The sequence below is a fragment of the Sceloporus occidentalis genome, unplaced genomic scaffold (genome assembly GCF_023333645.1).
Source record: "Sceloporus occidentalis isolate IW3139 unplaced genomic scaffold, rSceOcc1.0.p SCAF_22, whole genome shotgun sequence".
Taxonomy (NCBI): Eukaryota; Metazoa; Chordata; class Lepidosauria; order Squamata; family Phrynosomatidae; genus Sceloporus; species Sceloporus occidentalis.
In genome coordinates, this window is record NW_028317002.1 from 15,592,223 (window position 1) to 15,645,493 (window position 53,271).

The following is a 53,271-nucleotide window of genomic DNA, read 5'->3' on the forward strand; positions in this document are numbered from 1 at the left end:
AAGAGTAAAATCCTTACTCTGCGCTTTCCAGTGGAAGGAATTGGTACAAAACGTAGTGGCTAGGTAAGTCCTTTAGTTGATTCCCTTTTGGTGACAATCCAAATTTTCAAGCAATTGTACTGGAAATAATAATGCCAAGGTCGCAGCTTCAATCCACGTATGGTCCTGTTGCTTCTTTTCTCTCTTTTCAGCACAGTCTTAACATGAGCTGTTGCAACGTGCAAACCTTGTCCTGTACGCACGTTGCATCTGGCTAAGGTAAGCTACTGATACAGGATTTAGGGCTTTTTGGAGCACGTGCTTGCAGTTAGTCTGCGCTTTCCAGCGGAAGGAAGTTGGCACAAAACGTAGTGGCGAGGTAAGTCCTTTAGTTGATTCCCTTTTGATGACAATCCAAATTTTCAAGCAATTGTAATGGAAATAATAATGCCAAGGTCGCAGGTTCAATCCCCGTATGGTCCTGTTGGTTCTTTTCTCTCTTTTCAGCACAGTCTTAACATGAGCTGTTGCAACGTGCAAACCTTGTCCTGTACGCACGTTGCATCTGGCTAAGGTAAGCTACTGATACAGGATTTAGGGCTTTTTGGAGCACGTGCTTGCAGTTAGTCTGCGCTTTCCAGCGGAAGGAAGTTGGCACAAAACGTAGTGGCGAGGTAAGTCCTTTAGTTGATTCCCTTTTGATGACAATCCAAATTTTCAAGCAATTGTAATGGAAATAATAATGCCAAGGTCGCAGGTTCAATCCCCGTATGGTCCTGTTGGTTCTTTTCTCTCTTTTCAGCACAGTCTTAACATGAGCTGTTGCAACGTGCAAACCTTGTCCTGTACGCACGTTGCATCTGGCTAAGGTAAGCTACTGATACAGGATTTAGGGCTGTTTGGAGCACGTGCTTGCAGTTAGTCTGCGCTTTCCAGCGGAAGGATGTTGGTACAAAACGTAGTGGCAAGGTAAGTCCTTTAGTTGATTCCCTTTTGATGACAATCCAAATTTCCAAGCAATTGTACTGGAAATAATAATGGCAAGGTCGCGAGTTCCATCCCGGTACAAGCCAGTCGCTTCTATTCTCTCCTTTCAGTACAGTCTTAAAAGGTGCGTGAGCTTTTGCAGTGTACAAACCTTGCACCACACACTCTTTAAATCTAACGAAAGTCACTGATACAGCTTTTAGGGCTTTCAGGAGCAATTGCACCCACAGTTAGTATAGTGGTGAGTATCCCTGCCTGTCACGCGAGAGACCGGGGTTCGATTCCTTTCTTGATGATGACAATACAAATTTTTGGGCAATTGTACGGGAAATAATAATGGCAAGGTCGCGAGTTCCATCCCGGTACAAGCCAGTCACTTCTATTCTCTCCTTTCAGTACAGTCTTAAAAGGTGCGTGAGCTTTTGCAGTGTACAAACCTTGCACCACACACTCTTTAAATCTAACGAAAGTCACTGATACAGCTTTTAGGGCTTTCAGGAGCAATTGCACCCACAGCTAGTCCTCGTTAGTATAGTGGTGAGTATCCCCGCCTGTCACGCGGGAGACCGGGGTTCGATTCCCCGACGGGGAGGCTTTCTTTTAGCGCTTTTGATTGCTCTGCTGGAGTTCCACCTTTGCAAATGAAAACCCAATACCGATTGTAAGAGTAAAATAATTACTCTGCGCTTTCCAGCGGAAGGAAGTTGGTACAAAACGTAGTGGCGAGGTAAGTCCTTTAGTTGATTCCCTTTTGATGACAATCCAAATTTTCAAGCAATTGTACTGGAAATAATAATGCCAAGGTCGCAGGTTCAATCCCCGTATGGTCCTGTTGCTTCTTTTCTCTCTTTTCAGCACAGTCTTAACATGAGCTGTTGCAACGTGCAAACCTTGTCCCATACGCACGTCGTATCTGGCTAAGGAAAGCTACTGATACAGGATTTAGGGCTTTTTGGAGCACGTGCTTGCAGTTAGTCTGCGCTTTCCAGCGGACGGAAGTTGGTACAAAACGTAGTGGCGAGTTAAGTCCTTTAGTTGATTCCCTTTTGATGACAATCCAAATTTTCAAGCAATTGTACTGGAAATAATAATGCCAAGGTCGCAGGTTCAATCCCCGTATGGTCCTGTTGCTTCTTTTCTCTCTTTTCAGCACAGTCTTAACATGAGCTGTTGCAACGTGCAAACCTTGTCCCGTACGCACGTCGTATCTGGCTAAGGAAAGCTACTGATACAGGATTTAGCGCTTTTTGGAGCACGTGCTTGTAGTTAGTCCTCCTTAGTATAGAGTAAACTTCTTACTCTGTGCTGTCTACCTCTGAATCTGTTGCGGATGGATAGTATTAAATACGTCTCGCAAGCCTAATTGCCTATGCCGGGAGATATGGTAAGGTATCTCTAACTAGCACTCGTCCTCTTTTTCACAAGCTGGGGCAAGCCCAGAGGTAGAGACTCTTTACCTTTTTAACGATACAGCTTGTCCATTAGTAGCTTTTTTGATGATGACAATACAAATTTTTGGCGCAATTGTACGGGAAATAATAATGGCAAGGTCGCGAGTTCCATCCCGGTACAAGCCAGTCACTTCTATTCTCTCCTTTCAGTACAGTCTTAAAAGGTGCGAAGTTGGTACAAAACGTAGTGGCGAGGTAAGTCCTTTAGTTGATTCCCTTTTGATGACAATCCAAATTTTCAAGCAGTCTTAAAAGGTGCGTGAGCTTTTGCAGTGTACAAATCTTGCACCACACACTCTTTAAATCTGTCTAACGAAAATCACTGATACAGGTTTTATGGCTTTCGGGAGCGGCCACACCCACTGCTAGTCCTCGTTAGTATAGTGGTGAGTATCCCTGCCGGTCACGTGGGAGTTCGATTCCCTGACGGGGAGGCCTTCTGTGCTGTCTTCTGTACTGTTCTCATATTTATTTAACTGTCCACCATATTATCGGTTCTTCCATCACCATATTGTTTCTATGTATGGTCGTTTTGCTGCCATCTGCTGGCCAGAATTTGTATGCTGCACGCCTCTGTTCTTGTTAATAAAGCTTTCCTTTGCTGGGCGTGTTTTCAGGAGCCTGGGTCCATGTCACTTCCTGCAACCCTTGTGTGAGGGATCTGCTTTCTGTGTGACTGGACATTCATCACTCGGGCTCGTAAGGCATCAGTTTTTTGACCAGCAGTTAGCCTCAGGAAAGATATCAACAGACAACACCAAGGTCATTTCAGTATTATACCAATGTTTGTATTTTGGGTCAAATAAACCCACATTGATTCAAATCACTGTGTCTACGTGTATCCGTCTAACCTGAGCTTTTGCCGGTCCTGTCTGCTCCACTGCTTGGACACGAAGGTAGGAAAGTCACACAGCCACTACCAGTTACACCTTCATTCGCCTTCATGTGGAGACAGAACAGTCAAAAAACTGCCTTAGTGACCAGTACCACACTCAGGAATCTCCCTAGCAACAGGCCCACGTGCAGCAAATCTGCCCAGCCACTGAACATGTCTGGACAAGCCTAGGGGAATCAACGTGCATCCGCAGTATCTACTCCCTCGCCTGGAAGTCCTCCACAACTCCAAAAACCCAGCAATTCACTCAAAACACCTTAGGAAGCTTATCAAGTGCCCTATAGGAACCGTGCAGCAATTTTCAGCCCCCAATTCAAAAGTTTATTTTCTTAAAGAGATAGCGCACCTTAAATCAAAATGGCCGAAAAGGACCTTGCTCAGTTCCCCAGTGATAAAACAAAGCAAATGCAACCTGATAATGATAATTATGAAGAGCAGGAAGCAGAACCCACGCTTCCAGCAGACCAAGACGCACGACCAAGACGCTCTCTTAAACCGACGATAAAGGTCATTGAAAACTATCACACCATGAAAGATGAGCTATGTGATAACCTGGAAGAGCAATGGGAACGGGTTTCCTCCCTCATGTCAGGACTTAAATCCTCCTCAGGTGGTGCTGCCAGCTTACAAGTCGCCGTTGGACGGCTGAACACAGCTTATGAAAGATACAAGGGACTATCCACAAGGTATATAACCTTTCTAAGAGACTCTAATATCGATGAAGCCTCATCAGAACTGAGCAAGGCAGAATCATTAGACAGAGAAAGAGACGCCATGGTGCAGGATGTTAAAGATAAAGCGGAACTCCATATCTCTCATATGCAGGAAACTAGATCACACAGATCAAATTCATCTAAACATTCCTCCCGGTCATACAGATCATCGCGCTCTAGAAGCTCAGCCATGAGTGACAGAATAATAGAGGCCCGCATAAATGCAGAACAATCCAAGGCGAGACGTACCTTCATTGAGAAAACAGCTCTTGCAAAGGCAGAAGCAGAAGCTCGGATAAAGATTTTTGAATCAGAGATGGATGAGGAAATTGTGTTAGCCAAAGTAAGAATACTTGAGCAAGCATTGAGCCAAGGTCTTGATCCAGTCTGCTCGCTACCACAGGAAATGGACGATCCAGTCGATCGCACCAGTGACTATGTGCTGAAACAGTTACCCGTGCCACCCCTTATTTCCAGTACTGTACAAGTCGACAACACTGAAACCTCCGAACCAGCTTTACCTACGGTGCTAGTGCCACCCACAGCACCCGAGCAAGCTAATAACTGTCACCCGGATGTGCCCACTCAAGGACAGTTATTACAGCAAGATCAGGTGCTTTCTGGCCTACCTCCACAGCTCAAGCAGCAGTCATCAGAATCTACAGAGGCTAAACCACGGCTCAACCCTGCAGCAACATCATTCTACCCGGTAGCGTCTCACCCTTTCACGCCAAGCAACCCATACGCCCCAGGGGCATCACAAGTTGTCATGGCAACAAGCAGTGAGAAATCAGATATGTCTGAGTTCGCCAGGTTTATGGTGAGCAGAGAGCTAATCAACACCAGTCTTTCAAAGTTCGATGACCGTGCAGAGAGCTATAGAGCCTGGAAAGCAACCTTCAAAGCCGCCATTGCCAACCTCAACCTAACCGTAGAGCAAGAACTTGACCTCATGATCAAATGGTTGGGCCCAGGCTCTACAAATCGTATCAAGAGCCTCAGAACTGTCTATGTGGGACAAGCAGAAGCAGGTCTCGCTGCCGCCTGGCAGAGACTTGAACGGACCTTTGGTAGTGCAGAAGCGATAGAGAAGGCCCTATTCCAGAGACTGCAAAACATCCCAAAGATCAATCTCAAGGAAGTCCATAAGCTTCAGGACTTAAGTGATCTGCTCATGGAACTGGAGCTAGCCAAAAGAGACCCTCGTTTGACTGGGCTGTGCTACCTGGATACAGCGCATGGAGTGAACCCAATTGTTGTGAAGCTACCATACGGTCTGCAAGAGAAGTGGGCAGCGTCGGTCTCAAGGTACAAAAGAGCACATGACGTCACCTTTCCCCCATTTATTCATTTCTGTAGGTTCATCGATGAACAGTCCCAGATGAGGAATGACCCCAGCCTTGACTTCCTGGGGTCCAACACTATAGCCTCAGCGACGTCATCATCAGGGTTTGAAAGTGTCATGCATAAACACAGAGACTTTAAGAGCAGCGTGAGCGTTAGAAAGACTAACCTACCATCACCTGCAGTACCCACGGGAAAACAGTACACTACCTCATTAGGAAACAAGTCCTTCAATCGTGAATGTCCCATTCATAAAAAAACCACACTCACTGAACAAATGCAGAGGGTTTAGATCCAAAACCATACAGGAGCGCAAGAAAGTCCTCACCGAGCTTGGGGTATGTTTCAGATGCTGCGCTTCATTGGAGCACATGGCCAAGGACTGTAAATCTGCCATCAAGTGTGAAGAGTGTCATAGCGAAAGACATGCCTCAGCTATGCACCCAACCCCACTCGCCAGGGACTCACCGGCTGCAGTCGCCATTAGCCCCGCTCCAAGTCATGGCGGGGAGCCCCAGAATCACGCCAACACCGCCACAGCTGTTTCCTGCTCATGCTTGGAAGTATGTGGGGAGAGTCAGAGTGAGAAATGTTGTGCCCGACTATGCCTAATCAAGGTTTACCCAGACGGACAACCAGAAAAGGCAGTAAGAATGTATGCCATCATCGACGACCAAAGTAACCGGTCCCTAGCGGGACCTAAATTCTTTGAAGCCTTTGGAATCAAAGGACCATCAGAACCCTACACCTTAAACACCTGCTCGGGCCGCATAGAGACTAGCAGCAGAAGGGCACAAGGATTCATTGCTTCTCCTATCAATGGGGATACCGAAATACCCCTACCGACGCTGATCGAATGCGACCAAATACCCAACCATAGGGATGAGATTCCTACCCCAGAAGTTGCATTTCACCAACCACACCTAAGGCAGCTAGCCAGCCTTATCCCACCTATGGACATCAACGCCGAGATTCTACTCCTGCTCGGCAGAGACAATCTAAGGGTACACAAGGTGCGTCAACAATGTAATGGTCCCGACTATGCACCATACGCCCAGAGACTGGACTTGGGATGGGTAGTCATAGGGAACGTATGCTTAGATCAACCAGGAATTGACTCCTTCAAGACTTATGTGCGTGGAGATGGACGCACAACTTGCATTAAGCCGTGTCCTCATCACTATGAGGTGAAAGAGAAGTCTCCAGACCTCATACAGCCACCTGACATAATTTCTCCCTTCTTTGCCGAAGACTTGGGGAGATCAGTCTTTCACACAACCAAGAACGACGATAAAGTAGCCTTGTCAGTAGATGACAGAGAATTTGTCAAGATAATGGACAGAGAGTCCTTTAAAGACGAAACCGATCACTGGGTTTCTCCATTACCCTTCCGAGCTACCAGGCTAAGACTCCCTAACAATCTGGAACAAGCTCTGTCTAGATTTAACTCTCTTCAGCGTACCATGAACAGCAAGCCTGAAATGAGAAAACACATTGTCGCCTTTATGGATAAAATATTCCGTAACAACCACGCAGAAACAGCTCCATCCTTAAGGAAGAACGAAGAGTGCTGGTACTTGCCTTCATTCGGAGTGTATCATCAATGGAAACCTAATCAAATTAGGGTTGTTTTCGATTCAAGCGCCAAACATCAAGGTGTATCTCTAAATGATGTTCTTCTCACAGGTCCCAATCTGACAAATAACTTAGTAGGAGTGCTGATGAGGTTCAGGAAAGAGCCTGTCGCCATCACTGCCGACATTGAACAGATGTTCCACTGTTTCGTAGTCAGAGAGGACCACCGGAATTTCCTCAGGTTTCTGTGGTACAAGGACAATGACACCAATGCAAAGATGGTGGAGTATCGAATGAGGGTGCATGTATTTGGAAACAGCCCTTCACCTGCCGTAGCAACTTACGGCCTTCGGAGAACTGCATTAGAAGGAGAGTCCGAGTATGGAGCAGACGCGAGAGACTTTGTAGAAAAGGACTTCTACGTAGATGACGGACTCAAATCACTACCGACTGAAGAAGCGGCTATCAGTCTGCTCAAGAGGACTCAAAGAATGTTGTACCAAGCTAAACTTAGACTACACAAAATTGCTTCAAACAGCCTGGCCGTAATGAGAGCCTTCGAGTCAGGTGATCATGCACCTGGATTCAAGGACATTAACCTGGGACTGGACAGTCCACCTGTGCAGAGGAGCTTGGGCCTCAGGTGGGATCTCTCGGCCGACTCCTTCGGTTTTCAAATAAGTTGTGCAGACAAGCCATTCACAAAACGTGGTGTCCTATCAGTGGTGAACAGCCTATTTGATCCGCTGGGATTTGTAGCGCCCATCACCATACAAGGTAGATCCCTACTGAGACAACTTTCTGAAACCGTCAAGGATTGGGATACCCCACTTCCTTCTGATAAAGAGCAAAAATGGGAAGCCTGGAAACAATGTTTGTGTGCCTTGGATGAGATCCACATCCCGAGATGCTATGTCAAAACCTCATCTACCTCTAGCATAAAGAAAGAACTCCACGTGTTCTCAGACGCCTCCACGGAAGCCATTGCAGCGGTTGCCTATCTGAAGGTGACAGAACTCAACAAACAAAGTCACATTGGATTCGTCTTTGGTAAGGCTAAGTTGGCTCCCAAGCCTGATCATACTATTCCCAGACTTGAACTCTGTGGGACTGTGTTAGCAGTGGAGATTGCAGACTTCATACAACAAGAACTGGGTGTCGACATAGAAGAGGTCCAGTATTACACGGACAGTAAGGTCGTTTTAGGTTACATTTATAATCGGACTAAACGATTTTATGTGTACATCAGTAACCGCATAGAGAGAATCAGGAGGTCTTCAAAACCTGAACAATGGCACTATGTGCCATCCAACTTTAATCCAGCAGACCACGCCACTAGGCCGATGTCTATAGGTTCCTTTATTAACTCTTCTTGGCTTACAGGTCTGGAGTTTCTGTTGAGACAGAGGGACGAATGTGTACAGGAAGTTTTCAGCATCCAGGATCCGGATAATGATCCAGAAATCCGCGCTGAAGTTAGTGCATTAGTTACTGGAATAAAGCAAACCTCCAGCCTCGGTTGTGAGCGCTTCCAGCGTTTCTCCTGTTGGATGAGACTCGTCAGAACTATCGCTAGGTTAGTGCACATTGCGAGATGTTATCACAGTTCTCAACAAGATAAGGATTGTCATGGTTGACACGTCTGTCATAAACCCCTCTCTGCTGAAGATATCTCTCATAGTGAGTCCCTCATAATACGCCATGTCCATCAGGAAGAATTCAACCTAGAATGGAAGTGCTTGTACAACAAACAGCGGATTCCAATAAAAGGCCCTCTTGCCAATTTAAATCAAGTTATGGACGGTTCTGGCTTGCTGAGAGTCGGTGGTCGTTTGAATCAAGCCCACCTAGGAGTTGCAGAACAAAATCCTCTCATCATTCCCAGCAAACATCATATCACTGTCTTGCTGATCCGACACCACCACGAAAAGGCTGAACACCAAGGCAGACAAATCTCTGAGGGCAGGTTACGGTCTGCAGGCCTTTGGATTATAGGTATGAAAAAACGTGTGGCCCAAATACTTCACGACTGCGTGCACTGTCGTAAAGCAAGAGGAAAACAACTATACCAACAAATGGCTGACTTGCCTGTGGATAGACTATGTACAGAGCCACCATTCACCTACATTGGCCTAGACATTTTCGGGCCATGGATGGTGTCTGCACGCAGGACCCGTGGCGGTCACGCAAACAGTAAGCGTTGGGCTGTACTATTCACTTGCATGAGTGTGCGTGCCGTTCACATAGAGGTGATAGAATCCATGGACACATCCAGCCTTATTAATGCCTTAAGACGGTTCTTCGCAATCAGAGGACCAGCGAAACAGTTGAGGTCTGACCGCGGAGGAAACTTCATCAGAGCAAGTAAAGAACTGAACATCGATACCAAGCCCACTCAAGATCAGTTGGCAGAGAAAGGTTGCACTTGGATTTTCAATCCTCCTCATAGTTCCCACATGGGGGGCTCCTGGGAGAGGATGATCGGGATCTCACGCAGCATCTTGAATTCTATGTTAATGGATGTCAACTCTTCAAGGCTCACACATGAGACCCTAGTCACCCTTCTCGCTGAAGTTTCAGCCATAATCAATTCAAGACCACTTGTGCCAGTGTCGATGGATCCTGAAACACCAACTGTACTGACTCCTGCTATTCTCCTTACCCAAAAAACGGAGGATACGCTAATACCTAGTAAAGAATTTACCCATGCGAACATCTACCAGAAACAATGGAAACGTGTACAATACCTAGCGGATTACTTCTGGAACAGGTGGCGAAAGGAGTATCTTGTGATTCTTCAAGGAAGAAGAAAATGGCAACACCACAAACCAAACTTGAAAGAAGGAGACCTCGTGTTGATGAAGGAGCAACAAACCGAACGGATTCACTGGCCTATGGGACTTATTACAAAGGTTTTTCCTAGCAAAGATGGCAGGGTCCGGAAGGTGGAGTTGACTATCTTCAGAAAGGGTGAGCATAAAACGTTTGCAAGGCCAATTAACGAACTTATTATGATACTACCCATCGAGAACATCCCAGCAGGATAAACAGAACTGAACTTGAATTTTGTGGATCTTCTCCATTCCAAGTTTGAAACAGGACTATGTTGTAATGTTTCCTGTTTTATTCTAACATGTTTGTTACAGGTTTGTTCCATATATTTTTTGGAAATTACTCATAGTGAAATTCCCTTGGGAATTTCAGACGGGGAGTGTGCTGTCTTCTGTACTGTTCTCATATTTATTTAAATGTCCACCATATTATCGGTTCTTCCATCACCATATTGTTTCTATGTATGGTCGTTTTGCTGCCATCTCCTGGCCAGAATTTGTATGCTGCACGCCTCTGTTCTTGTTAATAAAGCTTTCCTTTGCTGGCCGTGTTTTCAGGAGCCTGGGTCCATGTCACTTCCTGCAACCCTTGTGTGAGGGATCTGCTTTCTGTGTGACTGGACATTCATCACTCGGGCTCGTAAGGCATCAGTTTTTTGACCAGCAGTTAGCCTCAGGAAAGATATCAACAGACAACACCAAGGTCATTTCAGTATTATACCAATGTTTGTATTTTGGGTCAAATAAACCCACATTGATTCAAATCACCGTGTCTACGTGTATCCGTCTAACCTGAGCTTTTGCCGGTCCTGTCTGCTCCACTGCTTGGACACGAAGGTAGGAAAGTCACACAGCCACTACCAGTTACACCTTCATTCGCCTTCATGTGGAGACAAAATACCTTCCTTTAGTGCTTTTGAATGCTCTGCTGGATTTCCACCTTTGCAAATGAAACCCCAATACCGATTGTAAGAGTAAAATCCTTACTCTGCGCTTTCCAGCGGAAGGAAGTTGGTACAAAACGTAGTGGCGAGGTAAGTCCATTAGTTGATTCCCTTTTGATGACAATCCAAATTTTCAAGCAATTGTACTGGAAATAATAATGCCAAGGTCGCAGGTTCAATCCCCGTATGGTCCTGTTGCTTCTTTTCTCTCTTTTCAGCACAGTCTTAACATGAGCTGTTGCAACTTGCAAACCTTGTCCCGTACGCACGTTGCATCTGGCTAAAGAAAGCTACTGATACAGGATTTAGGGCTTTTTGGAGCACGTGCTTGCAGTTAGTCTGCGCTTTCCAGTGGAAGGAAGTTGGTACAAAACGTAGTGGCGAGGTAAGTCCTTTAGTTGATTCCCTTTTGATGACAATCCAAATTTTCAAGCAATTGTACTGGAAATAATAATGGCAAGGTCGCGAGTTCCATCCCGGTACAAGCCAGTCGCTTCTATTCTCTCCTTTCAATACAGTCTTAAAAGGTGCGTGAGCTTTTGCAGTGTACAAACCTTGCACCACACACTCTTTAAATCTGTCTAACGAAAGTCACTGATACAGGATTTTGGGGCTTTCGGGAGCGGACAAACCCACAGCTAGTCCTCGTTAGTATAGTGGTGAGTATCCCCGCCTGTCACGCGGGAGACCGGGGTTCGATTTCCCGACAGCGAGTCCTTCCTTTAGCGCTTTTGATTGCTCTGCTGGATTTCCCCCTTTGCAAATGAAACCCAAATACCGATTGTAAGAGTAAAATCCTTACTCTGCGCTTTCCAGTGGAAGGAATTGGTACAAAACGTAGTGGCTAGGTAAGTCATTTAGTTGATTCCCTTTTGGTGACAATCCAAATTTTCAAGCAATTGAACTGGAAATAATAATGCCAAGGTCGCAGCTTCAATCCCCGTATGGTCCTGTTGCTTCTTTTCTCTCTTTTCAGCACAGTCTTAACATGAGCTGTTGCAATGTGCAAACCTTGTCCCGTACGCATGTTGCATCTGGCTAAGGAAAGCTACTGATACAGGATTTAGGGCTTTTTGGAGCACGTGCTTGCAGTTAGTCTGCGCTTTCCAGCGGAAGGAAGTTGGTACAAAACGTAGTGGCGAGGTAAGTCCTTTAGTTGATTCCCTTTTGATGACAATCTAAATTTTCAAGCAATTGTAATGGAAATAATAATGCCAAGGTCGCAGGTTCAATCCCCGTATGGTCCTGTTGGTTCTTTTCTCTCTTTTCAGCACAGTCTTAACATGAGCTGTTGCAACGTGCAAACCTTGTCCTGTACGCACGTTGCATCTGGCTAAGGTAAGCTACTGATACAGGATTTAGGGCTTTTTGGAGCACGTGCTTGCAGTTAGTCCTCCTTAGTATAGAGTAAACTTCTTACTCTGCGCTGTCCACCTCTGAATCTGTTGCGCATGGATAGTATTAAATACGTCTCGCAAGCCTGATTGCCTATGGCGGGAGATATGGTAAGGTGTCTCTGACTAGCACTCGTCCTCTTTTTCACAAGCTGGGGCAAGCCCGGGCGTAGAGACCCTTTACCTTTTTTAACGATACAGCTTGTCCATTAGTAGCTTTTTTGATGATGACAATACAAATTTTTGGGCACTTGTACGGGAAATAATAATGGCAAGGTCGCGAGTTCCATCCCGGTACAAGCCAGTCACTTCTATTCTCCAGTTCTAAGATGCAGCCTTTGCGTCAGTCTAGTCGGCCAAGTAGGCCAAGCTCTCGCTTATCATTTGGGGAAGCATTGCTTGAAGGATCATCAAGTAAAGGAAAGGCACCAAAAGCAGGCAGTAGTAGTGCGGCTAGGCCCACAAGCTCTATGGTTTTTTACGGAAAGCCTAAAGCACCAGAAGCACGTTCAAAGTTAAAGGGTAGCACAAGTAATACCAGCCCAGTGACTAAAAACCTTGTCCCATAAGCACGTTGCATCTGGCTAAGGAAAGCTACTGATACAGGATTTAGGGCTTTTTGGAGCACGTGCTTGCAGTTAGTCCTCCTTAGTATAGAGTAAACTTCTTACTCTGCGCTGTCCACCTCTGAATCTGTTGCGGATGGATAGCATTAAATACGTCTCGCAAGCCTGATTGCCTATGCCGGGAGATATGGTAAGATCTCTAACTAGCACTCGTCCTCTTTTTCACAAGCTGGGGCAAGCCCGGGGGTAGAGACCCTTTACCTTTTTAACGATACAGCTTGTCCATTAGTAGCTTTTTTGATGATGACAATACAAATTTTTGGGCAATTGTACGGGAAATAATAATGGCAAGGTCGCGAGTTCCATCCCGGTACAAGCCAGTCACTTCTATTCTCTCCTTTCAGTACAGTCTTAAAAGGTGCGTGAGCTTTTGCAGTGTACAAACCTTGCACCAGACACTCTTTAAATCTGTCTAACGAAAGTCACTGATACAGGTTTTAGGGCTTTCGGGAGAAGCCGCACCCACAGTTAGTCCTCATTAGTATAGTGGTGAGTATCCCCGCCTGTCACGCGGGAGACCGGGGTTCGATTCCCTCACGGGGAGGCCTTCCCTTAGTGCTTTTGATTGCTCTGCTGGATTTCCAGCTTTGCAAATGAAACCCCAATACCGATTGTAAGAGTAAAATCCTTACTCTGCGCTTTCCAGCGGAAGGAAGTTGGTACAAAACGTAGTGGCGAGGTAAGTCCTTTAGTTGATTCCCTTTTGATGACAATCCAAATTTTCAAGCAATTGTACTGGAAATAATAATGCCAAGGTCGCAGGTTCAATCCCCGTATGGTCCTGTTGCTTCTTTTCTCTCTTTTCAGCACAGTCTTAACATGAGCTGTTGCAACTTGCAAACCTTGTCCCATACGCACGTTGCATCTGGCTAAGGAAAGCTACTGATACAGGATTTAGGGCTGTTTGGAGCACGTGCTTGCAGTTAGTCTGCGCTTTCCAGCGGAAGGATGTTGGTACAAAACGTAGTGGCAAGGTAAGTCCTTTAGTTGATTCCCTTTTGATGACAATCCAAATTTCCAAGCAATTGTACTGGAAATAATAATGGCAAGGTCGCGAGTTCCATCCCGGTACAAGCCAGTCGCTTCTATTCTCTCCTTTCAGTACAGTCTTAAAAGGTGCGTGAGCTTTTGCAGTGTACAAACCTTGCACCACACACTCTTTAAATCTAACGAAAGTCACTGATACAGCTTTTAGGGCTTTCAGGAGCAATTGCACCCACAGCTGCTCCTCGTTAGTATAGTGGTGAGTATCCCCGCCTGTTACGCGGGAGACCGGGGTTCGATTCCTTTTTTGATGATGACAATACAAATTTTTGGGCAATTGTACGGGAAATAATAATGGCAAGGTCGCGAGTTCCATCCCGGTACAAGCCAGTCACTTCTATTCTCTCCTTTCAGTACAGTCTTAAAAGGTGCGTGACCTTTTGCAGTGTACAAACCTTGCACCAGACACTCTTTAAATCTGTCTAACGAAAGTCACTGATACAGGTTTTAGGGCTTTCGGGAGCAGCTGCACCCACAGCTAGTCCTCGTTAATATAGTGGTGAGTATCCCCGCCTGTCACGCGGGAGACCGGGGTTTGATTCCCTGACGGGGAGGCCTTCCCTAAGTGCTTTTGATTGCTCTGCTGGATTTCCAGCTTTGCAAATGAAACCCCAATACCGATTGTAAGAGTAAAATCCTTACTCTGCGCTTTCCAGCAGAAGGAAGTTGGTACAAAACGTAGTGGCGAGGTAAGTCCTTTAGTTGATTCCCTTTTGATGACAATCCAAATTTTCAAGCAATTGTACTGGAAATAATAATGCCAAGGTCGCAGGTTCAATCCCCGTATGGTCCTGTTGCTTCTTTTCTCTCTTTTCAGTAGACTTGGGCACCAGGGGGCTCTTCGTGTTCGTCTTCGTGCTCGTCTTCGGGGGAAAAAAAACCTTCGTATTCCGCGAATATTCGCCCGTGCCTGTCTTCTCTTCGGGCGAATATTCGCGGACATTCTTCGTGCTCGTTTAATCTTCGTTTCCTTCCCGGTTGCTTAGCAGGGGTTAATACGGGGTTAACAACACATCGGAGCAGCAGCAGCTGCCGTGAAGGAACGTGTGTGCAACTCTATTGGTCGTTTCGGCAGGGGGCTGGTCTGGCATCAACAAGTGAATTGCAGAACGCACTTCATTCGTTGATGGCAGGCCAGCCCCCTGCCGAAACGACCAATAGAGTTGCACACACGTACTGAGGTGTACTGTACACAAAATGACCTAGAGACAAATGCTCCAAGGAACTTGGCCTCCGTTTATCATACACAGTCACACATCCATAGATGTTTAATAAAAGAATAGGGATTATTTTACATTTTTAAATTGATTTTGGACCACTTGTAATACATGCCTAACATTTGCTACCTATTCACAATGGCATACTTTGCAACAACCCAACTTTTACTGGACAGGACTGGAAAAAAGCAGGACTGTCCACCAAAATCTTAGGTGTGTTGGCAGGTATGCGGATGGAAAAATGTTGGACAAGAACTAAAAAATAGCTTAGGGTTAATGTACGGTTATGTTTAAGATTAGTAGCAGTGCACTGGTTTGGTTAAAGATGTATTATGTCTAAATAATAATTTAATTTTAATGGGTTTTAAAAAATTAAGGGGTTTATTTAAATGTATTTTAAAGTTAGATTTATTATTTAGTACTTTATTATATTTATTTAATGTTTATACTAGTGCTACCTACCGAGCTATAACTACCAACGTGTATTTGCATACCTAGATAGCTAAATTAGATGGGACAGGACTGGAAAAAAGCAGGACTGTCCCTGAAAAAGTTGGGTCTGTTGGCAGGTATGTGGATGGAAAAATGTTATAGTATGAAGTGTGAGTTATAGCGTTAATGCTAGTGAGTGTAGAAGTGAAGGCCAGGACAAATAACAAGAGGAAAGGTCCTTGTGATTTGTGCATTGTACGTGTATGTGTTATGTGTGTTATGTGTGTTGTCACTGTGTGTTATATGTGTTATGTATTATGTCACTGTGTTATTTGTGTTATTGTGTGTGTTATGTTTGGTTGGTTGGTTGTGTATCAGAAGGAAAATAATGAAATGGAAATGGAAAAGGAAATGGAAAAGGCGAATGAGTGGGCAATTGGCGACCCACTCACCTGTTTCACCCCAGAGCAAAGCATCCAAACACTGTCAGTCCTAGACGTTTGGCAGCGGACTTCCAGAGCTCAGACACAAGGCCCTAGCGTAAGCTGGCCACTCCGGCGGAGGTAGCAGGCGTTGCCACACCGCAAACAGACGCAGCCAGGGGGGAGAAACTGCCCTTACCATTAGGGACATTTTGGGCATGACTCTAGCCAGGAAGCGAACTGGCACAGAAGAGATGCTGGCACCACCACAACCACCACCACCAGCAGCAGCATTGAAAAATGGGAAAGGCGAATGAGTGGGCAATTGGCGACCCACTCACCTGTTTCACCCCAGGGCAAAGCACCCAAACACTGTCAGTCTTAGACGTTTGGCAGCAGACTTCCAGAGCTCAGACACTAGGCCCTAGCGTAAGCTGGCCACTCCGGCGGAGGTAGCAGGCGTTGCCACACCGCAAACAGATGCAGCCAGGGGGGAGAAACTGCCCTTACCATTAGGGACATTTTGGGCATGACTCTAGCCAGGAAGCAAACTGGCACGGAAGAGATGCTGGCACCACCACCACCAGCAGCAGCAGTGAAAAATGGGAAAGGTGAATGAGTGGGCAATTGGCGACCCACTCACCTGTTTCACCCCAGGGCAAAGCATCCAAACACTGTCAGTCTTAGACGTTTGGCAGCAGACTTCCAGAGCTCAGACACTAGGCCCTAGCGTAAGCTGGCCACTCCGGCGGAGGTAGCAGGCGTTGCCACACCGCAGAGTGAGGCAGCCAGGGGGGAGAAACTGCCCTTACCGTTAGGGACATTTTGGGCATGACTCTAGCCAGGAAGCAAACTGGCACGGAAGAGATGCTGGCACCACCACCACCAGCAGCAGCAGTGAAAAATGGGAAAGGCGAATGAGTGGGCAATTGGCGACCCACTCACCTGTTTCACCCCAGGGCAAAGCACCCAAACACTGTCAGTCTTAGACGTTTGGCAGCAGACTTCCAGAGCTCAGACACTAGGCCCTAGCGTAAGCTGGCCACTCCGGCGGAGGTAGCAGGCGTTGCCACACCGCAAACAGACGCAGCCAGGGGGGAGAAACTGCCCTCACCATTAGGGACATTTTGGGCATGACACCAGCCAGGAAGCGAACTGGCATTGAAGAGACGCTGGCACCACCAGCAGCAGCAGCAGAATTGGGAAAGGCGAATGAGTGGGCAATTGGCGACCCACTCACCTGTTTCACCCCAGGGCAAAGCACCCAAACACTGTCAGTCTTAGACGTTTGGCAGCAGACTTCCAGAGCTCAGACACTAGGCCCTAGCGTAAGCTGGCCACTCCGGCGGAGGTAGCAGGCGTTGCCACACCCCAGACAGAGGCAGCCAGGGGGGAGAAACTGCCCTTACCGTTAGGGACATTTTGGGCATGACTCTAGCCAGGAAGCAAACTGGCACGGAAGAGATGCTGGCACCACCACCACCAGCAGCAGCAGTGAAAAATGGGAAAGGCGAATGAGTGGGCAATTGGCAACCCACTCACCTGTTTCACCCCAGGGCAAAGCACCCAAACACTGTCAGTCTTAGACGTTTGGCAGCAGACTTCCAGAGCTCAGACACTAGGCCATAGCGTAAACTGGCCACTCCGGCGGAGGTAGCAGGCGTTGCCACACCGCAAACAGACGCAGCCAGGGGGGAGAAACTGCCCTCACCATTAGGGACATTTTGGGCACGACACTAGCCAGGAAGCGAACTGGCAGAGAAGAGACGCTGGCACCACCACCACCAGCAGCAGCAGCAGCATTGGAAAAGGCGAATGAGTGGGCAATTGACGACCCGCTCACCTGTTTCACCCCAGGGCAAAGCATCCAAAGACTGTCAGTCCTTGGCGTTTGGGAGCGGACTTCCAGAACTCAGACACAAGGCCCTAGCGTAAGCTGGCTACACTGGCGGAGGTAGCAGGCGTTGCCACTCCGCAGCAAGTGCAACCGGGGGGGAGAAACTGCCATTACCATTAGGGACATTTGAGGCATGACACTAGCCAGGAAGCGAACTGGCATTGAAGAGACGCTGGCACCACCAGCAGCAGCAGCAGAATTGGGAAAGGCGAATGAGTGGGCAATTGGCGACCCACTCACCTGTTTAACCCCAGGGCAAAGCATCCAAGCACTGTCAGTCCTTGGCGTTTGGGAGCGGACTTCCAGAACTCAGACACAAGGCCCTAGCGTAAGCTGGCTACACCGGCGGAGGTAGCAGGCGTTGCCACACCGCAAACAGACGCAGCCAGGGGGGAGAAACTACCCTCTCCATTAGGGACATTTAAGGCATGACACTAGCCAGGAAGCGAACTGGCAGAGAAGAGACGCTGGCACCACCACCACCAGCAGCAGCAGCAGCATTGGAAAAGGCGAATGAGTGGGCAATTGACGACCCGCTCACCTGTTTAACCCCAGGGCAAAGCATCCAAAGACTGTCAGTCCTTGGCGTTTGGGAGCGGACTTCCAGAACTCAGACACTAGGCCCTAGCGTAAATTGGCTACACCGGCGGAGGTAGCAGGCATTGCCACACCGCAGCAAGTGCAACCAGGGGGAGAAACTACCCTCTCCATTAGGGACATTTGAGGCATGATTTCAGCCAGGAAGCGAACTGGCAAAAGATACTGGCACCACCACCAGCAGCAGCGTTGGAAACGGAAAAAGGTGAATGAGTGGGCAATTGACGACCCGCTCACCTGTTTCACCCCAGGGCAAAGCATCCGAAGACTGTCAGTCCTTGGCGTTTGGGAGCGGACTTCCAGAACTCAGACACTAGGCCCTAGCGTAAATTGGCTACACCGGCGGAGGTAGCAGACGTTGCCACACCACAAACACGTGCAACCAGGGGGAGAAGCTACCTTAAACATTACAGAGAAAAAAAATTAACTTTCCAAGCTAAGAGCTGGGTAACCCAACTTGGGCAGATTGAATTTAAGAAAGGCAATCTGCTCCATCAGATGAGGTGCCATGCGTGAGCTCTGTGGACTCAGTATGTTTCCAGTCATAGAAAACACGCGCTCACTTTGAACAGTGGTTGGCGGACATGATAGTAGCTGCTGCGCAACCCATGAGAGTGCAGGCCACACACTCTTCTTTTCATCCCAGTAGCTAAGAGGATCAACATTAGGCGCAGAAGGAACTTCACAGAGGTAAAGTTTGACCATTTCAGCAGCACTACTCTCCTTTCTGCTGCTAGCTCTGTCAGATGGTCCAACTATACTCCCAAGTGCCTCTTCCCAAAACGCAGCTGCTCCACTCAGCTGTGTTGTGCTGCTTGTGGCACTGCTGCTGATGCTGCTGCTAGGAGTAGCAGACCACATCATCTCTTCCTCCTCCTGCACCCTCCCTCCTCGGACAGCATTCCCATTTTACGCTGCCAGTCACGCACCTTGTTGACCAATTGCTCCCGGTAGCTACTGAGAACATTAAATTTCAAAGCTAGCTTTCCCTTAATTCTTGGATCGCAAAGGCACGCTAGCATCATTTTGGGACTCTCTTCCATTCGTTTGCGAAGGTGTACTTTTAGCAGATCCTTCAGTTTGACCATTTCAGCAGCACTACTCTCCTTTCTGCTGCTAGCTCTGTCAGATGGTCCAACTATACTCCCAAGTGCCTCTTCCCAAAACGCAGCTGCTCCACTCAGCTGTGTTGTGCTGCTTGTGGCACTGCTGCTGATGCTGCTGCTAGGAGTAGCAGACCACATCATCTCTTCCTCCTCCTGCACCCTCCCTCCTCGGACAGCATTCCCATTTTACGCTGCCAGTCACGCACCTTGTTGACCAATTGCTCCCGGTAGCTACTGAGAACATTAAATTTCAAAGCTAGCTTTCCCTTAATTCTTGGATCGCAAAGGCACGCTAGCATCATTTTGGGACTCTCTTCCATTCGTTTGCGAAGGTGTACTTTTAGCAGATCCTTCAGCTTCCTGGCTATGGCTGCTACGTCAGGATGTAGAGTGCCACCTTGAACAGCCTCACGGTTTCCAAGGAACACATCCATCTTGCTGCCTAGATGGGAGAACACTGGGATTACCTGGGCCAGACTGGCAGTGTTTGAGCTTAAATTTTCTGTGGCATCCCTGAATGGTTTAAGGACTGCCATTAGCTGGGCGATCACTGTCCAATCCTCCCTATTCAATGGAGAGGTAATCCCAATATTGTGCTCTGAGGCAAGATTATGGATTGCCCTCTGCTGCTCCAAAATCCTCTCCAGCATGTCTAACGTGGAGTTCCACCGTGTACTGACATCCTGGCGTAGGCAGTGTACGGGAAGACCTGACCTCTCTTGCTCTTCCCTCAAAAGTTGGCTAGCCTTAACACTATGGTGAAAGTGCCCAGCGATCTTTCTGCAGCGGGACAGAACTACTGCTGCCACATTAGTTCCTTCTGACATTGCTGCCTTCACTACAAGATGGATGATGTGGGCTGCACAGCGCACACCAACAATATGACCATCTCGCAGCGCTTTCACCATATTGGCACCTCCGTCAGTTACCACAAAACCAACTTCAACATTGGTGCCCGCCTCTGCTCCCACCCAAAGGCTAAACATTTTCCTCATTGCATGCAGAATATTTTGGGAAGTGTGCTTTTCATCCATCACTTCTGCATGGAGAAGGAAAGATCGGTAGCCTGCTGCAGCAGCTTCCTTAGACACACCGGGCTGCCACCAGTGTGCTGTCAAAGAAAGAAAGGCATGCTGGCCGCTAGGTGCACTCCACAAATCTGTAGTGAAATGAACACACTGACCAGCAGCCTTGGAAAGCTCCTCTTTCACTGCTGCAACACAGGACCAATACAATGAGGGGACAATGTTCCTGCTGAAAGTGGAACGTGACGGAACTGTATATTGTGGAGCCACAGCCGCCATCAATTGTTTGAAAGGCTCCCCTTCGATCATAGAGAAGGATGCCCCTCCAACAGCAATGAACTGACCAATCAGTCGCGTTACTTTATTGGCCTGTTGGATTGGAATGCCACAAATTGTTCCAGGGTGGGCTGGACATGCAGTGCTCCAACCTGCCTTGGTCTCTGGCTGCCAGCACTAGCTGCTGCTGCTGCTGCTGCTGGTGCTTTTGGCACAGAAGAAGAAGCTGTTGGGGTTTTTCCACGGCCACCAGCTATGCTGCCTGCACTAAGTTTTACTTCTGCATCTTTCCCCAATAGCACAGCGTTGTGTTGAGTGCTGAGGTGATGCTTCATGCTAGCACTGGTAAAATGGCCAGACACTTTCCCTCTGCTTATTAGCTTCCCACAATGTTTGCACTTTCCATAGCGCCCTTCTTCAACATTTTCAAAGTGCTCCCAAATTGGGGCGCGCATAGCCTTGGAGTGTGCCTTGGGTGCTGCTCCTACTGCTCGGGGTGGATGAACAGAGGCAGAACTAGTGGTGGTGGGACTGGTGGTAACAGTACTGGCCATAGTGGGACTGCTAAATGCTTTAGATTTGCTAGGTTTTGCTGCTGCTGCTGCTGCTGCTGCTGCTGGTGGTGGTGGTGATGGTGATGATCGTAGCGGAGAAGGTGGAGGCTCAGGGGAAAATTGTGCACTAGTCATTTGGACACTGCTCCCTGAGGAATCTGATTCCTGACCACTCATCTCCTCTACTTCCTCTGGCTCATAGTCTAGCTCTTCATTAGCCAGATCGAATGGAATTTCTGCTAGGCTGGAGCTAAGACTGATATCGTCGTGAGACTCGTGACTAGTAGTAGTGCGAGCAGGAAGAATAGACTCTGCACTTGGCCTCTCGGTCTCAGGCTCCTCTGCTACCTCGCTAGGTGGAGTCCCACTATGTGTAGCCCTCTCTCTAACTGTCTTTACAAAAATGTTGTAAGGACTTGGTGGCTTGCTAGAGGTACTAGGAGGACATGGCGTGGCGGGACCAGTGGGAACAGTAGGTGCAGCACTAGTGGTGGTAGAGGCGGTGGGGGTGGTGGTGGTGGTTTTCCCTACAAAGGAATGAGATCGCTTTTGTTTGGGACCCCTCTGAGTCTTGCTGCTAATTTGGCTCTGCTTGGTACCTTGCATGCTGCTTGTGGATGGGGAAGATGCTGCTTGGGGCAAAAGGCACTTCTTTTTAGTCACTGGGCTGGTACTACTTGTGCTACCCTTTAACTTTGAACGTGCTTCTGGTGCTTTAGGCTTTCCGTAAAAAACCATAGAGCTTGTGGGCCTAGCCGCACTACTACTGCCTGCTTTTGGTGCCTTTCCTTTACTTGATGATCCTTCAAGCAATGCTTCCCCAAATGATAAGCGAGAGCTTGGCCTACTTGGCCGACTAGACTGACGCAAAGGCTGCATCTTAGAACTGCTGGTGGTGGTGGTGGTGGTAGATGGAGCTTGTCCCTCCTTAGTCCCAAAAGGAGGATCCATTTCAAATTTTGTGTTGTGTGTGTAGTGTAGTGTAGTGTTTAAAAAACTATAAAAAAATAAAAAAAAAGGAAAAATGAATTAAAGACAAAAAAATTAGAGGAAGTTCTCTTCAGTGCTACTGCTTAAAAAGTAAAACTATGCACTACTGCACTGTGCTGTTGTGTGCAATCTGGCAAAGTGCTAAAGTTATTTAAATTATTAACTATTTAATAACTAGCAGTATTTTATTTTTAATTTGAATTTACACGGGCCTAAGAGCTTAGCCTACTACTATGCTAGCCTAAAGCTATATTTCCTTACTATAAGTCTACCTCTAGGCAGACGCTCTCAAACCCACTAAGCTAAAGTGAGGTTAAATCAGATTCGGTATGATTTATTAATTAATATTAAGTTATATAATATTAATAGATTAGAAATAATTTACTTATATATTATGTATTATAGATAGAAGAATATAGATTATGAATTAGAATTTAGAATTAGAATTACTTATATTATAGATTATGAATTAGAATTTAGATTGTTATATATTATTTATAATATATTATAGATTAAGATTAAAGAAGATTAGAATTATTTTAGTACTACAGCTAGTAGCTTGAAGCTTTGCTTAGTACAGCTCGTCACAGTCAATTTTTCTTGAAAAGAATTAGAAATAAAATAAAATGTCACAGCAAAACAGTTAGCTTCACTGCTTGCTGAACAAAAACACACAGCACTTATGCGGCTGCACTCACTAGCCCAACAAGTTCACTTCACTGATGGACTGAGGTGAGCAAAACACTAAGGGTACTTTTAATAAAATTGAAATAAAATGTAAAATAAATGAGAAAATCTTTGCAAAACAGTTAACGTCACTGCTTGCGGATCAAAAAAAAACACAGCACTTATGCGGCTGCACTCACTAGCCCAACAAGTTCACTTCACTGATGGACTGAGGTGAGCAAAACAAATGAAATAAAATGAAAGATTATTAATTAAGAAAAATTGACTTGGTCTCTTGCTGTTGCTAAAACAAAGCACAAACTATAGAGCTGCAGCACCAGTACTAATAAGATTAGCTGAACTATACACTAGTAGTAATTAATTAATATTATTACTTTTATTTATAGCTAATTTAATTAACTATTAAGATAAGAAAGAATTATAGAATTATTGATATTACTGATTTTAGATTAGACACTAGTAGATGTCTTGAATGTCTACAGTACACTCTACACTAGTATACTATTACTAACTATAACTGACAAATATATATATAATTTTATAATGAATTCAATTATTAATTATATTAATTAATATTACTGATTTTAAATTAGACACTAGTAGATGAATGTCTACAGTACACTCTACACTAGTATACTATAGTATATATATATATATGACTGACAAATATATATATATATATAATATTATAATGAACTATTAAATTATAGACTCTATTAAATTATTATTTATAAATTCTATTTAATTTATTTAAGCAGGACAGGCAGTAGGCACTAGTGCCAGCCCAGGGCAAGGGCACCCCAGTGCCACTGAGACACTGGGTGCACTGTCAACTCAACAGCACTTACACTACAGTTGATGAAAAATTAAATTAAAAAAAATTAAATTAATCAAATTATTATTATTAATTATATTAAGTAGCACTGAAGTGAGGATGAAGTACACTGTGAGAAATGGCAGGCTAAGGCTTACCAGTCTCACACAGAACAGAACAATCTCTCTGTAACGCTCGGATGCAGCACAGGAGTGTTGCCAAAGCAGTCACAGCGAAAAATGAATGGATCTCTCAGGCAAGCTCTGGTCTTATAAAGGCGCCTTCAGAATTCAAAAAACAGCAGCACAGGCATTGGACGAGACCCTTAGCGTGACGTCACAAGAGTGAGCTGATTGGACAGACGAGATCAGCTCACTCCTGTTTGAAATTTTGGTTTCGTGGTTGGGAGTCTTCGTCTTCTCCTACGTTTTGCCGGCACTGTATTCTCTTCGGCGTGTCTTCGGAACGAACAAAAAAACGGCCTCTTCGTGCTCGTTTTCATGTTCGCCCAAAGACGAATGCCCAAGTCTACTTTTCAGCACAGTCTTAACATGAGCTGTTGCAACTTGCAAACCTTGTCCCATACTCACGTTGCATCTGGCTAAGGAAAGCTACTGATACAGGATTTAGGGCTTTTTGAAGCACTTGCTTGCAGTTAGTCTGCGCTTTCCAGTGGAAGGAAGTTGGTACAAAACGTAGTGGCGAGGTAAGTCCTTTAGTTGATTCCCATTTGATGACAATGCAAATTTTCAAGCAATTGTATTGTAAATAATAATGCCAAGGTCGCAGGTTCAATCCCCGTATGGTACTGTTGGTTCTATTCTCTCTTTTCAGCACAGTCTTAACATGTGCTGTTGCAACGTGCAAACCTTGTCCCGTACGCACGTTGCATCTGGCTAAGGAAAGCTACTGATACAGGATTTAGGGCTTTTTGGAGCACGTGCTTGCAGTTAGTCCTCCTTAGTATAGAGTAAACTTCTTACTCTGCGCTGTCCACCTCTGAATCTGTTGCGGATGGATAGCATTAAATATGTCTCGCAAGCCTGATTGCCTATGCCGGGAGATATGATAAGATCTCTAACTAGCACTCGTCCTCTTTTTCACAAGCTGGGGCAAGCCCGGGGGTAGAGACCCTTTACCTTTTTAACGATACAGCTTGTCCATTAGTAGCTTTTTTGATGATGACAATACAAATTTTTGGGCAATTGTACGGGAAATAATAATGGCAAGGTCGCGAGTTCCATCCCGGTACAAGCCAGTCACTTCTATTCTCTCCTTTCAGTACAGTCTTAAAAGGTGCGTGAGCTTTTGCAGTGTACAAACCTTGCACCAGACACTCTTTAAATCTGTCTAACGATTGTCACTGATACAGGTTTTAGGGCTTTCGGGAGCAGCCGCACCCACAGCTGGTCCTCGTTAGTATAGTGGTGATTATCCCCGCCTGTCACGCGGGAGACCGGGGTTCGTTTCCCTGACGGGGAGGCCTTCCCTTAGTGCTTTTCATTGCTCTGCTGGATTTCCAGCTTTGCAAATGAAACCCCAATACCGATTGTAAGAGTAAAATCCTTACTCTGCGCTTTCCAGCGGAAGGAAGTTGGTACAAAACGTAGTGGCAAGGTAAGTCCTTTAGTTGATTCCCTTTTGATGACAATCCAAATTTCCAAGCAATTGTACTGGAAATAATAATGCCAAGGTCGCAGGTTCAATCCCCGTATGGTCCTGTTGCTTCTTTTCTCTCTTTTCAGCACAGTCTTAACATGAGCTGTTGCAACGTGCAAACCTTGTCCCGTACGCACGTTGCATCTGGCTAAGGAAAGCTACAGCAACAGGATTTAGGGCTTTTTGGAGCACGCGCTTGCACTTAGTCCTCCTTAGTATAGAGTAAGCTTCTTACTCTGCGCTGTCCACCTCTGAATCTGTTGCGGATGGATAGTAATAAATACGTCTCGCAAGCCTGATTGCCTATGGCGGGAGATATGGTAAGGTCTCTCTGACTAGCACTCGTCCTCTTTTTCACAAGCTGGGGCAAGCCCGGGGGTAGAGACTCTTTACCTTTTTAACGATACAGCTTGTCCATTATTAGCTTTTTTGATGATGACAATACAAATTTTTAGGCAATTGTACGGGAAATAATAATGGCAAGGTCGCGAGTTCCATCCCGGTACAAGCCAGTCACTTCTATTCTCTCCTTTCAGTACACTCTTAAAAGGTGCAAAGTTGGTACAAAACGTAGTGGCGAGGTAAGTCCTTTAGTTGATTCCCTTTTGATGACAATCCAAATTTTCAAGCAATTGTACTGGAAATAATAATGGCAAGGTCGCGAGTTCCATCCCGGTACAAGCCAGTCGCTTCTATTCTCTCCTTTCAGTACAGTCTTAAAAGGTGCGTGAGCTTTTGCAGTGTACAAACCTTGCACCACACACTTTAAATCTACCGAAAGTCACTGATACAGCTTTTAGGGCTTTCTGGAGCCATCGCACCCACCGCTAGTCCTCGTTAGTATAGTGGTGAGTATCCCCGCCTGTCACACGGGAGACCGGGGTTCGATTCCCCGACGTGGAGGCTTTCTTTTAGCGCTTTTGATTGCTCTGCTGGCGTTCCACCTATGCAAATGAAACCCCAACACCGATTGTAAGAGTAAAATAATTACTCTGCGCTTTCCAGCGGAAGGAAGTTGGTACAAAACGTAGTGGCGAGGTAAGTCCTTTAGTTGATTCCCTTTTGATGACAATCCAAATTTTCAACCAATTGTACTGGAAATAATAATGCCAAGGTCGCAGGTTCAATCCCCGTATGGTCCTGTTGCTTCTTTTCTCTCTTTTCAGCACATTCTTAACATGAGCTGTTGCAACTTGCAAACCTTGTCCCATACGCACGTTGCATCTGGCTAAGGAAAGCTACTGATACAGGATTTAGGGCTGTTTGGAGCACGTGCTTGCAGTTAGTCTGCGCTTTCCAGCGGAAGGAAGTTGGTACAAAACGTAGTGGCAAGGTAAGTCCTTTAGTTGATTCCCTTTTGATGACAATCCAAATTTCCAAGCAATTGTACTGGAAATAATAATGCCAAGGTCGCAGGTTCAATCCCCGTATGGTCCTGTTGCTTCTTTTCTCTCTTTTCAGCACAGTCTTAACATGAGCTGTTGCAACGTGCAAACCTTGTCCCGTACGCATGTTGCATCTGGCTAAGGAAAGCTACTGCAACAGGATTTAGGGCTTTTTGGAGCACGTGCTTGCACTTAGTCCTCCTTAGTATAGAGTAAACTTCTTACTCTGCGCTGTCCACCTCTGAATCTGTTGCGGATGGATAGTAATAAATACGTCTCGCAAGCCTGATTGCCTATGGCGGGATATATGGTAAGGTCTCTCTGACTAGCACTCGTCCTCTTTTTCACAAGCTGGGTCTTGCAAGCCTGATTGCCTATGGCGGGATATATGGTAAGGTCTCTCTGACTAGAACTCGTCCTCTTTTTCACAAGCTGGGGCAAGCCCGGGGGTAGAGACCCTTTACCTTTTTAACGATACAGCTTGTCCATTAGTAGCTTTTTTGATGATGACAATACAAATTTTTGGGCAATTGTACGGGAAATAATAATGGCAAGGTCGCGAGTTCCATCCCGGTACAAGCCAGTCGCTTCTATTCTCTCCTTTCAGTACAGTCTTAAAAGGTGCGTGAGCTTTTGCAGTGTACAAACCTTGCACCAGACACTCTTTAAATCTGTCTAACGAAAGTCACTGATACAGGTTTTAGGGCTTTCGGGAGCAGCTGCACCCACAGCTACTCCTCGTTAGTATAGTGGTGAGTATCCCCGCCTGTCACGCGGGAGACCGGGGTTCGATTCCCTGACGGGGAGGCCTTCCCTTAGTGCTTTTGATTGCTCTGCTGGAGTTCCACCTTTGCAAATGAAACCCCAATACCGATTGTAAGAGTAAAATCGTTACTCTGCGCTTTCCAGCGGACAGAAGTTGGTACAAAACGTAGTGGCGAGGTAAGTCCTTTAGTTGATTCACTTTTGATGACAATCCAAATTTTCAAGCAATTGTACTGGAAATAAAAATGGGAAGGTCGCGAGTTCCATCCCGGTACAAGCCAGTCGCTTCTATTCTCTCCTTTCAGTACAGTCTTAAAAGGTGCGTGACTTTTTCCGTGTACAAACCTTGCACCAGACACTCTTTAAATCTGTCTAACGAAAATCACTGATACAGGTTTTAGGGCTTTCGGGAGCAGCCGCACCCACAGCTCGTCCTCGTTAGTATAGTGGTGAGTATCCCCGCCTGTCACGCGGGAGACCGGGGTTTGAGTCCCTGACGGGGAGGCCTTTCCTTAGTGCCTTTGATTGCTTTGCCGGAGTTCCACCTTTGCAAATGAAACCCCAACACCGATTGTAAGAGTAAAATAATTACTCTGCGCTTTCCAGCGGAAAGAAGTTGGTACAAAACGTAGTGGCGAGGTAAGTCCTTTAGTTGATTCCCTTTTGATGACAATGCAAATTTTCAAGCAATTGTACTGGAAATAATAATGCCAAGGTCGCAGGTTCAATCCCCGTATGGTCCTGTTGCTTCTTTTCTCTCTTTTCAGCACAGTCTTAACATGAGCTGTTGCAACGTGCAAACCTTGTCCCGTACGCACGTTGCATCTGGCTAAGGAAAGCTACTGATACAGGATTTAGGGCTTTTTGGAGCACGTGCTTGCAGTTAGTCCTCCTTAGTATAGAGTAAACTTCTTACTCTGCGCTGTCCACCTCTGAATCTGTTGCGGATGGGTAGTATTAAATACGTCTTGCAAGCCTGATTGCCTATGGCGGGAGATATGGTAAGGTCTCTCTGACTAGCACTCGTCCTCTTTTTCACAAGCTGGGGCAACCCCGGGGGTAGAGACCCTTTACCTTTTTAACGATACAGCTTGTCCATTAGTAGCTTTTTTGATGATGACAATACAAATTTTTGGGCAATTGTACGGGAAATAATAATGGCAAGGTCGCGAGTTCCATCCCGGTACAAGCCAGTCACTTCTATTCTCTCCTTTCAGTACAGTCTTAAAAGGTGCGAAGTTGGTACAAAACGTAGTGGCAAGTTAAGTCCTTTAGTTGATTCCCTTTTGATGACAATCCAAATTTTCAAGCAATTGTACTGGAAATAATAATGGCAAGGTCGCGAGTTCCATCCCGGTACAAGCCAGTCGCTTCTATTCTCTCCTTTCAGTCCAGTCTTAAAAGGTGCGTGAGCTTTTGCAGTGTACAAACCTTGCACCACACACTCTTTAAATCTGTCTAACGAAAGTCACTGATACAGGTTTTAGGGCTTTCGGGAGCAGTCGCGGCCACCGCTAGTCCTCGTTAGTATAACGGTGCGTATCCCCGCCTGTCACGCGGGAGACCGGGGTTCGATTCCCCGTCGTGGAGGCTTTATTTTAGCGCTTTTGATTGCTCTGCTGGAGTTCCACCTTTGCAAATGAAACCCAAATACCGATTGTAAGAGTAAAATCCTTACTCTGCGCTTTCCAGCGGAAGGAAGTTGGTACAAAACGTAGTGGCAAGGTAAGTCCTTTAGTTGATTCCCTTTTGATGACAATCCAAATTTCCAAGCAATTGTACTGGAAATAATAATGCCAAGGTCGCAGGTTCAATCCCCGTATGGTCCTGTTGCTTCTTTTCTCTCTTTTCAGCACAGTCTTAACATGAGCTGTTGCAACGTGCAAACCTTGTCCCGTACGCATGTTGCATCTGGCTAAGGAAAGCTACTGCAACAGGATTTAGGGCTTTTTGGAGCACGTGCTTGCACTTAGTCCTCCTTAGTATAGAGTAAACTTCTTACTCTGCGCTGTCCACCTCTGAATCTGTTGCGGATGGATAGTAATAAATACGTCTCGCAAGCCTGATTGCCTATGGCGGGATATATGGTAAGGTCTCTCTGACTAGCACTCGTCCTCTTTTTCACAAGCTGGGTCTTGCAAGCCTGATTGCCTATGGCGGGATATATGGTAAGGTCTCTCTGACTAGAACTCGTCCTCTTTTTCACAAGCTGGGGCAAGCCCGGGGGTAGAGACCCTTTACCTTTTTAACGATACAGCTTGTCCATTAGTAGCTTTTTTGATGATGACAATACAAATTTTTGGGCAATTGTACGGGAAATAATAATGGCAAGGTCGCGAGTTCCATCCCGGTACAAGCCAGTCGCTTCTATTCTCTCCTTTCAGTACAGTCTTAAAAGGTGCGTGAGCTTTTGCAGTGTACAAACCTTGCACCAGACACTCTTTAAATCTGTCTAACGAAAGTCACTGATACAGGTTTTAGGGCTTTCGGGAGCAGCTGCACCCACAGCTACTCCTCGTTAGTATAGTGGTGAGTATCCCCGCCTGTCACGCGGGAGACCGGGGTTCGATTCCCTGACGGGGAGGCCTTCCCTTAGTGCTTTTGATTGCTCTGCTGGAGTTCCACCTTTGCAAATGAAACCCCAATACCGATTGTAAGAGTAAAATCGTTACTCTGCGCTTTCCAGCGGACAGAAGTTGGTACAAAACGTAGTGGCGAGGTAAGTCCTTTAGTTGATTCACTTTTGATGACAATCCAAATTTTCAAGCAATTGTACTGGAAATAAAAATGGGAAGGTCGCGAGTTCCATCCCGGTACAAGCCAGTCGCTTCTATTCTCTCCTTTCAGTACAGTCTTAAAAGGTGCGTGACTTTTTCCGTGTACAAACCTTGCACCAGACACTCTTTAAATCTGTCTAACGAAAATCACTGATACAGGTTTTAGGGCTTTCGGGAGCAGCCGCACCCACAGCTCGTCCTCGTTAGTATAGTGGTGAGTATCCCCGCCTGTCACGCGGGAGACCGGGGTTTGAGTCCCTGACGGGGAGGCCTTTCCTTAGTGCCTTTGATTGCTTTGCCGGAGTTCCACCTTTGCAAATGAAACCCCAACACCGATTGTAAGAGTAAAATAATTACTCTGCGCTTTCCAGCGGAAAGAAGTTGGTACAAAACGTAGTGGCGAGGTAAGTCCTTTAGTTGATTCCCTTTTGATGACAATGCAAATTTTCAAGCAATTGTACTGGAAATAATAATGCCAAGGTCGCAGGTTCAATCCCCGTATGGTCCTGTTGCTTCTTTTCTCTCTTTTCAGCACAGTCTTAACATGAGCTGTTGCAACGTGCAAACCTTGTCCCGTACGCACGTTGCATCTGGCTAAGGAAAGCTACTGATACAGGATTTAGGGCTTTTTGGAGCACGTGCTTGCAGTTAGTCCTCCTTAGTATAGAGTAAACTTCTTACTCTGCGCTGTCCACCTCTGAATCTGTTGCGGATGGGTAGTATTAAATACGTCTTGCAAGCCTGATTGCCTATGGCGGGAGATATGGTAAGGTCTCTCTGACTAGCACTCGTCCTCTTTTTCACAAGCTGGGGCAACCCCGGGGGTAGAGACCCTTTACCTTTTTAACGATACAGCTTGTCCATTAGTAGCTTTTTTGATGATGACAATACAAATTTTTGGGCAATTGTACGGGAAATAATAATGGCAAGGTCGCGAGTTCCATCCCGGTACAAGCCAGTCACTTCTATTCTCTCCTTTCAGTACAGTCTTAAAAGGTGCGAAGTTGGTACAAAACGTAGTGGCAAGTTAAGTCCTTTAGTTGATTCCCTTTTGATGACAATCCAAATTTTCAAGCAATTGTACTGGAAATAATAATGGCAAGGTCGCGAGTTCCATCCCGGTACAAGCCAGTCGCTTCTATTCTCTCCTTTCAGTCCAGTCTTAAAAGGTGCGTGAGCTTTTGCAGTGTACAAACCTTGCACCACACACTCTTTAAATCTGTCTAACGAAAGTCACTGATACAGGTTTTAGGGCTTTCGGGAGCAGTCGCGGCCACCGCTAGTCCTCGTTAGTATAACGGTGCGTATCCCCGCCTGTCACGCGGGAGACCGGGGTTCGATTCCCCGTCGTGGAGGCTTTATTTTAGCGCTTTTGATTGCTCTGCTGGAGTTCCACCTTTGCAAATGAAACCCAAATACCGATTGTAAGAGTAAAATCCTTACTCTGCGCTTTCCAGCGGAAGGAAGTTGGTACAAAACGTAGTGGCGAGGTAAGTCCTTTAGTTGATTCCCGTTTGATGACAATTACATGATTTTAATATTTACATGACGAAAAGTCATGATTTTATTAAAGACACGGAGGCGAGTATTGCTTAACTCTTTCTTTACTGGATAAAATAGCCGCAAGAAATCATGAATAAAGGTACAAAGAGAAAAAATATATAGTATAACATGTGACTCCAACAACCAATCCCACAACAGACTGCTTCATAACGCCAAACTCCTCCTCCAAAACTTCCTCTTTCTTTGGCTGGCGAACGTGAAGAAACTTGGAACCAGCAGTCAGACACGAACGTCAAGGTCCCGAAATCCACATCTGGGAGAAACGTAGAACAAAGAAACATCCTGGAATCCACTTAGGCTGCAGAAGAAACAAGAAATAGTAGGCGATCCATGGGTTAATACCAGCGGACCAAACAGAAATATACGGCATAGGCAACAAATACAAAACTGACAATGAGGATACAGAACATCATACACAATCAAAGATGTAATGAAAAGAGAAATAATTAAACTGATCATATGAGTATGCACCCAACACTTACCCATACCAGAACCAATCATCGGGAGGGAACGAGGAAAAATCAGACGAAGGGAGGGAAGCAATACTCGCCTCCGTGCCTTTAATAAAATCATGACTTTTCGTCATGTAAATAGCAAAATCATGTAATTTTATGACAAGACACGGAGGCTCCTCTTGCAAGTTTAAAGCTGGGCAATAATCGAGGAGAACAGATTAGGGGCAGGTTTGAAATAAAATTCTTTAAACGTAGAATGTCTGGACCAATCTGCCGCTTTCATAAGATCCTCCAAACGGCCGCCAAAAGTAATGACTTTGGTAGCCACGGCACTCCTGGATGAATGAGCCCCAAAAACCGAGGTATCCACCCCGGCGAGCCCCATAACACGCCGCAACCAGCGAGCCAAAGTTGTAGAAGACACAGGTCCGAATGGAGCTTTGAATGAAATAAAAAGATTAGGGTGAGATAGAGATCGAAACTCCACTGTGCGAGATTCATACTCCCGAAGACAAGCCACTGGGCATAAGGCCAAATTAGATGGAAAAGCCGGGTAAAAAACAGATGTGATCGACGTTTTTGTCCGCCTGGATATGTTAAAGGTAACCCCGTCCGGGTCGAAGGAACGATTGTCAAAGTCCAAAGCACGGACATCGGCTACTCGTTTGCACGAGATCAAACACAATAAAGTTACCAGTTTGGCCGATAAGTCCTTTAGGGAAAGGTCTTCATTCCGAGGCCAGGCCTCCAGGAAAGAGAGAACACAAGAGACATCCCAGGTAGTGGAATACCTAGGACGAGGAGGTCTACTATATCGAACACCCTTCAGCAAACGACAAACCAAAGGGTGTTTGCCGATCGGACAACCATTCAGGCCTCCATGCGAAGCAGAAATGGCAATCTGTAAACGTTAACCGTCCTGTAAGCCTTGCCGTCCTCAAAAAGAGATGTAAGAAACTGGAGTACCGCGTTCAAAGGTGCTGAAGCGGGATCCAAGTCCCTAGCCACGCACCAACGGGACCAAACTCTCCAAGCTGACCCGTAAGCCTTCCTGGTTCCCGGAGCCCAAGATGCTGCCAAAAGCCGATTAGTCGTGTCCGATACACCGCAGATTGACCAAGGTTCCCGGAAATCAGCCATGCTACCAGAAGCAGGGAGCCATCCTGGACCAAAGGATGAGGATGACCCTCCGGATTCCGTAGAAGGAAGAGTGACGTTGGCAACAACCTGGGGTGGTCTATCGACATTTCCAACAGAGAAGGGAACCACGGTTGCGACCTCCATAGTGGCGCAATGATCACCAACTGAACCCCTTGACGTCTGACTTGAAGTAGGGTACGAGGGATCATGGAAAAGGGGGGAAACGCATAATGGAGGTTTCCCGTCCAATCCTGCGCGAACGCCTCTACTGCCACAGCTTCCGGGTCCAGACGCCAGCTGAAGAACCTCGGGAGCTGAGCGTTGAGTCTGGAGGCGAACAGGTCTGTACATAAAGGACCCCAAAGAGAAGCGATAGAAAGGAACACCGTCGGATCCAATTTCCAGTCGCTGTAGTCCCGCAGGTATCGTGAGTACCAATCCGCTACCGTGTTGTGCAGACCCGGTAAGTATTCGGCCTGGATGGTAATGTTCCTGAGAAGACAGTGGTGCCAGAAATCCAACGCCAGAATCGCCAATGCCTTGGAATGGGTACCCCCCATGTGGTTGATGTATCGGACTGCCGAGACATTGTCCATCCGGAGTCTGATACAAACATTGGCGCAATCTTTCGAAAAACTGCGAACAGCAAACGATCCTGCCAGAAGTTCCAGACAATTGATATGGAGCCTGGTTTCCCCTGGAGACCAACTGCCTCCCGTAGTGAATCCCTCGCAATGAGCACCCCAACCATGAAGGCTGGCATCCGAGTCTATGGTGAACTCCGGTTGCGGACCCATAATGGCTCTGCCATTCCACGCTTCCAGGTTCTTGATCCACCATCGCATGATGTCCGAGTCCAAGGAAATGAGATCTGCGTAAGAAGCCCCTTCGCGGAGGTGAGCTATCTTCAGACGTTGAAGAGCTCGATAGTGCAACGGGGCAGGAAAGATCGCCTGGATCGATGATGTTAACAATCCCATGATCCTGGCAAGGTAACAAATAGAAATGAAAGGGCGGTTGAGAGCCCGGGTCAATTCCTTGCGAATAGTACGGATCTTGGCAGAGGGTAGACTGAGGGACCCTGATTCCGCGTCCACTAGGAAACCCAGAAATTCCATCCTGTGGGCAGGCGTCATACATGACTTCTCCTCGTTGATGAGGAAGCCCAAATCCACCAGAAGGGTAATTGTCAACTGAAGGTGCAACAACAACGTCTGCTGGTCCTGGGCCATGATCAGGAGATCGTCCAGGTAGATGATAAGCCTTACTCCTTGCATACGAAGCCAAGCCACCACAGGCCGTAGCAGTTTGGTGAAGCACCACGGAGCTGATGAAAGCCCAAAAGGAAGACATGTAAAACGCCATCTCCGTGCCTTCCAAAAGAACTGGAGCAGGTCCCGCGACGTTTCTGCCATGGGTACAGTGAGATACGCGTCTTGTAAGTCCAACTTCACCATCCAGTCGTTTGGTAAAAGTAAGTCTCGAAGGAGATGGATTCCTTCCATCTTGAAATGTCTGTAATGAACTAAAGCGTTTAGTGACCTGAGATTGATCACTGGACGAAAGCCGCCTCCCTTCTTTTGAACCAGAAATATGTTGCTTACATAACCTGGCAACTCTGCGTTGGCGAGTTCTATAGCACCTTTCTCCCATAAATTTGACAATTCTGTCTCTATCAAAATCTGGTCTTGAGGGGAGAACATAATAGGAGACGAAGAACAGGCTGGTACGGAATATCTATCAACTCTATTTCGTAACCCCGAACACAATTGAGGACCCACACGTCTGCCGTGAGATTTTCCCAAGCAGGGAAAAAATGACGGAGACGACCTCCCACCAGAAGACGGGAAGAAGGGATGGTTATATGTGTACTCACCATAGGGACGTCGCTGTGCTCTTCCCGAACCTCGTGAGCGCCATGGTCTGGCTCTTGACGGGAAAAATGGTGAAACCTGTCTGTACTGTCGGAAGTTGTCCATCCTGGTAGGAGGGGGTTGAGAGAAAGAGCCTCTGGAAGTTCGTGATGAACTAAAGGTGTTACGGCCGGCCAGACGGCCCCTGAATCTGCCGGCCCTGGTGGAAACCCGATTGTCGAAGACACGTCTCATAGAGGATTGGGCCTTATCTAACGCAGTGAAAGCCCCTACAAACCTCCCAAGTTCTTTTATGAAAGAATCTCCAAACAATAGCCCCTGAGCATCCTTGCCCGATTCAGTAAGGGCAAGGTTAACCAACTTAGGCTCCACTTTTAAGAGAATGGCTTTACGCCTCTCAATACAAAATGAGGTGTTAACGTTGCCCGCAATACATATAGCCCTCTGGATCCAGCCTAAGAGGGTATCCGGGTCAACGGCCTCACCCTTGTCTTTGGCAGTAGCCGCCAATTCAAACAATTTGGCCAAAGGACCAAAAATATCTAGGTGCTTGTCTTGACAAGACTTGAGGGCAGCCTCTAAGCCCTTTCTGGGGTTCCACCCTGACTTAGATAAGTATTGAACCATTTTAGGGTCCACCACAGGAGTCTCACAGACCTTGTTAGGTACAATAGGTCGTGGACATTCAGCCCGGAGCTTTTGTCTAGCAGTTTTACTAAGTGGTCGCCTGACCCATTTCTCGAGGTATTGGGCGATATGATCCGCCGGAACCCATTCAGCTGATCTAGGGTGATGGAGATCCTCGGGATCGAAAAGGGAATCACACTGGGGATCCAGAATACCCTCCGTGGTCGGGGAAGCGTGAGAGACCTTTTGGTCCTCGAGAGTGGGGGATGCTAGCCCCGAGGAACGTAAAGGTTCCTCATCCAAAACCTCATCCTCGGCCGAGGACACATCCGACACAGACCAGACCTCCTCTGCGGAGTCAAGCTCCGAATCCGAAACATCGGTGAGTGCCTTTGCGCACTTCCACCGCCGCGCCCGTTCTGCCTGGCGCGGAAAGGCTCATTTGCGTGCTGAAATCACGCCATCTTGGGCGGCATGTACATCGCCAGTCATATAATTTCTGGAGGTCGGAGGATTAAGATGCTTACGTTTAGCAAGCGCCTTCCTAGGTGCTGATAACGTGGGAGGGGCTGAGGAATGATGGTCAGGTGGTAAACTAGAAGTATGTTGAGGTACATTTTGATGAGAGGATTTTAGGGCCTGAGAAATTGAGTGAGACAATGTGGAGGTCATGGAGTCCATGGCTGCCAAAATGGCCTCTGAGACAGACTTTTGAAAGTCCATGTGGAGGCCTGCCCCTGAAGAGGATTCACCTCCTTCCATACTCATAGGTGAAACATTAGCAGTAACTTCCCCAGTAGGGGTTAAATTTTTGGTTGCCTGAGCAGGCATATCACTAGAAGTTTTATGCATGACTGAACAGGTGCTTAGAAGATAAGAACCTATGTGAAGAAAAAACTAACCTACTAAAATAAACTTAACCCTGCCTGGAAAAAACTGTGAAAAAAGTAATAAAACGCGGTACTGCAAGACAAAGACAGGTTCACCAGGGTGTAAGAGATGCTGATAGGTAGAAACGCCTGAAAACGATCAGAAAACGCTAACACGGCCGTCACAGCAGGCTTCGTGAGGAAGAAAAACGAAGCCACAATATGAAGAAACGGCGGACTCGCACATGCGCAGAAGAACGCGTAACACGTCCATTGCCGGAATGGCAGAGAAAAAAAAACCCCGCGAACAGCCGAAAAACGGAACGGAGCCGTCGGGTTCGCGTCTAAGAGGGACACAACTCAAACAAACTAAAGTCCAAGGCAGAACCAAACTCAAAAGCACAACGAACTGACAATAAGGAGAGAGTAACACTGGAGGTAGGAAACACTACATACGAAAGAGGGGTCAGCCGAAGGAGAAATACGCAATAGAGCAAAATAAGAAAATACACATATCGAAGAATTATATAAAAAAAAATCAAATATATATGGTAAAATATGAGAGAATGCACTGGCAATACTTATCTTTCCAGTGAGCAGCAAAGAAAGAGGAAGTTTTGGAGGAGGAGTTTGGCGTTATGAAGCAGTCTGTTGTGGGATTGATTGTTGGAGTCACATGTTATACTATATATTTTTTCTCTTTGTACCTTTATTCATTTTTTCTTGCTGCTATTTTATCCAGTAAAGAAAGAGTTAAGCAATAGGAGCCTCCGTGTCTTGTCATAAAATCCAAATTTTCAAGCAATTGTACTGGAAATAATAATGCCAAGGTCGCAGGTTCAATCCCCGTATGGTCCTGTTGCTTCTTTTCTCTCTTTTCAGCACAGTCTTAACATGAGCTGTTGCAACGTGCAAACCTTGTCCCGTACGTACGTCGCATCTGGCTAAGGAAAGCTACTGATACAGGATTTAGGGCTTTTTGGAGCACGTGCTTGCAGTTAGTCAGGCCCCTGGGAATCAGCGTAGCTAAATGGACAGGGAGCATGTATGTGTGTGGGTTAGTGCATGCTCAGGGAATGTCCGTGTTTTGATTGGGGGATGTTAATTGAGGGGTGGGAGACCCTAGGTGATATAAGGTGCCCTCTGGGTGACCCCGGTCACTGTCCTTTTTTACAGACACGGCCAACAGTCTTACCTGCTTCCCATCCACCCTCCCTCCCTATTTCTTGTGTACTAACTTTCTTTCTTTTGTCACAGCTGGCGGTTTGTGTGTCCTTGCCGGTCTGGTTTTGGTAAGTGATGGAGTTTGGATGCTGGTGTAATGGAAGGCTCAATCCTCCCCTAACCTCTGGTGTTTTATTGGACGTGCCCACCGAGCTTGTTGGATGGCTGGTGGTTAGCATTGGTGGTGGGACAGCGAAAGGTAGCTGTCAATTTTGTTTGGACGAGGGGGGAGGTGAGTACCTGTGGTCTGGATTGTGCAGTGTGAGAGGCCGGCAAGGACGGGGTTAATTCGGTTCCTGTGTTGGTTATGTTTTGAATATGTTACGGTAATGTGTTATGTATATTTGTATATTTGTATTTATTATTTATCGGTATTGTATATTATTCTTATTGGTTTATGGTGTTTTGGGCCAACACAGTGTTTTATGGTTTTATAATAAAATTGTGCTGTGGCCTGCTTTATCCAATTTCGGTCTCCGTGTCGTTATTTGGTGGGTTAAACTGGTATTGGGTTTACAATGCACGATACACACTACCTACATACATGCGCTTTCCAGCGGACGGAAGTTGGTACAAAACGTAGTGGCGAGTTAAGTCCTTTAGTTGATTCCCTTTTGATGACAATCCAAATTTTCAAGCAATTGTACTGGAAATAATAATGCCAAGGTCACAGGTTCAATCCCCGTATGGTCCTGTTGCTTCTTTTCTCTCTTTTCAGCACAGTCTTAACATGAGCTGTTGCAACGTGCAAACCTTGTCCCGTACGCACGTCGTATCTGGCTAAGGAAAGCTACTGATACAGGATTTAGCGTTTTTTGGAGCACGTGCTTGTAGTTAGTCCTCCTTAGTATAGAGTAAACTTCTTACTCTGTGCTGTCTACCTCTGAATCTGTTGCGGATGGATAGTATTAAATACGTCTCGCAAGCCTAATTGCCTATGCCGGGAGATATGGTAAGGTATCTCTAACTAGCACTCGTCCTCTTTTTCACAAGCTGGGGCAAGCCCGGGGGTAGAGACTCTTTACCTTTTTAACGATACAGCTTGTCCATTAGTAGCTTTTTTGATGATGACAATACAAATTTTTGGCGCAATTGTACGGGAAATAATAATGGCAAGGTCGCGAGTTCCATCCCGGTACAAGCCAGTCACTTCTATTCTCTCCTTTCAGTACAGTCTTAAAAGGTGCGAAGTTGGTACAAAACGTAGTGGCGAGGTAAGTCCTTTAGTTGATTCCCTTTTGATGACAATCCAAATTTTCAAGCAATTGTACTGGAAATAATAATGGCAAGGTCGCGAGTTCCATCCCGGTACAAGCCAGTCGCTTCTATTCTCTCCTTTCAGTACAGTCTTAAAAGGTGCGTGAGCTTTTGCAGTGTACAAATCTTGCACCACACACTCTTTAAATCTTTCTAACGAAAATCACTGATACAGGTTTTATGGCTTTCGGGAGCGGCCACACCCACCGCTAGTCCTCGTTAGTATAGTGGTGAGTATCCCTGCCGGTCACGTGGGAGTTCGATTCCCTGACGGGGAGGCCTTCTGTGCTGTCTTCTGTACTGTTCTCATATTTATTTAACTGTCCACCATATTATCGGTTCTTCCATCACCATATTGTTTCTATGTATGGTCGTTTTGCTGCCATCTGCTGGCCAGAATTTGTATGCTGCACGCCTCTGTTCTTGTTAATAAAGCTTTCCTTTGCTGGGTGTGTTTTCAGGAGCCTGGGTCCATGTCACTTCCTGCAACCCTTGTGTGAGGGATCTGCTTTCTGTGTGACTGGACATTCATCACTCGGGCTCGTAAGGCATCAGTTTTTTGACCAGCAGTTAGCCTCAGGAAAGATATCAACAGACAACACCAAGGTCATTTCAGTATTATACCAATGTTTGTATTTTGGGTCAAATAAACCCACATTGATTCAAATCACTGTGTCTACGTGTATCCGTATAACCTGAGCTTTTGCCGCTCCTGTCTGCTCCACTGCTTGGACACGAAGGTAGGAAAGTCACACAGCCACTACCAGTTACACCTTCATTCGCCTTCATGTGGAGACAGAACAGTCAAAAAACTGCCTTAGTGACCAGTACCACACTCAGGAATCTCCCTAGCAACAGGCCCACGTGCAGCAAATCTGCCCAGCCACTGAACATGTCTGGACAAGCCTAGGGGAATCAACGTGCATCCGCAGTATCTACTCCCTCGCCTGGAAGTCCTCCACAACTCCAAAAACCCAGCAATTCACTCAAAACACCTTAGGAAGCTTATCAAGTGCCCTATAGGAACCGTGCAGCAATTTTCAGCCCCCAATTCAAAAGTTTATTTTCTTAAAGAGATAGCGCACCTTAAATCAAAATGGCCGAAAAGGACCTTGCTCAGTTCCCCAGTGATAAAACAAAGCAAATGCAACCTGATAATGATAATTATGAAGAGCAGGAAGCAGAACCCACACTTCCAGCAGACCAAGACGCACGACCAAGACGCTCTCTTAAACCGACGATAAAGGTCATTGAAAACTATCACACCATGAAAGATGAGCTATGTGATAACCTGGAAGAGCAATGGGAACGGGTTTCCTCCCTCATGTCAGGACTTAAATCCTCCTCAGGTGGTGCTGCCAGCTTACAAGTCGCCGTTGGACGGCTGAACACAGCTTATGAAAGATACAAGGGACTATCCACAAGGTATATAACCTTTCTAAGAGACTCTAATATCGATGAAGCCTCATCAGAACTGAGCAAGGCAGAATCATTGAGAAAACAGCTCTTGCAAAGGCAGAAGCAGAAGCTCGGATAAAGATTTTTGAATCAGAGATGGATGAGGAAATTGCGTTAGCCAAAGTAAGAATACTTGAGCAAGCATTGAGCCAAGGTCTTGATCCAGTCTGCTCGCTACCACAGGAAATGGACGATCCAGTCGATCGCACCAGTGACTATGTGCTGAAACAGTTACCCGTGCCACCCCTTATTTCCAGTACTGTACAAGTCGACAACACTGAAACCTCCGAACCAGCTTTACCTACGGTGCTAGTGCCACCCACAGCACCCGAGCAAGCTAATAACTGTCACCCGGATGTGCCCACTCAAGGACAGTTATTACAGCAAGATCAGGTGCTTTCTGGCCTACCTCCACAGCTCAAGCAGCAGTCATCAGAATCTACAGAGGCTAAACCACGGCTCAACCCTGCAGCAACATCATTCTACCCGGTAGCGTCTCACCCTTTCACGCCAAGCAACCCATACGCCCCAGGGGCATCACAAGTTGTCATGGCAACAAGCAGTGAGAAATCAGATATGTCTGAGTTCGCCAGGTTTATGGTGAGCAGAGAGCTAATCAACACCAGTCTTTCAAAGTTCGATGACCGTGCAGAGAGCTATAGAGCCTGGAAAGCAACCTTCAAAGCCGCCATTGCCAACCTCAACCTAACCGTAGAGCAAGAACTTGACCTCATGATCAAATGGTTGGGCCCAGGCTCTACAAATCGTATCAAGAGCCTCAGAACTGTCTATGTGGGACAAGCAGAAGCAGGTCTCGCTGCCGCCTGGCAGAGACTTGAACGGACCTTTGGTAGTGCAGAAGCGATAGAGAAGGCCCTATTCCAGAGACTGCAAAACATCCCAAAGATCAATCTCAAGGAAGTCCATAAGCTTCAGGACTTAAGTGATCTGCTCATGGAACTGGAGCTAGCCAAAAGAGACCCTCGTTTGACTGGGCTGTGCTACCTGGATACAGCGCATGGAGTGAACCCAATTGTTGTGAAGCTACCATACGGTCTGCAAGAGAAGTGGGCAGCGTCGGTCTCAAGGTACAAAAGAGCACATGACGTCACCTTTCCCCCATTTATTCATTTCTGTAGGTTCATCGATGAACAGTCCCAGATGAGGAATGACCCCAGCCTTGACTTCCTGGGGTCCAACACTATAGCCTCAGCGACGTCATCATCAGGGTTTGAAAGTGTCATGCATAAACACAGAGACTTTAAGAGCAGCGTGAGCGTTAGAAAGACTAACCTACCATCACCTGCAGTACCCACGGGAAAACAGTACACTACCTCATTAGGAAACAAGTCCTTCAATCGTGAATGTCCCATTCATAAAAAACCACACTCACTGAACAAATGCAGAGGGTTTAGATCCAAAACCATACAGGAGCGCAAGAAAGTCCTCACCGAGCTTGGGGTATGTTTCAGATGCTGCGCTTCATTGGAGCACATGGCCAAGGACTGTAAATCTGCCATCAAGTGTGAAGAGTGTCATAGCGAAAGACATGCCTCAGCTATGCACCCAACCCCACTCGCCAGGGACTCACCGGCTGCAGTCGCCATTAGCCCCGCTCCAAGTCATGGCGGGGAGCCCCAGAATCACGCCAACACCGCCACAGCTGTTTCCTGCTCATGCTTGGAAGTATGTGGGGAGAGTCAGAGTGAGAAATGTTGTGCCCGACTATGCCTAATCAAGGTTTACCCAGACGGACAACCAGAAAAGGCAGTAAGAATGTATGCCATCATCGACGACCAAAGTAACCGGTCCCTAGCGGGACCTAAATTCTTTGAAGCCTTTGGAATCAAAGGACCATCAGAACCCTACACCTTAAACACCTGCTCGGGCCGCATAGAGACTAGCGGCAGAAGGGCACAAGGATTCATTGCTTCTCCTATCAATGGGGATACCGAAATACCCCTACCGACGCTGATCGAATGCGACCAAATACCCAACCATAGGGATGAGATTCCTACCCCAGAAGTTGCATTTCACCAACCACACCTAAGGCACCTAGCCAGCCTTATCCCACCTATGGACATCAACGCCGAGATTCTACTCCTGCTCGGCAGAGACAATCTAAGGGTACATAAGGTGCGTCAACAATGTAATGGTCCCGACTATGCACCATACGCCCAGAGACTGGACTTGGGATGGGTAGTCATAGGGAACGTATGCTTAGATCAACCAGGAATTGACTCCTTCAAGACTTATGTGCGTGGAGATGGACGCACAACTTGCATTAAGCCGTGTCCTCATCACTATGAGGTGAAAGAGAAGTCTCCAGACCTCATACAGCCACCTGACATAATTTCTCCCTTCTTTGCCGAAGACTTGGGGAGATCAGTCTTTCACACAACCAAGAACGACGATAAAGTAGCCTTGTCAGTAGAGGACAGAGAATTTGTCAAGATAATGGACAGAGAGTCCTTTAAAGACGAAACCGATCACTGGGTTTCTCCATTACCCTTCCGAGCTACCAGGCTAAGACTCCCTAACAATCTGGAACAAGCTCTGTCTAGATTTAACTCTCTTCAGCGTACCATGAACAGCAAGCCTGAAATGAGAAAACACATTGTCGCCTTTATGGATAAAATATTCCGTAACAGCCACGCAGAAACAGCTCCATCCTTAAGGAAGAACGAAGAGTGCTGGTACTTGCCTTCATTCGGAGTGTATCATCAATGGAAACCTAATCAAATTAGGGTTGTTTTCGATTCAAGCGCCAAACATCAAGGTGTATCTCTAAATGATGTTCTTCTCACAGGTCCCAATCTGACAAATAACTTAGTAGGAGTGCTGATGAGGTTCAGGAAAGAGCCTGTCGCCATCACTGCCGACATTGAACAGATGTTCCACTGTTTCGTAGTCAGAGAGGACCACCGGAATTTCCTCAGGTTTCTGTGGTACAAGGACAATGACACCAATGCAAAGATGGTGGAGTATCGAATGAGGGTGCATGTATTTGGAAACAGCCCTTCACCTGCCGTAGCAACTTACGGCCTTCGGAGAACTGCATTAGAAGGAGAGTCCGAGTATGGAGCAGACGCGAGAGACTTTGTAGAAAAGGACTTCTACGTAGATGACGGACTCAAATCACTACCGACTGAAGAAGCGGCTATCAGTCTGCTCAAGAGGACTCAAAGAATGTTGTACCAAGCTAAACTTAGACTACACAAAATTGCTTCAAACAGCCTGGCCGTAATGAGAGCCTTCGAGTCAGGTGATCATGCACCTGGATTCAAGGACATTAACCTGGGACTGGACAGTCCACCTGTGCAGAGGAGCTTGGGCCTCAGGTGGGATCTCTCGGCCGACTCCTTCGGTTTTCAAATAAGTTGTGCAGACAAGCCATTCACAAAACGTGGTGTCCTATCAGTGGTGAACAGCCTATTTGATCCGCTGGGATTTGTAGCGCCCATCACCATACAAGGTAGATCCCTACTGAGACAACTTTCTGAAACCGTCAAGGATTGGGATACCCCACTTCCTTCTGATAAAGAGCAAAAATGGGAAGCCTGGAAACAATGTTTGTGTGCCTTGGATGAGATCCACATCCCGAGATGCTATGTCAAAACCTCATCTACCTCTAGCATAAAGAAAGAACTCCACGTGTTCTCAGACGCCTCCACGGAAGCCATTGCAGCGGTTGCCTATCTGAAGGTGACAGAACTCAACAAACAAAGTCACATTGGATTCGTCTTTGGTAAGGCTAAGTTGGCTCCCAAGCCTGATCATACTATTCCCAGACTTGAACTCTGTGGGACTGTGTTAGCAGTGGAGATTGCAGACTTCATACAACAAGAACTGGGTGTCGACATAGAAGAGGTCCAGTATTACACGGACAGTAAGGTCGTTTTAGGTTACATTTATAATCGGACTAAACGATTTTATGTGTACGTCAGTAACCGCATAGAGAGAATCAGGAGGTCTTCAAAACCTGAACAATGACACTATGTGCCATCCAACTTTAATCCAGCAGACCACGCCACTAGGCCGATATCTATAGGTGCCTTTATTAACTCTTCTTGGCTTACAGGTCCGGAGTTTCTGTTGAGACAGAGGGACGAATGTGTACAGGAAGTTTTCAGCATCCAGGATCCGGATAATGATCCAGAAATCCGCGCTGAAGTTAGTGCATTAGTTACTGGAATAAAGCAAACCTCCAGCCTCGGTTGTCAGCGCTTCGAGCGTTTCTCCTGTTGGATGAGACTCGTCAGAACTATCGCTAGGTTAGTGCACATTGCGAGATGTTATCACAGTACTCAACAAGATAAGGATTGTCATGGTTGACACGTCTGTCATAAACCCCTCTCTGCTGAAGATATCTCTCATAGTGAGTCCCTCATAATACGCCATGTCCATCAGGAAGAATTCAACGTAGAATGGAAGTGCTTGTACAACAAACAGCGGATTCCAATAAAAGGCCCTCTTGCCAATTTAAATCCAGTTATGGACGGTTCTGGCTTGCTGAGAGTCGGTGGTCGTTTGAATCAAGCCCACCTAGGAGTTGCAGAACAAAATCCTCTCATCATTCCCAGCAAACATCATATCACTGTCTTGCTGATCCGACACCACCACGAAAAGGCTGAACACCAAGGCAGACAAATCTCTGAGGGCAGGTTACGGTCTGCAGGCCTTTGGATTATAGGTATGAAAAAACGTGTGGCCCAAATACTTCACGACTACGTGCACTGTCGTAAAGCAAGAGGAAAACAACTGTACCAACAAATGGCTGACTTGCCTGTGGATAGGCTATGTACAGAGCCACCATTCACCTACGTTGGCCTAGACATTTTCGGGCCATGGATGGTGTCTGCACGCAGGACCCGTGGCGGTCACGCAAACAGTAAGCGTTGGGCTGTACTATTCACTTGCATGAGTGTGCGTGCCGTTCACATAGAGGTGATAGAATCCATGGACACATCCAGCCTTATTAATGCCTTAAGACGGTTCTTCGCAATCAGAGGACCAGCGAAACAGTTGAGGTCTGACCGCGGAGGAAACTTCATCAGAGCAAGTAAAGAACTGAACATCGATACCAAGCCCACTCAAGATCAGTTGGCAGAGAAAGGTTGCACTTGGATTTTCAATCCTCCTCATAGTTCCCACATGGGGGGCTCCTGGGAGAGGATGATCGGGATCTCACGCAGCATCTTGAATTCTATGTTAATGGATGTAAGCTCTTCAAGGCTCACACATGAGACCCTAGTCACCCTTCTCGCTGAAGTTTCAGCCATAATCAATTCAAGACCACCTGTGCCAGTGTCGATGGATCCTGAAACACCAACTGTACTGACTCCTGCTATTCTCCTTACCCAAAAAACGGAGGATACGCTAATACCTAGTAAAGAATTTACCCATGCGAACATCTACCAGAAACAATGGAAACGTGTACAATACCTAGCGGATTACTTCTGGAACAGGTGGCGAAAGGAGTATCTTGTGATTCTTCAAGGAAGAAGAAAATGGCAACACCACAAACCAAACTTGAAAGAAGGAGACCTCGTGTTGATGAAGGAGCAACAAACCGAACGGATTCACTGGCCTATGGGACTTATTACAAAGGTTTTTCCTAGCAAAGATGGCAGGGTCCGGAAGGTGGAGTTGACTATCTTCAGAAAGGGTGAGCATAAAACGTTTGCAAGGCCAATTAACGAACTTATTATGATACTACCCATCGAGAACATCCCTGCAGGATAAACAGAACTGAACTTGAATTTTGTGGATCTTCTCCATTCCAAGTTTGAAACAGGACTATGTTGTAATGTTTCCTGTTTTATTCTAACATGTTTGTTACAGGTTTGTTCCATATATTTTTTGGAAATTACTCATAGTGAAATTCCCTTGGGAATTTCAGACGGGGAGTGTGCTGTCTTCTGTACTGTTCTCATATTTATTTAAATGTCCACCATATTATCGGTTCTTCCATCACCATATTGTTTCTATGTATGGTCGTTTTGCTGCCATCTGCTGGCCAGAATTTGTATGCTGCACGCCTCTGTTCTTGTTAATAAAGCTTTCCTTTGCTGGGCATGTTTTCAGGAGCCTGGGTCCATGTCACTTCCTGCAACCCTTGTGTGAGGGATCTGCTTTCTGTGAGACTGGACATTCATCACTCGGGCTCGTAAGGCATCAGTTTTTTGACCAGCAGTTAGCCTCAGGAAAGATATCAACAGACAACACCAAGGTCATTTCAGTATTATACCAATGTTTGTATTTTGGGTCAAATAAACCCACATTGATTCAAATCACCGTGTCTACGTGTATCCTTCTAACCTGAGCTTTTGCCGGTCCTGTCTGCTCCACTGCTTGGACACGAAGGTAGGAAAGTCACACAGCCACTACCAGTTACACCTTCATTCGCCTTCATGTGGAGACAGAATACCTTCCTTTAGTGCTTTTGATTGCTCTGCTGGATTTCCACCTTTGCAAATGAAACCCCAATACCGATTGTAAGAGTAAAATCCTTACTCTGCGCTTTCCAGCGGAAGGAAGTTGGTACAAAACGTAGTGGCGAGGTAAGTCCATTAGTTGATTCCCTTTTGATGACAATCCAAATTTTCAAGCAATTGTACTGGAAATAATAATGCCAAGGTCGCAGGTTCAATCCCCGTATGGTCCTGTTGCTTCTTTTCTCTCTTTTCAGCACAGTCTTAACATGAGCTGTTGCAACTTGCAAACCTTGTCCCGTACGCACGTTGCATCTGGCTAAAGAAAGCTACTGATACAGGATTTAGGGCTTTTTGGAGCACGTGCTTGCAGTTAGTCTGCGCTTTCCAGTGGAAGGAAGTTGGTACAAAACGTAGTGGCGAGGTAAGTCCTTTAGTTGATTCCCTTTTGATGACAATCCAAATTTTCAAGCAATTGTACTGGAAATAATAATGGCAAGGTCGCGAGTTCCATCCCGGTACAAGCCAGTCGCTTCTATTCTCTCCTTTCAGTACAGTCTTAAAAGGTGCGTGAGCTTTTGCAGTGTACAAACCTTGCACCACACACTCTTTAAATCTGTCTAACGAAAGTCACTGATACAGCTTTTAGGGCTTTCCGGAGCAATTGCACCCACAGCTAGTCCTCGTTAGTATAGTGGTGAGTATCCCCGCCTGTCACGCGGGAGACCGGGGTTCGATTCCTTTTTTGATGATGACAATACAAATTTTTGGGCAATTGTACGGGAAATAATAATGGCAAGGTCGCGAGTTCCATCCCGGTACAAGCCAGTCACTTCTATTCTCTCCTTTCAGTACAGTCTTGAAAGGTGCGTGAGCTTTTGAAGTGTACAAACCTTGCACCAGACATTCTTTAAATCTGTCTAACGAAAGTCACTGATACAGGTTTTAGGGCTTTCGGGAGCAGCCGCACCCACAGCGAGTCCTCGTTAGTATAGTGGTGAGTATCCCCGCCTGTCACGCGGGAGACCGGGGTTCGATTCCCTGACGGGGAGGCCTTCCCTAAGTGCTTTTGATTGCTCTGCTGGATTTCCAGCTTTGCAAATGAAACACCAATACCGATTGTAAGAGTAAAATCCTTACTCTGCGCTTTCCAGCGGAAGGAAGTTGGTACAAAACGTAGTGGCAAGGTAAGTCCTTTAGTTGATTCCCTTTTGATAACAATCCAAATTTCCAAGCAATTGTACTGGAAATAATAATGCCAAGGTCGCAGGTTCAATCCCCGTATGGTCCTGTTGCTTCTTTTCTCTCTTTTCAGCACAGTCTTAACATGAAGCCCATGGAGCAGCGCAGCTTAGGCGGAGTGGGCCTTGACAGAGCTAGGTGGTGTGCAAAAAGGAAGGATTTAATTTAATTGGTTTAGAATTGTTATGGGTGGGGTTATTAGTAAGGTATATAAGTGGCAACCATTTTGTAAACTGTCACTTAACTGCTTATCCAAATCCTGGTTGTTCTGTATTGAGCAATTTGGTTCGGAGAGGCTTTTGCTTTCTTTTTCAGATGGAGCGGGAAATTGAGGAGATTCTGGAGGGGCTTCGGATGGCTACGAGGGAACGTGGTACCGGTTGGCTGAGGGAGCAGTTGGCACCTGTGTTGGACGTCGCGGCGGTTCCTTCGTCGGGTCGGCCTGTGCGGCGCACACGGCCTCCGGAACGCTTGAGCCCGGAGTTGTCATCTGGTGGACGTCGGGTCCAGAGCCGTTCAGGAGACAGGCGTGACGAGAGTGTTGGAGGCCGGGGCGGAGTTGGTGTTCGTGGGAGTGGTACTTCGCGGGCGCCCCGTGGTTTTCAACGGGCCCTGGCGGAACAGCAGAGGTTGGAGGTCGACATGGCTGGTGTGGGTCGCGGCTACGTTGGCAGGTATGAGGAAACGAGTGCGGCGGGCCCCGGGAGGTCGAGGGGTGCTGTTAGGTCAGCGGGGGGTGAGATAGGTGGCAGCGTGGTTGGCGGTGCGTCTGCCCCTGAGGTGCGCAGTGGTGGGAATTCTCCGTCGTGCTCGTCGGAGGAGGAGGGAGCGGTTTCTGCAGCGTTGAGGGTTAGTGGCAGCCCCCGAGCGTTTTCTGCGGGCCTTCGGTGCGGAGAAGGTGCCGTTTCGGCGGCTGAGCAGCTGACTGGAGGTGGTGAGAGTTTTGCGGCGGGCCTCGGGCGGTCCCGTGGTGCCGTCTCCGGTTTTACGGCCACTTCATTGGGCCGGGCTCAGCGTGTGACGCAGGATGTTGGGTTGTTGGTTGAGGAGGCTAGTTTTAGGCAGGTGGGTCGCGGTGGCCGCACTTTGGGGTTTGAGAGTCAGGCGCAGGATGTTTCTTTTCTTCGGGATAGTATTGAGGCGCTGTCTTCGTCGGGGGGTTTAGGTAGAGGTTTTAATAGGGCTTGTGATAGGTCTAGGTCTCCCTGTGGTAGTCCGGGGAGGGAGGTTGGGGATGTTAGTGGTTTTCGGTCTCGGATTCCTGTTCGGCGTGGTTCGTCTGTTCGTGTGGAATCTTTTTCTGTGCCTCGTATTTTATCTCCTTCTAGGTCTTTCGGTGCGGTTGGAGGTCATGGCCCGGGTCCTCAGCGACGTCCTTCTGCGGCGGCTGGGGGTGATGGGAGTGCGGCCTTGCCAAGGGATTCTCATGATGGCGGCGGCCAGGATGCAGCCTCGGGGCTTGGAGCTGCAGCCAGAGGTTCCGGTGGTGAGTCTAGAGCTATGGTTGAAACCCGACAATTGTTAGACGGTTTGAAGGGGTTGTTGGGGTCTCTGCAGAAGGGGTCTCAGGTGAGTTCTGGTTGTGGGCAGGTGTGGTCTTCAGTTGGCTCCTGTGTGGGAGCAGGCGGTGCGGTAGTTGTGCCAGCAGTGGAGGGAGCGGATAGTGGTGAGGCTTTGGTCTCGGGGGCTTCTTCGGTTAGTGTCGAGAGGGCAGAATTGACAGGTGGGATTCCGGATTCGGCTAGGCAGAACGCCTATGTTTCTTTTGCTGGCCCCCTGGGGGTTCATCTGAAGCAGGATGTTAAGGATAAGATTTGGAAAGGGGATTTTGTGGAGATATTTTCTTTGTTGCCTTTGGAGGAGTTTATAGATTTGAAAGAGGAGGATAAGAAGGATGCTAAGAAGGAGGAGGAGGAAAAGAAAAAGCGTTATAGGAAGATTCCCAAGTCGTTTGGTAACTGGTTGAGGGCATTTTGTATATTGGCTAGTGTTATTGGGGAGAAGTCGCCTAATTTGTGCTCTCCCCTTTTTTGTTACTTGGATGGTATCTGGGAAGCGTATAGAACGTATGGGGGTCTGGCGTGGTGGAAATACGACGAGCAGTTTAGGCAGCGGTTGTCGGCTAATCCAGGTATGCGGTGGGACCAGATGGACCTGCCATTGTGGATGAAGCTTATGATGGCGCAGAAGGCGCAGCCCTTTCAGTCGGGGGCCGGCGCGGGCGGGCACGGTTCCGCGTCGGCCGTCAATAGGAAAGGTTTTTGTTGGCTGTTCAACGACAGCCATTGTAAGTGGGGGTCTGCTTGCAAGTTCAAGCATGAATGTTCCGGTTGTGGGGGCGCCCATAGTTTCACGAAGTGTTTCAAGAAGGGGAAATCTGGAGGAGTCCCGGGAACTACGTCTTCCGGGTCCGGGGCCGCTTCCTCTGGGGCTAACCCCGGTGAGGTTAAACGCGATGCTACCCTGGCTAAGCCGTTACGGTAATCGTGAAGCGGCTCAGTTGTTGTGCGACGGTTTTCGGTATGGGTTTTACATTCCTTTTTCTGTTAGGCAATTTAGAAGTTGTAATCGGAATTTGAAGTCGGTTTTGGAGTTTCCAGAGGTGGTGAGGGACAAGTTGGCAAAGGAAGTCTCTTTGGGCAGGATGGCGGGTCCTTTTTCTTCTCCCCCTCTGGGTAATTTACGTCTGTCACCTTTGGGGGTGGTACCTAAGAAGGAAGTTGGGAAGTACAGGTTGATCCATCACCTGTCATACCCGAAGGGTTTGTCGGTGAACGATGACATTGCTGAGGTGCTGTGTTCTGTTTCCTATGCATCATTTGACCAGGCTGTCGAGTTGGTTAGGAAGGCGGGCCCTAATGCCCTTATGGCTAAGGCAGCTATTGAATCGGCATTTCGTTTGTTACCGATTCACCCGGATTGTCATCATCTGTTGGGTTGTTATTTTGAGGGTCAGTATTTTGTCGACTTGTGTCTCCCTATGGGTTGCTCCATCTCTTGTTCTTATTTTGAGACGTTCAGTTCGTTCCTCGAATGGGTGGTCAGGATGGAGGCGGGGAGTCGGTTTTTGGTTCACTATCTGGATGACTTTCTTTGTGTGGGTCCGTGTGGATCTGGGGAGTGTGGTTACTTGTTACGGATGTTGGAGTGGGTGGCCGGGTCGTTTGGCGTCCCGCTGGCTGCGGACAAAACCGAGGGTCCTACTACCTGTTTGAGTTTTTTGGGCTTGGAAATTGACTCGGTGGCGGGTGAATGCAGGCTGCCGCAAGATAAGCTGCGGGCGCTTAGGGATGTGGTTCACGAGTTTCGTGGTGTTCGGAAGGTGACCTTACGGCAGTTACAAGCCTCGATTGGTCGTTTGAATTTTGCGTGTAGGGCCATTCCCATGGGTAGGATTTTCATTCGAAGTTTGTCACGGGCCACTTCGGGCGTCCAGTTGGCGCATCATTTTGTACGGGTTTCGGCAGCTATGAGAGCTGATTTGGAGGTATGGGAGGTGTTTTTGCAACATTTTAATGGTACGGTGTTTTTTCGCAGGGAGTCGGTGTCCGCCGAAGAGTTGGAGCTTTATACTGACGCTTCGGGGAGTGTTGGTTTTGGGGCGTATTTTCAGGGCCATTGGTGTGCGGAACGTTGGCCGGATTCTTGGAGGGATAGTCCGCTCATGCGCAACTTGGCGTTTTTGGAGTTTTTTCCTTTGGTGGTCGCCTTGTCTTTGTGGGGCGATTCGTTTCGTGATAAGAAGGTGGTGTTTTTCTCGGATAATATGGCGGTGGTTCATGCGGTAAATCGGCTGTCGGCTTCTTCTATGGCGGTGGTTCGGTTGTTACGGAGGTTTGTTCTGCTCTGCATGTCTCTTAATGTGGTGTTTCGGGCTGAGCATGTCCCGGGTTTCTTAAATGTTATAGCGGATTCCCTGTCTCGTTTTCAGTGGGATCGGTTCCGCGAGGTGGCGCCCGGGGCTCAGGATTCAGGTCTGGTCTGTCCGGACGAGATGTGGCACTTAGGGACGAGTTGCTTGCTGGAGGCGTGAGGGCATCGTTGGCGCCGGTAACATGGTCGGCTTATGGTAAGGTTTGGGCCGATTGGGACAGGATGGTTTCCTGTGTGGGATCTGTGCATACGGCAGCGGAACAGCTGGATGTGCTGTTGTGGTTCCTGTTTGATTTGGTTTCAAAAGGGGCTTCCCCCGCGGTCTTGGGGAGGAATATGTCAGCTTTGGCGTTTTTGTTCAAGCTTAAGGGTTGGAAAGATCATACTAAGGAATTTTTGGTTCGTCAGGCTTTGAGGGGTTTTCGGAGGCGGGTTGGTGTTGGTGACAATAGGCGCCCGGTGTCGGTGCAGGTGTTACAGAAAGTGTTGGATGTTTTGCCATCGGTGTGTTTTTCAGTTTATGAGTCCAGGCTGTTTGGGTTGGCATTCATTTTGGCGTTTTTCGGAGCTTTCCGGATCGGGGAGCTGGTGAGTAGGAGTCGGGCTGGAGGTGGGGGTCTTCAGGGGTCTGACGTGCTGGTCAGCGAGGACATGGTGTCTATTCGTTTACGGCGGTCCAAGACGGATGTGCTTGGGAAGGGGTGTGATGTCGTGTTGTATCCATGGCCTGGGTCCATGATGTGTCCAGTTCGGGGTTGTTTGGAATACTTGGCTCATCGCCCTGCTGTGGTGGGACCTTTTTTCTTACATGAGAACGGGTCGGCTTTATCGCGGTTTCAATTTTTACGGATCTTCCGTGTATGTTTGGA

At 47.1% G+C, this 53,271-nt stretch overlaps 4 non-coding genes across 4 annotated transcripts; all 4 read left to right on the top strand.

The window, feature by feature from the left end:
* The first annotated feature begins 1,486 nt into the window (after positions 1-1,486).
* On the top strand, positions 1,487-1,558 carry TRNAD-GUC (transfer RNA aspartic acid (anticodon GUC)). The gene has a single exon. It is a non-coding gene; the product is annotated as a tRNA-Asp (tRNA).
* Positions 1,559-27,579: 26,021 nt separating this feature from the next.
* On the top strand, positions 27,580-27,651 carry TRNAD-GUC (transfer RNA aspartic acid (anticodon GUC)). The gene has a single exon. It is a non-coding gene; the product is annotated as a tRNA-Asp (tRNA).
* A 2,470-nt stretch (positions 27,652-30,121) lies between these two features.
* On the top strand, positions 30,122-30,193 carry TRNAD-GUC (transfer RNA aspartic acid (anticodon GUC)). Its single transcript has one exon. It is a non-coding gene; the product is annotated as a tRNA-Asp (tRNA).
* An 18,074-nt stretch (positions 30,194-48,267) lies between these two features.
* TRNAD-GUC (transfer RNA aspartic acid (anticodon GUC)) lies at positions 48,268-48,339 on the top strand. The gene has a single exon. It is a non-coding gene; the product is annotated as a tRNA-Asp (tRNA).
* Positions 48,340-53,271: the final 4,932 nt, after the last annotated feature.